This window comes from Oncorhynchus tshawytscha, linkage group LG15 (assembly GCF_018296145.1).
Source record: "Oncorhynchus tshawytscha isolate Ot180627B linkage group LG15, Otsh_v2.0, whole genome shotgun sequence".
Lineage (NCBI taxonomy): Eukaryota > Metazoa > Chordata > Actinopteri > Salmoniformes > Salmonidae > Oncorhynchus > Oncorhynchus tshawytscha.
In genome coordinates, this window is record NC_056443.1 from 19,215,273 (window position 1) to 19,287,361 (window position 72,089).

Genomic DNA, 72,089 nt, shown 5'->3' on the forward strand with positions numbered 1-72,089 from the left:
CAGCCACAATACTGAGGGCACTGAGGCATCACACACTGGCAACGCAGGGCAGGGAGACAGAGAGATGGAGAGGGGGGGAAGGGGGGAGAGGAGAAGAAGGAGAGAGAGAGAGAAGCTGGGAAATGGCGGGAGAGAGAAATAATCAGATAGAGGGAGAAAAGGGAGGGAGAGATGGAGACACGGAAATAGAGAGGAAAGATGGAGGGAGGGAGAGAGAGAGAGAGGAAGAAGGAGGGTATTGATGGAGAGACAGAGAGATGACAGAAAGAGAAAGAGAGATAGAGAGACAAAGGATGGAGGGAGAGTGAGAAGGGAAGGCAAGAAAGAGAGGCAGATTATGTCTGGTCTTTGTGTTGATGTCTGGGAGTGTGTACCATAAACAGGTTGTGTGTGTGTGTGTGTATGTGTGTGTGTGTGGAATCTGATTTGGCTATTCACATGTCTGATGTATGCATGAATGATCAAAACCAAAAGTGCTCTTTCATTGAACAGAGGGAAGAAAATAGTTTTGGTCAAAGTAAAATTGAAAATCAGATTTGGCAATATTTACTAATATAGATAGATAGATAGATAGATACATACAGAAACTATCTATCTATCTATCTATCTATCTATCTATCTATCTATCTATCTATCTATCTATCTATCTATCTATCTATCTATCTATCTATCTATCTATCTATCTATCTATCTATCTATCTATCTATCTATCTATCTATCTATCTATCTATCTATCTATCTATCTATCTATCTATCTATCTATCTATCTATCTATCTATCTATCTATCTATCTATCTATCTATCTACAGTATAAATCTATCTACAGTATCTATCTATCTACAGTATCTACAGTATCTACAGGTTGTGTGTGTGTGTGTGTGTGTGGAATCTGATTTGGCTATTCACATGTCTGATGTATACATGAATGATCAAAACCAAAAGTGCTCTTTCATTGAACAGAGGGAAGAAAATAGTTTTGGTCAAAGTAAAATTGAAAATCAGATTTGGCAATATTTACTAATATAGATAGATAGATACAGAAACTATCTATATATCTATCTATCTATCTATCTATCTATCTATCTATCTATCTATCTATCTATCTATCTATCTATCTATCTATCTATCTATCTATCTATCTATCTATCTATCTATCTATCTATCTATCTATCTATCTAGTATAAATCTATCTACAGTATCTATCTATCTACAGTCTACAGTATCTACAGTATCTACAGGTTGTGTGTGTGTGTGTGGAATCTGATTTGGCTATTCACATGTCTGATGTATACATGAATGATCAAAACCAAAAGTGCTCTTTCATTGAACAGAGGGAAGAAAATAGTTTTGGTCAAAGTAAAATTGAAAATCAGATTTGGCAATATTTACTAATATAGATAGATAGATACAGAAACTATCTATATATCTATCTATCTATCTATCTATCTATCTATCTATCTATCTATCTATCTATCTATCTATCTATCTATCTATCTATCTATCTATCTATCTATCTATCTATCTATCTATCTATCTATCTATCTATCTATCTATCTATCTATCTATCTATCTATCTATCTATCTATCTATCTATCTATCTATCTATCTATCTATCTATCTATCTATCTATCTATCTATCTAGTATAAATCTATCTACAGTATCTATCTATCTACAGTATCTACAGTATCTACAGGTTGTGTGTGTGTGTCTGGAATCTGATTTGGCTATTCACATGTCTGATGTATACATGAATGATCAAAACCAAAAGTGCTCTTTCATTGAACAGAGGGAAGAAAATAGTTTTGGTCAAAGTAAAATTGAAAATCAGATTTGGCAATATTTACTAATATAGATAGATAGATATCAGAAATCTATCTATCTATCTATCTATCTATCTATCTATCTATCTATCTATCTATCTATCTATCTATCTATCTATCTATCTATCTATCTATCTATCTATCTATCTATCTATCTATCTATCTATCTATCTATCTATCTATCTATCTATCTATCTATCTATCTATCTATCTATCTATCTATCTATCTACAGTATAAATCTATCTACAGTATCTATCTATCTACAGTATCTACAGTATCTACAGGTTGTGTGTGTGTGTGGAATCTGATTTGGCTATTCACATGTCTGATGTATACATGAATGATCAAAACCAAAAGTGCTCTTTCATTGAACAGAGGGAAGAAAATAGTTTTGGTCAAAGTAAAATTGAAAATCAGATTTGGCAATATTTACTAATATAGATAGATAGATACAGAAACTATCTATCTATCTATCTATCTATCTATCTATCTATCTATCTATCTATCTATCTATCTATCTATCTATCTATCTATCTATCTATCTATCTATCTATCTATCTATCTATCTATCTATCTATCTATCTATCTATCTATCTATCTATCTATCAGTATAAATCTATCTACAGTATCTATCTATCTACAGTATCTACTATCTACAGGTTGTGTGTCTGTGTGTCTGAATCTGATTTGGCTATTCACATGTCTGATGTATACATGAATGATCAAAACCAAAAGTGCTCTTTCATTGAACAGAGGGAAGAAAATAGTTTTGGTCAAAGTAAAATTGAAAATCAGATTTGGCAATATTTACTAATATAGATAGATAGATACAGAAACTATCTATCTATCTATCTATCTATCTATCTATCTATCTATCTATCTATCTATCTATCTATCTATCAGTATAAATCTATCTACAGTATCTATCTATCTACAGTATCTACAGTATCTACAGGTCTATTGTGTCCATCCATCCATCCAATCTCCATTTCCTATTCACATGTCCATGATGTATCCATGAATGATCAAAACCAAAATGCTCTTTCATTGAACAGAGGGAAGAAAATAGTTTTGGTCAAAGTAAAATCTGAAAATCAGATTTCAATATTTATCTAATATAGATAGATAGATACTATCTATCTATCTATCTATCTATCTATCTATCTATCTATCTATCTATCTATCTATCTATCTATCTATCTATCTATCTATCTACAGTATAAATCTATCTACAGTATCTATCTATCTACAGCATCTACAGTATCTACAGGTTGTGTGTGTGTGTGTGTGTGTGTGTGGAATCTGATTTGGCTATTCACATGTCTGATGTATGCATGAATGATCAAAACCAAAAGTGCTCTTTCATTGAACAGAGGGAAGAAAATCGTTTTGGTCAAAGTAAAATTGAAAATCAGATTTGGCAATATTTACCAATATAGATAGATAGATATAGAAACTATCTACAGTGCCTTGCGAAAGTATTCGGCCCCCTTGAACTTTGCGACCTTTTGCCACATTTCAGGCTTCAAACATAAAGATATAAAACTGTATTTTTTTGTGAAGAATCAACAACAAGTGGGACACAATCATGAAGTGGAACGACATTTATTGGATATTTCAAACTTTTTTAACAAATCAAAAACTGAAAAATTGGGCATGCAAAATTATTCAGCCCCTTTACTTTCAGTGCAGCAAACTCTCTCCAGAAGTTCAGTGAGGATCTCTGAATGATCCAATGTTGATCTAAATGACTAATCATGATAAATACAATCCACCTGTGTGTAATCAAGTCTCTGTATAAATGCACCTGCACTGTGATAGTCTCGGAGGTCCGTTAAAAGCGCAGAGAGCATCATGAAGAACAAGGAACACACCAGGCAGGTCCGAGATACTATTGTGAAGAAGTTTAAAGTCGGATTTGGATACAAAAAGATTTCCCAAGCTTTAAACATCCCAAGGAGCACTGTGCAAGCGATAATATTAAAATGGAAGGAGTATCAGACCACTGCAAATCTACCAAGACCTGGCCGTCCCTCTAAACCTTCAGCTCATACAAGGAGAAGACTGATCAGAGATGCAGCCAAGAGGCCCATGATCACTCTGGATGAACTGCAGAGATCTACAGCTGAGGTGGGAGACTCTGTCCATAGGACAACAATCAGTCGTATATTGCACAAATCTGCAAATCTGGCCTTTATGGAAGAGTGGCAAGAAGAAAGCCATTTCTTAAAGATATCCATAAAAAGTGTCGTTTAAAGTTTGCCACAAGCCACCTGGGAGGCACACCAAACATGTGGAAGAAGGTGCTCTGGTCAGATGAAACCAAAATGGAACTTTTTGGCAACAATGCAAAACGTTATGTTTGGCGTAAAAGCAACACAGCTCATCACCCTGAACACCCCATCCCCACTGTCAAACATAGTGGTGGCAGCATCATGGTTTGGGCCTGCTTTTCTTCAGCAGGGACAGGGAAGATGGTTAAAATTGATGGGAAGATGGATGGAGCCAAATACAGGACCATTCTGGAAGAAAACCTGATGGAGTCTGCAAAAGACCTGAGACTGGGACGGAGATTTGTCTGCCAACAAGACAATGATCCAAAACATAAAGCAAAATCTACAATGGAATGGTTCAAAAATAAACATATCCAGGTGTTAGAATGGCCAAGTCAAAGTCCAGACCTGAATCCAATCGAGAATCTGTGGAAAGAACTGAAAACTGCTGTTCACAAATGCTCTCCATCCAACCTCACTGAGCTCGAGCTGTTTTTCAAGGAGGAATGGGAAAAAATTTCAGTCTCTCGATGTGCAAAACTGATAGAGACATACCCCAAGCGACTTACAGCTGTAATCACAGCAAAAGGTGGCGCTACAAAGTATTAACTTAAGGGGGCTGAATAATTTTGCACGCCCAATTTTTCAGTTTTTGATTTGTTAAAAAAGTTTGAAATATCCAATAAATGTCGTTCCACTTCATGATTGTGTCCCACTTGTTGTTGATTCTTCACAAAAAATACAGTTTTATATCTTTATGTTTGAAGCCTGAAATGTGGCAAAAGGTCGCAAAGTTCAAGGGGGCCGAATACTTTCGCAAGGCACTGTAGATAGTTTCTATATCTATCTATCTATCTATCTATCTATCTATCTATCTATCTATCTATCTATCTATCTATCTATCTATCTATCTATCTATCTATCTATCTATCTATCTATCTATCTATCTATCTATCTATCTATCTATCTATCTATCTATCTATCTATCTATCTATCTATCTATCTATCTATCTATCTATCTATCTATCTTTCTGTCTGTGTATTGTATTAGCTACAGTATTACAGTATGCAGTATTATATCACAGTATGCAGTATACAGGTTTATAGTATAGCACTCTCTCCTATCACAGTGCATTGTTTGGGTCAATGTTTTGTCCATTCATCTATTCACAGTACACAGTCCAGTTCAGTATTGACTCTCTCTGGCAGCGATGTTTATCAGTGCTGAGATGTCTTTTAACATATACTGTATCTCTTCAGGGTGTGCCCAAAATGGCACACTATATATTGCACTACTTTTGACCAGATCTCTATGGAACCTGGTCAAATGTAGTGCACTGTTTGTTATTTGTATATTTGAATCCCCATTAGCTTTTGCAGAGGCAGCAGCTACTCTTCCTGGGGTCCACAACAAAACACAAAACATGACAAGTAACAAAACACGGGTACACCGATAGACAAGGACAGTCACACACATTTAAAAGACAAAGATATACAAACAATACAACAACAAAAATAATGTGCCTGTTAAGTGTGAGTCTGTGTGTTAGTGTGTGTGTGTGTGTGTCCTCTCACGGTCCCCGCCATTCCATGAGATGCTGCTTAATACATCTTTTCGAGGTAATTCTGCTTTGCTTGAGTAATTGGAGATGGAAGGGAGTTCCACGCGATCATGGCTCTGTATAATACAGTGGGTTTCCGTGAATTCGGTTTTGGGACCGTGGGTACTATGAAGAGACCCCTGGTGGCATGTCTTGTGGGGTATGAATGGGTGTCTGAGCTGAATCTTATTTGATTATGCAGGCAATCTGGAATTTGTTTATTCATTTCTCATAAAAACTAGAAGAGAAGCAGTTCATCTCTCGCCGACCCTCAACCAGGAAAGACTGGTATGCATGTTGTTGACGTTAATTCTGTATGTGCAGTTAAGGGCAAGGTGTGCTGCTGTTTTGAGCCAGTTGCCACTCTTCCCTATGCACTACATAGAGAAAATGGTGCCATTTGAAACGCAACCCATGTTGATGGCATAAATCATACATCATCTCTGTTGGCAGCCCATAAGTCAGTTGATCCACAGGAGATGACCAATGTCTCTCTCTCTCTCTCTCTCTGTTGCCTCTCTGCCCCCCTCTCTCTCTCTCTCTCTCTGTCACCTGTCTGCCCCCCCCATCTCTCCCTCTCTCTCTCACTTCCCTTATTTCTTTCCTCTCCCTCTCTCTCTTTTCGCAACACCGACTCATTCTCTCACTCCGCTGTATGATCTATTGCTCCCTGCCCCTGGCTCTCCCCTCACCCCCATCTTAATATGATGTAAAAAGCTAATCGCATGCAAATGTCTGTTGTCCCGGTAACCAGACCCGAAAAATCCCTTTGATGTTGCACCCGGCTCATTCTCTCCACGTTCTCTTTGTTCAACTAGAGTCTCTCTCTGCTTTGTCAACATCCCCCCTTTACCTCTCTCTCTTTCCCTCTCTCTGCCTCTCTTTCACTGCTGCTCTGTCTCTCTTTGCCCTCTCAGTTCTCTCGCTGTCTGCCCTACTCTCTCCCTCTGCCACATTCTCACTTACGATCTCTCTGTCTCTCGCCCCATTCCCTTGCAAAAATAAAAACTTCTCTAATTCTCTCTACTTTTTTTCTCTCCCTGCCTGGCTATACTGCAATACCACCCTGGTTCTTTGTGTCTCTGCCTATTCGCCCTTTTTCTATAAGCCCCCTCTCTATTCCTCCGTCTCCTTCATTCTTTCTTCTCCTTCCATGCACGTCGTCTCCCCTCTCTGTGCCTCTCTGTCTGCCTGTCTTCTTTCCCTCTTCTCCTGTCCTCTCTCGCTCCCCCCTTTCTCTCAGAGGGTCAGCCCCTTCCTGTTTCACTCCTCTCCCTCTCCCCACCTCCCCACTTTTCATCCCTCATTCCTCTCTCTCTCTCTCTCTCTCACTCACTCACTCACTCACTCACTCACTCACTCACTCACTCACTCACTCACTCACTCACTCACTCACTCACTCACTCACTCACTCCTTTCTTCTTTCTCTGTGGAATATTTGACCCTCTCCGCATAGTCACCTAGTCATCCAAGGTTCTGTTGGTGGTTTGCCGGAGATTAACTGCTGCTGATCTAGGGGAACACAGTTTCAGTACACACACGTTATTAGTGAATTTCTGTGCAATGATCAATGTGCAGGTACACGAACTGCAAAACCCCGTCAGTAAGTATTGCTACTAGCAGTAAGTGTTATGTAACAATGTGCTACACTGTCTGCAACTACACTGTACCTGACTATTCTACTACTATGTAAATACATTGGTTTAAGTCACTTGGAATGCAAAGTGGGACCCACATGGCAACATCCTCTGTATCCAAAGCGATACCACTAACAGGTTATCGAGTTTCAATGGCTTCCGTCCAGTTTTATTACAATAAGAAAGGTACACATGATCTAAGTACAATTGAAGTACAATTGAAGTATAACGCGTATCAAGTACATTGTAACCGTATAGCATGCAGACATTCAACAAAAACAGAACAAGCATTTATTTCGAAACTGTAAACATCAGTATATTTTTGGCATAAACTGCATAGGTAAGATGACACTTAAAAAAAGACTTGAACAAAAACCCCGTTGTATTTACATGTAAAACTACGAATCATGTCAAAGCGTAATAAAAAGACGCTTCGAATATGAAAATCTACAGCTAGATGGTTAAAAGGTGTTCATTATTCTGAAGACATATTATAAGACTTCTCTCCTGGTGAAAACAATAGCTCCCAATATAATGCAATATATTCTGCAGCACCAAGCTAGTACTGTTGTATGAGTACTGCATACCTTCTAATCAGACAAATTAGATATTGATTCAATGGGTTCAATATCCATTTGCACTTTTTAATTTGGATATGGAGTTGCTATGACACCCATGAAATCTGATGAGAGACAAGGGTTGCTGCCATCTGTGTATATTAGGCAGACTAACCTACCTACATAGCTGGCATACAGGCTATCTGTTAGTGCCCTTTATATCATACAATAACACAATTTAAATTCAGTTTGCTCCCAAGATTGACTAGCTTAGAAACACAACTTTTATACTTAATAATACTTATATTTGTAGTTGTAAATGAACTCAACTCTCATGTATTTGTAACCGAAAGGTTGGTTAGTTTGAATCCCCGAGCCGACAAGGCGAAAAATATGACAATGTGCCCTTGAGCAAGGCACTTAACCCTAATTGCTCCAGGGTCGCTGTTGATAATGGCCAACCCCGGCTGTGAACCCACTCTCTGAGGTGTCAGGGAGAGTTGGGATATGCAAAAGAATGTCATTTCCAAATCACACATGCACATTATTACACACTTGTGCATGTGTTAATTAGGACAAATATAAGCACCCATCAAATGATGTATCATTGTCACTGTATTGTATTGAAGTTGGAGGCGTAAGCTAATAGTGCATACTGCATTCAAAAATAAAGAATCTTTCACATCACAGCAAGATAATACGGCAGGTAACAGACATCTCCATTTCATGGAACACTTTCCTTCATTTTGAATAACGTGTATAAAGCTATAAGCACATGACTCAGACACAAACAAATGACTCATTTGACACACTCTAGACCCAACCGACGTCATATTGCATGAACTTATGCTCGCAAATCAAACATTTGTACACTTGGTGCTTGCAACATTATGGCTTATATTGAAAAAGAGGAATCACAAAATCATTCAATGAAATAGTCATTGAAAAGACCAATGGAGAATACGACATCGAGTCCCATAGCTACTGTATCTTTAGACAGAGCAGTGCTATAAGGCACCAAAACAAGTTATACGGTTTACCATAAGCCTTACGCCTGAATAAGACACGATACCACCTTTCCTTAAACCATCAACAATAACAATTGGACACACTGTAACCATTTGGCCCAGATTCCCTCTTGCTTTACATCCTCACGAAAAAACCACCTCAAAATACAGACGTTGGTCATCTCTCTTTAACAGCTTATTTGGTTCTGAGTGCTGAGATTAATAGTTTGGTTATAATAAGATGTTGACATTTTTCATTTCCATGTTATTGTTTATTCTACTCTTTACTTCCAGGCAAGACCTACTGAGAGTAGGGCGCCATGCCTGTCGTTGGTTGATATCTGCCCACTGGTTGGTCTATAGCTACTGTACTAAGCTGTAAGATGGCCACAGTGTCGGAACAGTACTCTACTGTCTATAGCACAATAAGACTCTCTGCAGAGTGTATGCGTGTGTTCCACACTCTGCGTAATGTGTGCACCCATACATGCAGGGCCGTATGTACTCATTTGCATAGATCACAATCACACCTAGCCTATACTATACCACATATACGGCCACACAGACAGAATCTATAATACTGCTACAGTACTAACATCCCCCCCCAAAAAGTCCCTGTTTAAACAGCATTGTAAAAGGCAAAATTTTAATAATGTCCAATAAAGTCAGTATAAAGCTATATTTCCTATAATGCTCCTGTATGTTTTAGGAGATAGTGGAAGCACGAAGGCCATGGCCGCCAGTCAGTGGTTCAGGCAGAGTGGTTTGGCCTAGTGGGGAGCCACTGAAGGAGGACAATGGCTCTACTGTGTGGCTGGAGTGTCCACGGTATCAATGACTCGGCGAGCAACTGGGTCCGGCCGATCCAACATGGCCACCGAGAGCAGGCTCTGCTGATGCCAGGTCCTGGGTTAGTTAGAGCCGTAATGTCTCTTTGTTTCCTGTATGCCCTTTCCTCTTTGGTCCTTTACTTTTTGTCCAGTTTGACCCCTCCAGTGGCTTGCATAGAGATGTTGTTTTGGTCTTTATTAGGTCCAGAATCCAGTTTCTAGACAGGGAGGGCGGGAAGGGAGGAGAGTGAGCGGAGAAAGGTAGATGAAGGTTGAGGTGTTGGATATACGAACTCTAAAGGGTTAACCTGGGGGTTTGTGACACAGGTGTGTCTTCAGTCATTCAGGAGAAAAATGGGTCAAAGCATTTGACTGATTTCGACGTTTAAAAGGAGAGGGAGATTGTGGGTTGACGGGGCAGACAAGAAAAGGGAGAGAAAGAGAGAGATGGAGGAAACGGAGAGAGATTACAGTACGTGTGCAAGATAAGATCACTCACGTTTGTTGCTGAGATGAAGATTACACCGCAGTGGAAGGAGACTGGTTCTGTGGAGACAAACATCTCATTTGAAGCACAGTGTGAATGTGTGTCTGTGTGTGTGTGTGTGTGTATTTGATTGTTTATTTGTGCATGTGTGTGTGTGTGATTACGTGTGTGTGCGTGTCTGTGTCTGCATGCGTGTGTCTGTGAAACCCACCTGTGTTTGTCCCCTCCCAGAGGCTGGGGACCCCCCCTCCTTCTGACTGCCAACAGAGGAAGAGTCTGAACAGCTACTGTGGACTACAGAGAGAGAGGGAGACAGATATGAGAGAGGGGGAAAGGAGTGAGAGAAAAAGAGAGTGAAGGTCAGTCGCCTGCCAATAAAGCTTTTGTAATGAAATTAAAATTGCAACACCGCAGATACAGAGCATGATTCCATTATACCATTATTCACAGGGAGACATCTGGTGGACAGCATATGTATTACACACAGGGTGTTTATAATATTTTTGTGGTTTCTGACAGTGTGTGTGTGTGTGTGTGTGTGTGTGTGTGTGTGCGCGCGCGCACACCTCTGTCATTCAGATTGTAGATAGAGTCGAGTTCAGATGTTACCGGTGCTCCTGTGGCATCTAGCAGTATCTTACTAGACACACCGATACACATTGTCTCTTTCAAACACAACTCTGAGAAAGAGAGAAAGAGAACGAGACAGAGAGAAAGAGAGAGAGAGACCGAGAGAGAGACACCGAGGGGGACATAGAAAGAGAGAGACAGAGATAAAGAGAGATAGAGAGACATAGACAGAGAGAGAGAGAGAATTCCATTACATGTTCAATTCATAATGCAATATCTTACACTAGTGAATTTGAACGGTGGCCCCGACCAAGACTCAAACCCAAGTCCGGCGACCGTCAACCCAACACCTTATCCGAACCTTTTGACAAGGTCACTAGGGGAATGGGGTTAAGGTCGCTACAATAGTTTGGAACTTGTGTGGTATATGGCTGGGGTGAGAGGTGAGAGTTCAGAGCACAGGACTAAAATCTTATTCGAGTTCTGTGGGTCAGAGTAAAATGTCAGGGATCATACTGTACCTGTGTTGTGTATAGCGTGAGTCCAGAGGAGCTGAGCGATGTCGTGTGTCCAGGCTGCCCTCCCCTCTCCACTCTGACACTGCAGGGTCAGGCAGTCCCGGATACGAGGGGCCTGACGCACCCACACCTCGAACCTCACCCCTTCCTCACCCACACTCTGGGTCAGACCCATCTCACCCGTCTGACAGAGAGAGAGGGGGAGGGGGAGAAAGAGAGATGTGGAGAGAATAGAGGTCAGAACCGTACACATAGTGGATTCATGTGGTATTGCACCTTCGTCTCATACCACCGCTGTTTTGGAAATGACGGATTTTGGGCCCAATTTTTCTGTGGGTATCTCGTCTGATTGAGGCCATATGTGTGAGTTTGCAGGCGTGCCCGCGCGCGTATGCGCGGTTGCGCATGCTGGTGTGTGCATATTTACGCACGTCTGTGTGTGCACCCGTGTATGAGTGTGCGCGTGTCCGTTACCTTGATGCTGTGTTTGAAGCTGTAGGCGGTGCGTCCTGGGCCGGGACTCTTCTGCTTGGTGAAGATGATGAGGTGCTGATAGAGGAACACACTCCTCACCCCTGTCTTCTTCCTCCTGGTCCCCCCACACACCAACAGCTCCCCCTGACGCACCAGCTCTCCGCGCTCCGCCACTGGGACCTAACACACACACACACAGTTTACCGCCCACCAAACCGCGTCGTGTTGTTCAAGAGAAGCTTTTGAAACAAGCTATTTTTAACCATCCAAGTGATGTGAGGTTCATGTAACCCGAGCTATGCGTCAAACATAACTCCTCCACCACTCTCTGTTCTGTTATTTAGCTATCTTTCAGAGAGCTCTTTGTGTGTGTGTGTGTGTCATGTGTTTTTGCCTGTGTGTGTGTTCTAGTAGCTATGTGGTAGGGTTTAACCTAGCTATATAATCTACTCTGTAGGTGACTCAGCAAAGCAGTATGTCATCAGTCAGACTGACAGTGAGTGTGTGTGTGTGTATGTGTGTGTTTGCGTGCGCGTGTGTTTCTCTCTCGCTCCCTGTGTGTGTGTGCATGTATGTTTGTGTCGTGTATGAGTATGTGTGTATGAGTATGTGTGTCACCATGGTGATTGATAGAACTGTGTCATAGAAGCAACAGAACTATAGGCCAGGAAGCAGAAAAAAGGAGTAGGATTGGCTTATAAAAATAGGATGAAACAAGTTGCATCTAGGTGCTGATCTACGGTCAGTTTTGGCTTAACCCCCCAAATGACTATGGTTAGAGCTGACGTAGGGAAAGCTGATTCTAGATCTGTGGTTATGGACAAATTGAGTTATTCAAGTGAATGTGATGTGATGCTTATTGAACTGTTTGTCCCTGACAAAGTCCCAAATTGCATTATATTCCCTTCACAGTATATTCCCTTCACTACTGTTGACCAGAGCCCCATGGGCCCTGATTAAAAGAAGTGCACCATGGGCTCTGGTCAAAAGGGTGCCATTTAGGACGCATTCCCAATTTAAGGTTGAAACCTTGTCCAACACTTTGGGATCATTATACCAGTATGGGGGTTTATCTATTCTGAATTGGCTTCCTCCCAAAGTTGAGAATTTAGTTTTAAGTCTGGCTTTCTCACCGGACACCCGACGATTAGGTCGCTGGCCCGGAGGTCCTCGCCGTGGCGATGGACGTGTCTGAGGACGGAGAGGGAGGAGTCGGAGGCAGGGTTTAGCCCTCCCAGCTCTTCCAAGGCATCGCAGTACTGTTCCAGTCTCAGTGTAGGGGCCTGGAGACAATGGGGGAACGACAGGGGGGAGAGAGGAGGGGTGGCCGGGAGTCTGAGCTGGGGAGGGAAGAGGGTTGGAAGGGGGGAGAGAAAGTAGAGGACTTCAGCATCATTGCCATCTACAGTATGGTCGACATCATCATCATCATCATTGTTATTACCTTCATCATTTTCATGACACAGTACTTAGAAATATTTTATCTTCTACTGTCACCCGGTGGCCGTTTTAAAAACTGCACCTCCAGCATTTGACAGCTCCAAACTACAGTAAATATTCAACCCTCAGATCTCTACTAAAACCCATCTATGTGATGTTCTTCTTTTCATGTTTTCTCAGTCTAAAGCTGTGATCAGATTATGCCCTGTGTGTGTATCAGACTGTGCTTATTGTTGTATGTTGAAAGCCTGTTGATTGGTTTTAGTGTAATCCAACCTTAATGAGTTATTTGAGTATACTTTACACTTATAATTGGCTTCCGTGTATACAATGCTGTTTTAATTGTCCATACTATATAATGCTGTTGTTGTAATGGGCTTAAGCTAGTGAATGTGACGCTGTTCCGTGGTGGCTGGTGGAACTTTAAATCGGAGGATGGGCTTGAATGGAACAGTATCAAACATTCCACTCATTCCAACCCAGTCATTACTATGAGACGTTCTCCCCACACCAGCCTCCACTGACTCTGTTTTCAATAAAAAAATGTTTGCTACGAGACAGTCTCTTACCTTGAAGAAGTCCGCAGCTTGAGTAACCAACGGGGAGTCCAATTCTGGTTTAATCCTGATGTAGTGAGAGTACTGGAGAAACTCCTCTCTCTATTTGTGTGTGAGAGAGGGGTTTGGTATGGAGAGAGAGAGAGAAAGTAAAGTACTTCATTTTTTTATATATAAAAAAAAATCTACTTCTACAGTACCCTTGATGGCATTGCCCATGCTAAAACAGCCCTCTCTCCAACTCTATGATCGACCCACTCACGTATTTACTGAAGAGGTCCTGTTGCAGCAGACTCTGCAGTAGAGCTCCCTCCATGGCTGGGAGGAGGTTCTGTGAGTGGAAGGAGCTGAGGCTGGCCCATTTGGGGAACAGGAGATCTGCTTTCCCCCTGAGGGAGGAGGGGGTGTCTGGACCCTCCAGGAGGGGCAAGTAGGTCTCTTCCACCCCCTTTAATACAGCCACGTACTGCCTCTCTGAACTCAGCATCCTGCACCACAATAGGTACAGTTTACTGTACGGAGAAAGGAGGGAGAGTGAGAGGGAATGAAGAGACAGAAGAAAGGGGTAGGGAGAACCAGAAAGAGAGAGGGAGGAAGTAAGAGAGAAAGTTAGAGAGGGAAGAGGTAAGTCAGAAAGGAGGGTAAGAGGAAGAAAGCTGCATTTCCCTCTCTCTCTCACACACACACACACACACACACACACACACACACACACACACACACACACACCACACACGCACACACCATACCTCTGTGCGGTGGTGGTGCCCTGCCTCTCCCCTCCCGTCTCCCTCTCCGCTCGGCTCAGCAGCACGTGTTGTCTTGGCGTCCCGGTGTAGTCCACCACTTCCTTGCTGCTCACCTCTACACCTCTGATGAGCACCCCTGATCCCCCCTGCACCCCTCCTATTCCTCCCCCAATCCCTCCTCCTCCTCCCTCTCTCCATCCGGGGACGGCGGCTGCCATCCCAGCGGCGATAACAGGGTCTGTGAGGGCCCGGCGCCCCAGCCAGGTGAGGGGGGAGTTACGGCTGGCTGCACCCACAGGAGGCTCTACAGGCCTGGCGGTGGCAGGGCCCCGACGGGGGGCCAGCAGGGCCTGGAGGTCGAAGCTGGGGTGACGCTTCCTGGGGGGTTTGGGGGGCAAAGGGGCTTCTGTGGGCTGGGGGAAGAGAGGAGAGATAGAGAGAGAGAGAGAGAGAGAGAGAGAGAGAGAGAGAGAGAGGGGAGAGGAAGATGGAGAGGGAGGTGATGGATCTAGGATCGTACAATGTAAGAGAAGAGGCACAATAAAGGCGAACGGCTAAAAGCAGCGGGTGGCCTCTGACCAGAATTTTGGCCGTCATTTCTGTTTCCTGACGATTCTACATGCTGAATTGCCACCCAGCAGGTGATCGCTAACACACTGGAGATGTTATGCAATCCATTATAATCTAAAACACACATAAATACATGCAGTATTTACATCCACCACACACACACACACACACACACACACACACACACACACACACACACACACACACACACACACACACACACACACACACACAACAAACACTTACGCTCTTCTTTGCCGGATGCAACAGATTCTGCAGAAATTTCCCTCCTCCCGCTCCTCCTCCACCTCCTCCCGTTCCCTCCTTCTTATTCCCTTTCTCCTCTCCTATCTTCAGTGTGGAGCAGGTCTGTGGGCGAAACAGTGAAGCCAGGGACCCCCAGGACTGGAGGCCTCCCTCCCCTCCCCCGGCCCCGACACCCCAGTCTCCCTCTCCCTCGGGCCCCATCAGGTCCCACAGACTGGAGGCGGAGGGGGTCTTGGGCCGGGCCTGGCCCTGGTTCTGCCCTCGCTCTGCCTGCTGCAGCAGCCTGGGTTTGACCTGAGGAACAGTAGCAGAAACAGTGGGCTTTGTTACATTTGTACATTGTTACAATACTGTATATATATATATAATATGACATTTGTAACGTCTTTATTGTTTTGAAACTTCTGTATGTGTAATGTTTACTGTTAATTTATATAGTTTATTTCACTTTTGTATATTATCTACCTCACTTGCTTTGTCAATGCTAACACATGTTTTCCATGCCAATAAAGCCCCTTGAATTGAATTGAGATACTGTAGACAGACAGACAGACAGACAGACAGACAGACAGACAGACAGACAGACAGACAGACAGACAGACACTGTAGATACTGTAGATAGATTTATACTGTAGATCGATAGATAGATACTGTAGATAGATAGATAGATAGATAGATAGATAGATAGATAGATAGATAGATAGATAGATAGATAGATAGATAGATAGATAGATAGATAGATAGATAGATCAAGTGACTGAATGACTGACCTGGGCCACAGTGCGTTGGTATCTCTCAAGGGTCTGAGACCACAGGTCCAGGAGAGCTCCACCACCCAGCTCCAAGGCTAAGGCACGGGCGTCCTGAAAACGAGATGGCGGAATGGGAGGGAGGGAGGAGAGGGGGGTGGAGGGGGAGGGTGAGGTGGAGGAGATGACGTCGCACCACTGGTTGGCCTGGAGGGGTGTAGAGAGGTAGAGAAAGGTTGGGAGAGGAGAGAGGGGAAGGGTATAAAAAAAGAAATAAGGGTTAGTTGACAGTGTCATAACTGTGTTTGTTGCTGTTACTGTATACTTGTTTGCATTGTGGGTATTTCAGTGTGTGTGTGTGTGTGTGTGTGTGTGTGTGTGTGTGTGTGTGTGTGTGTCATGTGTGCTGTGACAGAGCGTGTCATGCTTGTGTCTGTGTCTACACTATGTGTCATGTACGTGTGTGTACTGTGTATGTATGTACATGTCACAGGAGGTTGGTAGCACCTTAATTGGGGAGGACGGGCTCACGGTAATGACTGGAGCGGAATCAGTGGAATGGTGTCAAATACATCAAACACATGGTTTCCAGGTGTTTGATGCCATTCCATTTGCTCCGTTCTGGCCAGTATTATGTGTGTTTAACCCGGTTAGTGTGGACAGTAGTCTGTGTGTTTAACCCGGTTAGTGTGGACAGTAGTCTCTGTGTGATTACCTGGGTCAGTGTGGACAGTAGTCTCTGTCTGTCTCCCTTGGTCAGTGTGGACAGTAGTCTGTGTGTTTACCTCGGTCAGTGTGGACAGTTGTCTCTGTGTGTTTAACCCGGTTAGTATGGACAGTAGTCTCTGTGTGTTTACCCCGGTCAGTGTGGACAGTAGTCTGTGTGTTTACCTCGGTCAGTGTGGACAGTTGTCTCTGTGTGTTTAACCCAGTTAGTATGGACAGTAGTCTGTGTGTGTTTACCTCGGTCAGTGTGGACAGTTGTCTCTGTGTGTTTACCTCGGTCAGTGTGGACAGTAGTCTCTGTGTGTTGTCCAGTGTTGTCCAGCAGTCAGACAGACAGTGAGACATGTCTCTGAGTCTCTCTCTGACCGGGGGTACCCTGACCTGCACCTCTATCAGTCCCCCCCAGTCCAGCTCAGACCAGCTCTCCAGATCTCCAAGGACCGCCAGGGTCTCAGTGTGCAGCTCCTATGCACACCCACACACACACGCACGCATGCACGCGCGCATGCACACACACACACACACACAATATACAGATGAGGAACATATACAGTATATTATACAGAAACACGTGCACATGCACACAAACTCACACATGGCACACACACGCACACACTCACGTTGGCCGACTCTCTGAAAGTCTTGAACTTCTGCTGTTTGAGGGAGAGCCTGCTGAGAGAGATGGGAGGCTCCCTGTAGTCTTCCAACTGATCCTGGATCTGCTCTATCTCCCTCTCGCACTGATAGAGAGAGGTTGAGAGGGATGGGAGAGGAGGGAGGGAGGGAGGGATGGAGGGACACGGGGGTGGGAGGGTTAGTAAAAGTAGAACGGGCGACGAAATAATAGACATTTGAAATACCATTAGTATCCAATTGTAACAGTCTGTTTTCTCTAAACAACCTTTTCAAAGAGATAGCTATTTAACTGCCGCTCCACACTGTACTATTACAATATTATAGTGTTCGTTCTGTGCTTCCCTCTCTCTCTCCTACCTTTTCCAGCTTGTCCACCATGGCAGCCAATCGTCCGAGGGCTTCCAGATCACTGCCCCTCTGATTGGACACCTGGACGAGGCGGTGGAGGGAATCATCCACGCTGTCATAGAGGTTAGAGGTCGCAGCCAGAGCAGCTCTGAAGGCGCAAAGAGTTCAAAGGTCATATAGAATATGATGATATAGGGGTGAATCCTAACTTCCACTTAAGTCGCATATCCACTTAGTCTCCCATTGACATCAATGCATGACTAAGTGAAAATGTGTAAGTTAGGATTCGCCCAAAAACAATAGATTACCCATAGACTTCCAGTCATTGTGCTAACACTAGTTAGCATTGGCTTGCAAATATACCTCTAACTTAATTCATACTGGACACAGAGACCTAAAAATGGCATTCAAGAGTTAATCTGACTCCGGGGAAGTAGATACAGGGCATCATTGCTAAAATCCTGAAGTATCCCTTTAAAAAAGAGATAGCAGATTGAGAAGTATTACACTAGGAAACGCTTTCAAAAAACATATCTCATACGTTATATCTATGATAGGATAATCTATTTGAACGGCATTATCATTTGGATACACTGATGGGATAGGGTAGATGGGGGTACCTGCAGTCTGGGGACCGCTTTGCCAGTCCTGATGTGCCATTGGCCAGCCCTGCCAGCCAGGCCCCACCCTTGCGCTGCAGCTCAGTCAGCCGTTGGTCGACTAGGATGCTCGTCATCAGCTGTCTGTGTTTTTCCACACTTAAAGGAACAGTCTGGAAAATAGTTTTTTAAAAACACATAGGTTAACCTTGTGTTGTGTTGTACAGCCAGATGGATCACACACAGAAAGTATGTTACATTTACTCAAAAGTTCTTCAATTTTTTCAAAAGCTCCTCAAGTTTACTCAACAGTTCAATTCAGTTCCTCAGTTATTACCTCTAGTATTTCACCCCATAACACCTCACTGGTACCATCTTAAACAACATAGATGTGGTGATACAGTAATACATGTATCCTACCTTGATACAGTCTGGTAGTGGTGCTGTGTCCATAGACTGCAGTGCATCCTCCAACAGAGAGAGTGCGCTCTCACAACACTCAGTTAGACTCTCCACACTCTAACAGCAGAAACGGGACAGGAGTAACGTAGTATAGTTTAGTCTATAGTTTAAACTGCACCCTATTCCCTACATAGTGCACTACTATGGACCAGAGCACTACTTTTGACAAGGACCCATCGAGTTCTGGTTCATAGTAGTGCACTAGATAGGGAATATGGTGCCATTTGGGACACATATATATTAGCTTATATTGCACATGACATAGTAGGGCTTGATGGTGAAAACATGACCATTGATACTGCTGATTTCATAACTTTAAAGCTGCAATATGTAACTTTTTGGACGACCTGACAAAATCACATAGAAATGTGAGTTATAAATCTGCCATTGCCATTGAAAGCAGGTCTAAGAAGCGGTAGATCTGTTCTATGTGTGCTATTTTTATGCTTCCCGTTTTATGCATCTTTTACGTTCGCTTTTGTACACCAGCTTCAAACAACTGACAATACAATATTTTGGGTTATTGAAAATACATTTCACAGAGGTTTAGATGGTACAATAATTCTCTACACTAAACATTGATTGTTTTGCCACTTAAACTGAAATAGGCGAACTATTCGAAATTATAGCAACCAGGAAATGGCGGAGCGATTTCTGCACATTGCACCTTTAATATCCACAGGACAGAAATCGTAAGCATTTAAAGAAATGACATTGTTTGTGAGTTAACTTTTTCATTCAAGTCAAATGCCATGGCTAACATACGTGAGTGTGTGTGCTCGTGCGTCCAGCACTCAGAATGTCAAGTTTAGCACAGAATGCCAAGACTTATAGTCATAAAGTGCAGCCTATTCAATTTGAAATAAGTGAGAATAGACAAATCAGTCCAGTCTCATATTCAAAATGCCAATAGCGGTGTATTGATTTAGCTGCATGTGGAATCTGAATTGATTTGAGAAAGAATAGGCTGCACTTTATGACTATAAGTCTTGACATTCAAATGTGACATTCTGAGTGCTAGACATGCTGGGAACAGACTTTTCTCTCTCTCTTTCCCTGCCTTCCCTCTCCCCTCTTCCCCTCTCTCTCCCTCCCTCCCTCCATCCATACCTTCCCCTCCCCATCTCATCCTCTCTCTCTCACTCCCCTCTCACCAGTCTGAAGGCCAGCCAATCATAGCAGCAGTGTTTGTAGTCTCATTCCATCTCTCTCTCCTTCCTCTACCTTAACTCCATTCCTCCCTACCTCCCGCCATCTCTCACCAGTCTGAAGGCCAGCCAGTCAGAGTGGCAATGTTTGTAGTCTCCGTCCATCTCCAGGGGCAGCTGCTGCCTGTCTATATACTGCTGAAGGACCCCTGTCCCTCGCACCGTGTGCACCTACACAGGACACAGAGAAAAGAACATCAGATTCTGGGAAGGAAGTGATAAAGGGTCAGAATCTAGAAGACTGTTCCCACTACTGAGCCAAACGGAGCCAAGCCAAATCAAGCTGTACTGAGCTGGTCTGGTTACGCATTGACCATAGTTGCTGGAACTGTGATGAAAAAGACCATGTGAAAAGAAAATATTTGAGCCAGTCAAGTTTGGGTTGGCGCAGTAGTTTGAAAAAGGTACAATTCAATAAATATTACTACTTCATTTTTTTGTGCTTTTGTTTTGTTTTGCCTTGTCATTTTTGTTGTTGTTGGGGGGTTACAGCTACAATATTCACATTATTTTACACCGTTTATACCATATGTACGTGCAGGCTGCCACTCAAGAAAATAAACAAATAAATACAAACAAAAAGAGGTGGGCCTACACCTCCAACTACCCATCCCATTCCCCCCTGCCCAACATGTCTCCGTCCAACCCCCCGCATCTACCCCTTCCCACCCCGCCTAGCAACACAGGCTGGTTGTTAGTCCCAACCCCCCATACCTCTATCCATCCATCCGCCCCCCAACTCCTCCACCACTTATCCCCTCGAGAGATAGAACTTCCCAGGAGCTTTGGTCTCTGATAAAGCATGTAAGATATGTAATAGACGACAGAGGTTATCTGAGAATAATCCTTTTTTAACTTCTAGGCGACAGGGGGGCAGTATTGAGTAGCTTGGATGAATAAGGTGCCCAGAGTAAACTGCCAGCTACTCTGTCCCAGATGCTAATATATGCATATTATTAGTAGTATTGGATAGAAAACACTCTGAAGTTTCTAAAACGGTTTGAATGTTGTCTGTGAGTATAACAGAACTCATATGGCAGGCGAAAACCTGAGAAGAAATCCAACCAGGAAGTGGGAAATCTGAGGTGTGTAGTTCTTCAACTCTTTGCCATTCCAATATACAGTGTAAATGGGGTCATATTGCACTTCCTAGGGCTTCCACTAGATGTCAACAGTCTTTAGAACTTTGTTTGAGGCTTCTACTGTGAAGTGGGGGCGAATGAGAGGGGATTGAGCCAGGTGTCTGGCAGAGTGCCACAGGCTCTGATGCTCGTTCACGAGAGAGTTAGCTCTCGTTCCATTGCTTTCCTACAGACATAGGAATTCTCCGGTTGGAATATTATTGAAGATTTATGTTAAAAACATCCTAAAGATTGACTCTATACTTAGTTTGACAAGTTTCTACGGGCTGTAACGGAACTTTTTGAACTTTTTGTCCGACGTTCGGCTGGACCTGAACGCTCGTTTGGATTTGTTTACAACTTATGTGCTAATGTGATTAGAAACAAGAAAGTTTCCCAGGACATAGACATGTCTTACAGGGGCAGAAAGCTTAAATTCTTGTTAATCTAACTGCACTGTCCAATTTACAGTAGCTATTACACTGAAACAATACCATGCTATTGTTTGAGGATAGTCCACAACAACAAAAAACTTTTATTACGGCAAATGGTTTGATACAAGGTAAATAATGTTAATGTTAAAGCTAATTTTCCATCATGTATGACCTTCCTGGGAGTGTGTAAATATACATTTTTTATTACCATATAATTTGTATGTTCTCTATAGTTATGTACTTGAAAATGTATCAATTGACCAATTCGGCACATTTGGGCAGACTATGCTTCACTGGATCAGTCTGAAACTTTGCACACACACAAAATCTAAATTGCGCCATCGACAGATGAGTTGGAAAAAGTGATGGGCTACTTTCTGCACATTCCACGGTCAGTGTGACCCGGAGTGACTTGACACAACGCTTGCCAAACAAGATGTAGCTACAAACAAAACAGAGTTAAATGGTTCCAGTCTGCTGTGAAGTGTTCATCCATGTATATGGGTAAGAGTTTAGCTACATTTTCAGATTTAGTCAAAAAGGTGAATTTCCCGCGCTGCCTTTTCAGCGGAATGTTGGAGGTTTCCGTTAGCGGAACCTGTGTCCTAGACAGGTTAAAGCGTACTGTTAATTAGCTTGCTGGCTCGCTAGCTAATGTTACGTGTATGATCTGTGTAGTAATATTATTTCAGAAACCCATTTGCATTGCTAGTTATAGCCTAATGTTAGCAAGCTACTGTAACATTGAACCTAGTTTGTAAGCTTTAGCTACCTGCAGATTCATACTACAGCTATGACAATGTTTGTATTGGTAAAAGTATGAGTTGGGATTATACCGGTTCATTGTTTAGCTAGCTAGCTACCTAGCTAGCTACATGTCTAAACAAAAAGACTCCACTTCGGCCGGATAATTACATGACCCATCACATTAGCCAGGTGTGTCTGGGGGTGATTACGGCCATCTACTGTATTTCATGAACATGTGTACATGTCTAGACAATAGTTTCCCATCCACTCAGCTAGATGTGGCTGGGGGGTGGTTATAGCATTTCCTTCACATGACCCATCAATTTAGACAAGTGTGTTGGGTAAGCATCATCTAATAGTTATAAAATATTTTTACCTGGACACTTTCTGTTTTTGAAAAACTACTATGCAAGTAACCAATTCAGTGTACCTTTTACACCTTCTGTATCCTGTGCATGTGTCAAATAAACTTAGCCCCACCCATCTCTTTAATGATTACGGCTTAAGATGGTGTGAACGATGCTGAATGGGTGTGTAGACAAAGACAAGCTCTCCAGTAGGTGGACCAAAACATTCGAGGGCAATTTTCTCAGAAGTGGGGTTACAATTTGATTCACTTTCAAAGCAGAATTTCTTTCCAATTGTTCCTCAACTGCAGTCTCTACTTTTATCCAATGCAAAAAAACACTATTTCAAATGTTGCTACATAAGACCGAGGCGGTCCATCACAAAGGTTCCCTATTCCATGTGTGTACTTTTGGTGCAGGTGTGTTTCTTGGAGCATTGCTTCTGTATGTCAATATGGTTTCTAGCTAGAATATCAAGACGGCTGAAACACTTGATAGACATATTAAGGCCTTTCAAATTCCACGAGGGGATAGCTAGTGTTGCCATAGTTTTTCTAAAATGTAATTGTTATCTTTAGTGTTAATAAGCCCATGGGATGTAAAATAGTTTCATAGTCCACAGTAACAATTGCCACTGAAGGGACGAGTAGGGAGGATGAAGGATAGTCCATTTTATAAAAACATATGACATCATTTTCTATTAAAGTGACACGGGTCAAATGGAGTGATAATCAAATCCAATCAAATTTGATTGGTCACTCAAACTTATTTAGCCAATGTTATTGTGGGTGTAGCGAATTGCTTGTGTTGATGAGACACGAGAGAAGTGTGTGTGTGTGTGTGTGTGTGTGTGTAGTCACCTCTACTCCATCTAGACTGTGTGTAGATGACTCCTGGTGCTGCTCCTCCACCAGAATGAGGACAGAGCCAAGACCTCCCGGGACCACAGCCTGGAACGCGCGCACGCACACACACGCACACACAGACGTACAAACACACATTAGAGACGCCCTCTCAACATAAACACATGTCTACATATAAACACATACAGTACATGTATAAACACTCTTAGCACTTCAACATTTAACTCTTTCTCACCTGTAATTGTTTCAGTGCAGCGAGGCAGAGAGCGGAGGGAGGAGATTGTCTACTGTCTACTATTACTGTTAGGCCTCGCTCTTTAGCAGAAGAGCTGATTGAGGGAGAAAGAGATAGGGGGAGAGGTGAAGGCGGAATAAAATGAAACACCTAACTTCGAGTTTCAGTTTCTGTCAAAAACAACTATAAAAACCACTATATAAAGTGTCATCGCTAGCTCAAATCAAAATCAGGTGAAATAAAATGTTATTTGTCACATGCTTTGTAAACCACAATTGTTGACCAAAAGTGAAATGCTTGCTTATGTGCCCTTCCCAATAATGCATAAAACATTTTTTAATTAGAATAAATACACTATATAGAGAAGCTGCCAGTAGTGCTATGAGTGTTATACTATAAAGGGTCCCCCAGACGAGACTGTGATATGGACAGTTTGCCATAGTGACAGAATATTACCGGGTGATCCTGTGATAACAGGCCAAGACACGGCCCATCTCGTCCGCACGGCAACCGTCCTCTGGGAGGTGCGTTTCAGTGACAACCACAGCCCGTCCCAGCCTGTCCACCGTACCTACAGACAGAGAGAGGGTGGGAGGAGGAGGGGGTAGAGAGAGAGAGAATAAGAGAGAGAGAGAGGATGAAAGTGGATAATTGCAAGAGTGTTGAAGGGTGGATAAGTATGAATAAAAGGAAAGTAAGGGTAAAGGGATGGAAGGATAGTAAATGAGATGGATATAAAAGATGACCCACCTGTCAACATCAGCTTTCCTGATTGGAGGAGTTCTGTGTCCAATTCCCTTAGGAGAGGAGGGGCTTTAGGTGATAGGCCATTTGATAGGTCAGGAGATGTCTCTGCCCCTAACTCCTCTGTAGAGTGGTTAGATAAGGATGTGCCTGATTGGCTAGTAGTTGTGTCAGGTGAGACTTCTGGTTGGACAACCTGGTTTTCTGTTGGTAAAAGCATGAATAGGCATGAGAATAATGTATTCTAGCCATATACTTTTTATCCAATTGACATAAAAACTTCTCAAAAAGAAGCTAAAATCTAACCTGTATTGCTTTCCCCAATCTCAGCTTTTTCTTGTCCTTCATTGACTGGTGTGACCTCTTTATCCGCCGCCTCAGGCTGCTGTGTTGCCTCTGATAGGTTGGTTGTAGTGATTGGCAGGTTGGTTGTCGAGGAGATGGCGGGACCATGCTGAGGTGTTTTACTTGGTGGTTTGGAACCGGCCTGGTCTCGAGTCTTCTGGTTGCCACGACACCCACTTTTAGCCTTCCCCTTTCCCCCTCTCCCTTTCCTCTTCCTCCTGAGAGAGAAGATACAGTGATGTCATACAGGGATGTAATACTGAGTGTGCGGTTAATAGTTATGGTGAATCCTACAGATGTAGGATCTTAATTTGATCACCCTGTTGCTGGAGAACTTTCCTGCAATGTAAAACTTGTAGTGTAATTGAGGTTCTAAAAAAATATAATCCTATTAATTACAATCCACTTAATAATTCACATTAATTTAGTAGTGTACAAATTATTTACAATGATATTATAATTATAAATAATTTGTACACTACTAAATGACAGCAAGAAGCCCAAAACGAAATACAAACATCAACATTCTAAACCTTGATTATATTGGGATACGATCACATACGTTTCTATATTTATGTGTGGGAATACATGAGAACATATTTCCTAAATTAAAATCACTTGGAGCTGATTTCCTGGTGATTTTACAGTATTTTATGTCCAACAACGAAAATCACCTGTATTAGACCGTAAGTGTACTATATCCGTATGTGAAGGAATTGTACCTGCACACAAAACGTTATTACATTCAGTGCTTAATTTGAGCCAGATCCTGCCGGAACAGGAACTGGGGTCTCTCAATTTTTCAATGTTTCATTCCGGAACGCATTGGCCAGGATGCGGTACCTCTCGTGGCATGAAAAATTATTTTCTCTGTTTGAATTGTAAAAATTCTAATAAAGTAAATCAGAGTTAATTCAAGTTGCCTTCTCTGTAATTCTCCTGCTTACTAAAAACATGTATTTCCTTACAGAATCATAGCAGCAGGAAAGATGTTGGAGGTTTTGCAGCACCCCTGATAAATTGAAATAAATAAAATAATACACCAGGAGTAGGCCTATAATTTAGCCACAGAGGATCAATAGCATATTTTTTTATGGCCTAGCTGTGGATTGTGTGTAGCCCAATCAAAGGTCTACAGCCAGGAACACATGGCAAATCTGTCAGTGAACAGCATGCAGCCAAAACAAAATTTCAAATACAATCACGGGAAACCCAGGTTGGAAAGCAAATGGATTCTGCTGAAAAGAGAAGACTAATCTGTCTGTAGCAGTGAAGGCTCCTCAGAGGACAAAGGGAAGGACCATCCTCCTCAGTGAATTTAAGATAAAAAAACAAACATTTTAAACATTTAAAAAGTTATAATTTTTAGATAAAACTATGCTAAATATATTCACATCACCAAATAATTTATTAAAACATACTGTTTTGCAATGAAGGTCTACAGTAGCCTCAACAGCACTCTCTGGGGAAGCACCATGGTGTAGCCAGAGGACAGCTCGTTTCCGTCCTCCTCTGGGTACATTGACTTCAATACAAAACCTAGGAGGCTCATTATTCTCGTCCCCTTATATAGACTTACACAGTAATTATGACAACTTCCTGATGATGTCCTCAAACCTATCAGAGCTCTTGCAGCATTAACTGACATGATGTCCACCCAATCAAAGGATAAAATAATACATCTAGTACTGAAAGCATTAGCTACAACTAGATAGCACCGCATCGGATAACAAGTGGTGAGTAGTTGACTTAAAGAGAGAGAAAGACAAAAGTTGAACAGTTTTGAACAAATTAATTTCTTCAAAAATGAAGGAGAAGCAAGAGAGAGAGAGAGAGAGAGAATGCAGCTAGCTAGTTTAGCCTACTCAAACAGAGAGAGATGCTATGTTAGCTAGCTGGCTATGGCTATCCAGCATTGGAACTCTTCCAAGTCAAGGTAAGCTTTGGTTTTATTAATTTATTGCCAACGGGGCTTGCCGGTGTTACTGCTTGCTGTGCACTGTACTGCATGATTTTAGTGGGGACTAACGTGTTAGCTCTAGAAGCTATGTCGACTATGACGTTAGCTAATATGGTGACAACGATGTACAGTTGAAGTCGGAAGTTTATATACACTTAGGTTGGAGTCATTAAAACTTGTTTTTCAACCACTTCACAAATGTATTGTTAACAAACTACAGTTTTGGCAAGTCGGTGAGGACATCTAATTTGTGCATGACACAAGTCATTTTTCAAACAATTGTTTACAGACAGATTATTTCACTTATAATTCACTGTATTACAATTCCAGTGGGTCAGAAGTTTACATACACTAAGTTGACTGTGCCTTAAACAACTTGGAAAATTCCAGAAAATGATGTCATGGCTTTAGAAGCTTCTGATAGGCTAATTGACATCATTTGAGTCAATTGGAGGTGTACCTGTGGATGTATTTCAAGGCCTACCTTCAAACTCAGTGCCTCTTCGCTTGACATCATGGGAAAATCAAAAGAAATCAGTCAAGACCTCAGAAAAAAATGTAGACCTCCACAAGTCTGGTTCACCCTTGGGAGCAATTTCCAAACGCCTGAAGGTACCACGTTCATCTGTACAAACAATAGTACGCAAGTATAAACACCATGGGACCACGAAGCTGTCATACCGCTCAGGAAGGAGACGATTTCTGTCTCCTAGAGATGAAAGTACTTTGGTGTGAAAAGTGCAAATCAATCCCAGAACAACAGCAAAGGACCTTGTGAAGATGCTGGAGGAAACAGGTACAAAAGTATCTATATCCACAGCAAAACAAGTCCTAAATCGACATAACCTGAAAGACCACTCAGCAAGGAAGAAGCCACTGCTCCTAAACCGCCATAAAAAAAAACAGACTACAGTTTGCAACTGCACATGGGGACAAAGATCATACTTTTTGGAGAAATGTCCTCTGGTCTGATGAAACAAAAATATAGAACTGGCCAGAATGACCATTGTTATGTTTGGTGGAAAAAGAGGTTGGCTTTCAAGCCGAAGAACACCATCCCAACCATGAAGCACGGGGGTGGCAGCATCATGTTGTGGGGGTACTTTGCTGCAGGAGGGATTAGTGCACTTCACAAAATAGATGGCTTCATGAGGAACGAAAATTATGTGGATAAATTGAAGCAACATCTCAAGACATCAGTCAGGAAGTTAAAGCTTGGTCGCAAATGGGTCTTCCAAATGAACATTGACCCCAAGCATACTTCCAAAATTGTGGCAAAATGGCTTAAGTACAACAAAGTCAAGGTATTGGAGTGGCCATCACAAAGCCCTGACCTCAATCCCATAAAACATTTGTGGGCAGAACTGAAAAAGCGTGTGGGAGCAAGGAGGCCTACATACCTGACTCAGTTACACCAGCTCTGTCAGGAGGAATGGGCCAAAATTCACCCAACTTATTGTGGGAAGCTTGTGGAAGGCTACCCGAAAGGTTTGACCATAGTTAAACAATTTAAAGGCAATGCTGCCAAATACTAATTGATTGTATGTAAACTTCTGACCCACTGGGAATGTGATGAAATAAATAAAAGCTGAAATAAATCCTTATTTCTACTATTATTCTGACATTTCACATTCTTAAAATACAGTGGTGATCCTAACTGACATAAAACAGGGAATTTTTACAAGGATTAAATGTCAGGAATTGTGAAAAACTGAGTTTAAATGTATTTGGCTAAGGTGTATGTACGTTTCCAACTTCAACTGTAGGCTGTGGTGTAGCGGATTGCGGTTATGATACGAAACTTTGAAAAGTTTTTCGCCTGGTCACAGACAGCTGTTGTATTGTGCACTGAAGTCTACAAGTGAAGGGAAAAGGTGAGAGGAGGAGAGTGCGTAGATGCGGGAAGGAATTATACAACAAGCAAAGTGATCATGATGTTTGTATGTGGCTGCTATGAAAGGGAACTGTGTTTGTGTGTGATCAGAGGTGTATTCATTCTGCCGATTCTGTTGAAAAATGTTTCTCAAATGGAAGCAAACTGAATGAAACGGGATAAACATACCTGAATTTGTCCAATAAAAACGTCTGCAACTGGACTAATGATTACGCCCTAGATCAGCTAGATGCAGGCAAGAGTGTGCAAGACAGTGTCTGTCACCTTGATTACTCACATTTTTCTTTCGACCTATGTTGTAAACTTTCATTCGTAAGCTAGGTTGTAGCAACATCATGATGGGTATAGGAAATGTAGTAGGCTAAACCTCTCGATGTTACATTGAACTGGGTGAATGGAATATGAATGACAGTCATCCAATATGCTGTAATAGAAATAAGGCCATACAAATCAAATAAAAAATATTAAATGGCACTGATGGCCACTGATCTGTAGGGTACAAAATGTGTTATTCATTTCCAAATAGAGCTGTTGAGCGAACAGCATTGTTTTACAAAGTAAAACACGCAGGTTTCTTTTTTAGGACTATCATTTCCTCCTCATATTGTACAATATGGTGATCCACACACCTAGGCCTAGACTATTGATGGATTGAAGACAGGGTCGTTTTTAAATTATCTCAGATTCTCAGTTTGTGAGTGTCAAAGTAGCCTGCCATTTTGATCGTTTGTGAGGTATTTAAAAAAAGATTCTGATAATGTCGCCAGTCATCTAAAATGGGCCACATTTTCCCACGTGTGCAACTTCTGCAAGCGCCTCTACTCTACTGCTCTATGCCAGCACGCAAAAGCAACGATAACGCATGTGATGCTTTATTATTGCTTTAGTATAAAGGTGATCGTTTTTTCAAGTGTTACGGTATCTCAGAGCACCCCAGGTCACCCCCCTCTCGGCTCACTTTTTGTTCCGACACCTCCCAAGTTACAAAATAAGCATCTTTGTAAGAAGTTATGAAGTTACCTGGGTGCCCTGAATCCTCCCGTTTTTACTTCCTTTCCTCGAGGACACACTCCTATCTCCTCCGTCTTTCCTTCAGCCCTCTCTTCTGGAGTTGTTGCTCCCTTTGGGTCAGCGTCAGTACCGGGTCGAGAGAGAGAACGTTCCGTCCCTCTGTGTTCTGTCGAGTCTGCTGTTTTGTCTGGTACACAAGAGTCACTAGTGGAATGTCTTCCTTTCTGGGTTTCAGATCCATCTGCTAACGGGCTGTCCACATTCTCCCCATTTCCTGGAATATCAATCAATGGCCTCGCCACATTCTCCCCACTTCCTCGTGTGTCTGTAGTGGGCATGGTGTCGCTGTCTCCACTCAGTGACTTATCAGTATCCTCAAACACAGATTCAGAGCGAGAGCTTTGATCCAATTGGCCCTCTACAACGTGCGCTGCTTTGGGATTTGTTGTCTCGCTTGCTACCAAACTGTTACTTCCATGGCTGTCCCTGCATGGTTGTGTAACGTTACACCCACTGCCCTCCCTCTCCCTGCCCACCCCGGGCCTCCTCTCCTTGGATGGACCATCAAAATATAGCCCCTGGCTTCCTAGGCCTTCTGGGTCTTTTCCGAGGGCCTGTTTCTCCCCTTCGTCAGAGTTCTGAAGCGAGGAGGGGTACGACTCAGACCGTCTCGCTCGGCCTACATCGATAACTCTAGGCAGGGGGCGGGGGGGTAACCAGTCCCCCCGGTGGGTCACAGAGTCCCTCTTACCCCCCAGGACGCCCCTACTGCCCCCGGCTGCGTCCAGTCGCCCGTACCCCCAGGCCTTCCCTCTGCGGAGCTTGATAGCCTTGCTCCTCCTACACAGCGGCAGGGTCTTGGTCTTACAGATCCCATGCATCTCCAGGTACCTCTGCCTGGGGTCTGTGCCGCCGTCCGGACCCCCCCTGGGCTCCAGGAGTTCCACGTAGTCCCCATCACCAGCCATTTGGTGATGCCTCGTCGTCCTCCCTAAACCATCCTCGCTGCACCGTCGGCGGGGTAGAACGGCCTCTGCATCTACACTGTCTGGAGGTAGGTCATCGTCTTCTTCGTCCCAGGAACAGGAGTCTGGTTCTCCAGAGGAGGAGCCCCCCCAGCCACCCAGGCCGAGGCCCACCACCGGGGTGAGGTCGGTGGTGTGGTCGGAGACGGAGGTTGGGTGGTCAGCCATGGTAGTCAGGTCGTCCGATGGGTTATGGATGAACTTGGGGTAGACCACCTCCTCCCACGGTAGGCGGACCACCCCGTCACACGTACTGACCAGACACGTATCTAACCCTCCACCTCCTGAGAAAGAGAGAGAGGGAGGAATGAGAGGAAGGGAGGAGGGAAGGAGAAATAGGGGAAAGATAGGAGAAAGGAGTGAGAGAAAGGGAGCGCCGGAGAGAGGGAGGGGGAAGAGAGGGGGAGAGGGAAGGATGGAGAGAGAGGAAAGGGACAGACAGAGAAATTCATACACTCTCTTACATCAACCCCTTTCTCCTTTCCCACACTCCCTTGTTTCCTCCCTCCCTTCCTTCCCTGCATCTCGCACCTTCTCTTTTGTAGCCCCTCTCCTTGTTGACACTGTGCAGCCACTCTGTAGTGAACACCAGGGGGTGCTGTGACTCGGGCACCAGGACCTCTTGGACGTTGCGGCCCCCGGGGGCCAAACACTTGAGGGCCAGGCGGGGGCAGCGTGTGGAGAAGGGAACCACCTGCAAGTAGAAGTCGGTACTGCGCAGCAGCCTCCAGTCCAGAGTAGAGAGCTGGACCACAATCTTCTCTCCGAGGCAGAGGGGCCAACCGGAGTGGAGGAACAGACAACCCAGATACTGAGACTGGAAGAGAGATAGAGAGAGAGAGAGACAGAGAGAGAGAGAGAGAGAGGAGAGAGAGAGAGAGAGAGAGAGAGAGAGAGAGAGAGAGAGGGATAGAGGGAGAGAGAGAGAGAGTGAGAGAGAGAGAGAGAGAGAGAGAGAGAGAGAGAGAGAGAGAGAGAGGGAGAATGAGTCAGTAAAATATTGATGTATAGTCAGAATATCTAGAATGAGAATTAAAACAGGGCGGACACTGACCAGCAACCAAGACCGAGACAGGAACAGAGCAAAACAGAGTCAAACAGTCAAACAGGCATGAGAGAGTCAGAGACGAGTCACATCACAGAGATTCTGAGAGAGAGCCAAAGAACTACTATGAAATACCTAAAGAAACTGCCTCCCACGAGAGTGTCAATACCCCATAAACTGCACCACAACAGATGTAAATCTATTCTGTACCTACCTACCTACCTTATTCTCTGCTCTTCCTTCCCTTCCTCTGTGTGTCATGCTGTGAGGACTAAACTCTGTTAGAATCCCTTGGCTGTTCTCATTCCCCAATTAGCCAATGACATGTGCCCTCTCCCTCCCCCCTCTGCTTCGATTCATCCAATGTTCCCCGACTCACGAGACCATTATCAAATTATATTCCTGGCCCTGCTGCCCCCTCTTTCTGCATCTCTCTCTCTCTCTCTCTCTCTCACTCTATTTCTTACTCTCTCCCGTTCTGTCCTATTCTGTTCATTGACATTGGAAACTCTTATTCTCAACCATAGACCCCCACATCTCCCCAACCCCCACACATAACATAACTTCTGCATTCCTCTGTTTTGAGTATCAATCCCTCACTCATGTTTTTATGTCCCTCTATCTACCCCCCATCACCCACACACACTCTCTCCTCCTCTTTCTCCTTCAATGTACCCCAGTGTTCTGCCCCACTCTCCTTCCCCCCATTTCTCAATCAGTTCTCTCTAGTCGGCAACTCGCACACACACTTTCCCACAGTGAAATGACTGCCCCCCTGTCCATTCTCTCCCTCACTCCCCCACACCCTGGGCCCGGCTCCAACCCCCATCTCTCTCTCTCTCTCTTTCTCCTCCTCCTCCCCCTCCCCCTCCCTCTCCCTCTCTCCCAGTGCACAGCAGTCACATATGGAAAGAATTATTACCATGACTCATGCTCCTACTCCCGTCCCAGGCTGCTTCACTGAGCGACAATGAAAACAGAGACCACTTTGAGTGCGTGTGTGAAAATCACAATGTGGGAGAATGTTCCCCAATGTGTGTGTGAAAGAAAGAATGTGTCCAGGTCTGTTTATTTGTGCATTTGTGAGAGAGGGAGTTACGGAGACTAAAGTGGGCGACAATGTGCAGGCGTGCATCTGTGTGTATGTTTACATGTCTACAAATACAGTAGATGGTGTTACGTTGTGGGGAGTGGCGTGTGTGTGTGCGTGTGTGTGTGTGTGTGTGTGTGTGTGTGTGTGTGTGTGTGTGTGTTTGTGTACTCACACAGGCATGCTGCTGTAGTTTGTGAAGAAGGTGTTTTGCTGGGATGAAGTAATCCAGCAGGTACCTCAGACTGTCATGCTGATAAGTCGACTCTAACACAGAGAAAACCTGCACAGATAGGCAAACACACACACACAGACACACACGTAAGCACACATGTATAAGCAAACATGTAAACATCTGTGTGTGTGTGTGTGTGTGTGTGTGTGTGTGTGTGTGTGTGTGTGTGTGTGTGTGTGTGTGTGTGTGTGTGTGTGTGTGCGTGCGTGCGTGCGTGTGTGTTTACCTGAGAGAGGAGAGGCGGGGCTGTGCTCTCGAAGGGGGGTAGAGGGACGAGAGAGCCCCCTGCACACAATCTTCCACTGCCTCTGAGCCCTGAGAGGGAGAGAGAGAGAGAGAGAGAGAGAGAGAGAGAGAGAGAGAGAGAGAGAGAGAGGAGAGAGAGAGAGAGAGAGAGAGAGAGAGAGTTAATCTAAAACCCAACATTGAAAGGCTGCTGCTATGTCTGTGTTTGTGTTAAACAGCTGGCTTGTCCCACTCACAAACGCGCACACACAAACACACGCACAAAAAAACATACACACACACACACACACATACACACACGACTTCCTGTTGCATGGTCTGGGGAGTGTCAAACAATTCCTGGAGTTCCAGTGAACGCTAGAGCTGAGCCCCAAATGGCACCCTATTCCCTATATATTCCCTATAGTGTATTACAGTACCAGTCAAAAGTTTGGACACACCTACTCATTCCAGGGTATTTCTTTATTTTTACTATTTTAGTGAAGACATCAAAACAATGAAATAACACACATGGAATCATGTAGTAACCAAAAAAAAGAGTTAAACAAATCAAAACATATTTTATATTTGAGATTCTTCAAAGTAGCCACCCTTTGCCTTGATGACAAGTTTGCACACTCGTGGCATTCTCTTAACCAGCTTCATGAGGTAGTCACCGGAAATGCGTTTCAATTAACACGTGTTCTTTGTTCAAAGTTATAGCAAGAGCAGCTAAAATAAGCAAAGAGAAACGACAGCCCATCATTGCTTTAACCTCTCTGGGATATGTGGGATGCTAGTGTCCCACCTCGACAACAGCCAGTGAAATTGCAGGGCGCCAAATTCAAACAACAGAAATCTCATAATTAAAATTCCTCAAACATACAAGTATTAAACACCATTTTAAAGATAAACTTCTTGTTAATCCAACCACAGTGTACGATTTCAAAAAGGCTTTACGGCGAAAGCATACATTGCGATTATCTGAGGACAGCACCTAGTCACAAAAAATATACAGCCATTTTCCAGCCAAAGAGAGGAGTCACAAAAAGCAGAAATAGAGATATAATTCATCACTAACCTTTGATGATCTTCATCAGATGGCACTCATAGGACTTCCAGTTACACAATACATGTATGTTTTGTTCGATAAAGTTCATATTTATATCCAAAAATCTCAGTTTACATTGGCGCGTTATGTTCAGTAATGTTTTGCCTCAAAAACATCTGGTGAATTTGCAGAGAGCCACATCAATTTACAGAAATACTCATCATAAACTTTGATGAAAGATACAAGTGTTACATATAGAATTAAAGATAAACTTCTCCTTAATGCAACCGCTGTGTCAGATTTCAAAAAAGCTTTACAGCGAAAGCACACCATGTAATAATCTGAGTACAGCGCTCAGCCACCAAAAAAAGCCATACAGATACCCGCCGTGTTACGGAGTCCTGTGTTTAATTGCTATATTGTAATTACTTCGCCATCATGGCCTATTTATTTCCTTAACTTACCTTATTTGCACTCATTGTATATAGACTTTTTGTTTTCTTTTGTTCTACTGTATTATTGACTGTATGTTTTGTTTATTCCATGTGTAACTCTGTGTCGTTGTATGTGTCGAATTGCTATGCTTTATCTTGGCCAGGTCGCAATTGCAAATGAGAACTTGTTCTCAACTAGCCTACCTGGTTAAATAAAGGTGAAATAAATAAAAATAAAAATTGGAATGCACTCCCAGGAATCCCAGTTCCACAATAAATGTTTGATTTGTTTGATAAAGTTCATCTTTATGTCCAAATACCTCCTTTTTGTTCACGCGCTAGGTTCACCAATCGTGGGCACTAAGTTCAGATGAAAAGTAAAAAAAGTTCCATTACAGTTCGTAGAAACATGTCAAACGATGTATACAATCAATCTTTAGGATGTTTTTATCATAAATCTTTAATCATATTCCAACCGGACAATTCCTTTGTCTTTAGAAATGAAAGGGAACGGAGCTCGTGCTCACGGCTTTCTGCCAGACCCCTGGTTCAAACAGCTCTTATTCGCTTTCCTTTCACAATAGAAGCCTGAAACAAAGTTCTAAAGACTGTTGACATCTAGTGGAAGCCTTAGGAAGTGCAATATGACCCCATTTACACTGTATATTGGATAGGCAATCACTTGAAAAACTACAAACTTCATATTTCCCACTTCCTGGTTGGATTTTTCTCAGGTTTTCACCTGCCATATGAGTTCTGTTATACTCACAGACATCATTCAAACAGTTTTAGAAACTTCAGAGTATTTTCTATCCAAATCTACTAACATATCCTACCTTCTGGGCCTGAGTAGCTGGCAGTTTACTCTGGGCAGGCTTTTCATCCGGGCGTGATAAATACTGCCCCGTGTCCCAAAGCAGTTTTTAGACATGAAGGTCAGTCAATCAGGAACATTTCAAGAACTTTGAAAGTATCTTTGAGTGCAGTCTCAAAAAACATCAAGCGCTGTGATGAATCTGGCTCTCATGAGGACCGCCACAGGAAAGGAAGACCCAGAGTTACCGCTGCTGCAGAGGATAAGTTCATTAGAGTTACCAGACTCATTGCAGTCCAAATAAATGCTTCAAAAGAGTTCAAGAAACAGACAGATCTCAACATCAACTGTTCAGAGGAGACTGCGTGAATCAGGCCTTCATGGTCGAATTTCTGCAAAGAAACCACTACTAAAGGACACCAATAATAAGAAGAGACTTGCTTGGGCCAAGAAACACGAGCAATGGACATTAGACCGGTGGAAATCTGTCCTTTGGTCTGATGAGTCCAAATTTGAGATTTTTAGTTCCAACCGCTGTGTCTTTGTGAGACGCAGAGTAGGTGAACGGATGATCCCTGCATGTGTGGTTACCACCGTGAAGCATGGAGGAGGAGGTGTGATGGTGTGGGTGTGCTTTGCCTGTGACACTGTCAGTGATTTATTTAGAATTCAAGGCACACTTAACCAGCATGGCTACCACAGCATTTTGCAGTGACACTACATCCCATCTGGTTTGCGCTTAGTGGGACCATCATTTGTTTTTCAACTAGACAATGACCCAACACACCTCCAGGCTGTGTAAGGGCTATTTGACCAAGAAGGAGAGTGATGGAGTGCTGCATCAGATGACCTGGCGTCCACAATCACCCGACCTCAACCCAATTGAGATGGGTTGGGATGGGTCGGACCGCAGAGTGAAAGAAAAGCAGTCAACAAGTGCTCAGCATATGTGGGCACTCCTTCAAGACTGTTGGAAAAGCATTTCAGGTGAAACTGGTTGAGAGAATGCCAAGAGTGTGGGGTTGGCTACTTTGAAGAATCTAAAATATTAAATATATTTTGATTTGTTTAACAGTTTTTTGGTTGCTACATGATTCCATATGTGTTATTTAATAGTTTTGATGTCTTCACTATTATTTTACAATGTCGAAAATAGTACAAATAAAGAAAAACCCTTGAATGAGTAGGTGTGTCCAAAATTTTGACTAGTACTGTATATAGTGCACAGATTGGGCTCCCACTCCTATTCACTAACTCAGTCTTGCTCATTCTCTCTCTCTCTCTCTCTCACACACACACACACGCACGCACGCACTCGCACGGGCACATGCACACACGCACTCGCACACTCATCCACGTATACACGCACATGCACACAGAGGCACATGCACACACACACGATAGGTCTGCCAGAGAGGTGGAGGGTGACAGAATAGAGAGCTAGCAGCACACTGTTTATTTTTATACAGGACTGTCGGCATGGCGACCCATAACCTTTTTTTCTCTCTTCCTACCTCCCTCCCTCCCTCCCTCTCTCCATGTTTCCTCTTCTACCGCTCTTCTTTCATCATTTCCCCTCCTTTCTCCATACTCTCCCAATTCACTACTACTTTCTTTCTCCCTCTCTCATAATCTCTCAGTCATCTGACAATAATTATGGTGAGATCCCCCTCACAGAAAGCATATTGTGCCGAGCTTCTAGAAAATACTTATTTTGATGGGTAAAGAAAGACTGAGAAAGAAAGAGAGAAAGAAAGAAAGGAGGAATGGTAAAACAAGTGTGTGGAAAAAGAAAAGGACGGCTGGGGAGAGAGGGCCGGGAGGGGGTTTCTGGGAGAGAGAGGGGGGGAAAGATTGGAAAAGGGGGGATGGAGGGAGGGAAAGAAAAACAAACTGTGAAAGAATGTGGCCAAAAGAATTGGAAGTGGACTAACAGTCAAATGAGAGGCAGAGAGAGAGAAAGAGAGGGAGAGATAGCGAGAAAGCAGGAGAGAAAGAGAGAGAGGATACAGAGAGGAAGAGAGAGAGAGGATGAGAACCAGAATAAGAAAGAGAGCTATAGAGAGAGAACAGAGCTAGAGCACAGTACGAACTGTTTTACACAAAATAACTTTTTCTACACTTGAAATGAATCTTACTAAGAGGTCAGCAGATGTTGTTCGGGGTCAGTGGCATGAATGATTCTACTTAGCCCAGGTCAGGACTTAATAAGATAAACAGCCCTAATTAACTATTCAAGCTGCAGAGCCAAATTATTTACTGTAGGTGATTCCAACCATTGATTACTCTAAAACTATAGTTCATGCATCATCTGTAATATGACCTTGGGGAGTCTATAGGAGTAATTGGTTGAAGATTGATTATATATCAACACTAGCCTGATCCCAGATCTGTTTGAGCTGTTTTGCATGACATTTGCTGTAATATTGCCTTGGCAAGACAGTACAAACAGATCTGGGACCAGGTTAAATCAGTCACTAATCAGTTGCGCTCTGAGTAGAGATAAATGCTGTAAAAGGGTACAGTGTCTACGACCTACTGCTGACTACTCCTGAAAAGTGCACTTCAAATAAGTGTAAGCTCCCAATTCAAATAATGCCAGTCCCAGTTTAGATACGGTACATTCTAGCTACATATTCCAAATATCTGCATACTTACTCCATGTTCTGCACAATCTGCATAATATCTGCATACTTACCCCACGCTCTGCATAATATCTGCATACTTACTCCACACTCTGCAAAATCTGCATAACATCTGCATACTTACTCCACGTGCAGCATAATATGCATTATATCTGCATACTTACTCCACGTTCTGAATCATCTGCATAATATCTGCATACTTACTCCACGCTCTGCATAATCTGCATACTTACTCCACACTCTGCATAATCTGCATAATATCGGCATACTCCACACTGTGAAGGTGGATCGCTGAATGAGCAGTAGTATCAGTAAGTACACAGTAAGTATTCACCCCCTTGGACTTCTTCCCATTTTATTGTGTTAACAATGTAGGATTAAAAGGGATTTACTTGTCATTTTCTGTCAACAATCTACACAAAATACTCTGTCATGTCAAAGTGGAAGAACAATTCTAACACTTTTTAAAGATGAATGGAAACACTAATATACCTCGACTGGATAAGTATTCGCCCCCTGAGTCAGTGCATGTTAGAGACACCTTTGGCAGCGATTGCAGCTGTGAATCGTCTTAGGTAAGTCTCTAAAAGCTTTGCCCACCTGGATTGTGAAATATTATCCCATTATTGTTTTTAAAATCCTTCAAGTTCTGTCAAAGTGTTGGGAAACATGGCTAGACATCTATTTTTACTTCTTGGCATCGATTTTCAAGAACATTTAAGTCAAAACTGTAACTTGGCCACTCAGGAACGTTCACTGTCTTCTTGGTAAGCAACTCCCGCTTTGGCCTTGTGTTGTAGGTTATTGTCCTGCTGAAAGGTGAATTCCTCTCCCAGTGTCTGGCGTAAAGCAGACTGAAGCAGTTTTTCCTTTAGGACATAACCTGTGCTTAGCTCCATCCCGTTGAGTTTCATCCGGGGAAAAAATCCTCAGCATAATTCTCAACTTGACCATGCTTAAAGAGATATTCAATGTCTGATTCATTATCGTTACCCATCTATCACTTCCCTTCTTTATGAGGCTTTCAAAAAAAGCTCCCTGGTCTTTGTAGTTGAATCTGTGCTTGAAATTCAATACTTGACTGACGGACTTATACAGATGTTGTATGTACGGGGGACAGAGGAAACGGTAGACATCAAACAAATGCTGTCAACTCCTATTATTTCACACAGAATGAGTCCATGTAACTTTATGTGCATTTTTTATTTTAAAGCCAAATCATCTTTCTTCACCAACTCCCTCTAGATGCAACACTGTCCTTCTGCATAGTACCGCTGCTCTAAGCCCTAGGCCTCGCCATATTTGTCTCATCTCAATGTTGTGAGCACTACTATGTATGAAAACAGCCTCATGAAGTTATTATTAACCCTAACCCTACCAAAAACAGACGGATGTATTGCCTACTTGTGTTTCATGTACATCCAACATTCAATGTTTTAGCACCACTGATCTACGAGATATATTTCGAAAGAAAGAAATGGATCATTATCAAGTTACAGTACAACAGATTGCAGAGTGCAGGCCTACTGTTTACTATGGTTTCCGAATGCTATGAATATCCATTCCACAGACTCAACAGCAAAACATGTATACTCTGTACAGTTGAATGTTAGTGCGCATATGTGTAACGTTTAATGCTATTGCCACGTCCTATTGAAACGTTTCTGGTTACGCGAACCTATTTCGGGCCTAGATTTAACCTTGGGAAATGTATTCTTTATCGCTATGTGACTTCCTGTAGTAAAGTAAAGGGTATACAAAGTACAGCACTAATGACCTCATTCCTCTGAAACAGAGTCTCTGCTTGCATCCCAAATGGCAAACTATTATCCATAGAGTGCACTACTTTTGACCAGAACTCTATGGGTAAATGTAAAATGTAGAAGGAAATAGTTCCCTCCGAGTGAGGCTTTCCATCTTAACTAAGTGGCTAGATGTGTTTTGTCTGGTCTGTGCTTTGGTTCTCCAGGGCAGGTTAGCGCATACAAGGGTGTGAATGTGAGTGTGTGTGTGTGTGTGTGTGTGTGTGTGTATACATGCATATGTGTGTCCATGTGTGTGTTTGTATGTGTGTGTGACTGTGTGCATAATGTGCTGTGAAAAAAGTACTTCCCCCTTTCTGTTTTTGTCTATTTTTTCATATCTTTTTACACTGAATGTTTGTATATCTTCACCCAAAACCTAATATTAGATAAAGGGAAACTGAGTGAATAAATAACACAACATTTGGATAATTATTTGTATTTTATTAACAAAGTTATACAACACCCAATGCCCATGTGTGAAAAAGTAATTGCCTCCTTATACTCAATAACTGGTTGTGCCTCTTTTAGCTGCAATGAACGCAACAAAACACTTCCTGTAGTTGTTGATCATTCACTCACATCGCTGTGGAGAAATGCATGACTCAGGTGCGCTTCAGCTCACGGACGGATGGCCCTGACATTCTCCTTCAGAACCAACTGATACCGAGCAGCATTCATGGTTCCCTCAATGACGTCAAGTCGTCCAGGTGAGGCAGCAAACCATCACACTACCACCACCATGCTTGACCGTTGGTATGAGGCTCTTACTGTGGAATGCAGTGCTAGGCGAGCCTCAGAACCTGGACGACTTGCCATCACTGAAGGAACCATGCATTCAGGCAACCCATCCGTGAGCAGAAGCTAGAGCACAGCTGGATCATGCAGCAAGACACTGATCCGAAACACACCAGGAAGTCAAAGCCCAGACCTATACCCGATTGAAATGTTGTGGCAGCACCTGAAATGATCAACAACAACAGGAAGTGTTTGGTCGCAGCCAGTGCAGCTAGACATGTCACTCTAACTATTGAGTGTAAGGGGAAAATTACTTTTTCACACAGGGGTATTGGGTGTTGCGTAACTTTGTTTATAACATAATTAAAATAATGATCCAAATGTTGTGTTATTTCTTCACTCAGGTTCCCTTTATCTAATATTAGGTTTTGGGTGAAGATATACAAACATTCAGTGTCCAAAATATGCAAAAATAAAGAAAAATAATAATTTTTCACAACACTGTGCATACGTGTGTCCATATGTGTGTGTGTGTGTGTGTGTGTGTGTGTGTGTGTACTCTGTAGTGATTATTCTGGAGGCCTCTGCATGGTCAGGGCACGGGTATGTCATTCTTCCGTCAGACTTCCTGCCTTTCTCTCCTGCATGCAGCACACAGCCCTGGAACGGAAGACAGGCTAGAGGAGCCCTCCAAACAGATGCTTGGCAGAGAAAGAGAAAAGGGAGAGAGGGGGAGATAAAAGAGTGCAGAGGAAAAGTCAGAGGTGGAGAGACGAAGCGAGAGAGAGAGAGAGAGAGAGAGAGAGAGAGAGAGATGGGGGCTAAGAGAGAGAGAAGGAGGAGGCTAAACTACTTGGAGAGATCGATGGGAAACAATAGTGATATGAACCAGATGTAGAGAGCGAGAGGGATGAAGCGAGGGAGATAGAAAAGGGAGGGAGTGAGAGTGAGATGGAAGGCAGTCTATAAAGATACTGATTTCCTCTCCCGAATCCCCCTAAATAACAAAAACCATGAGAGGGAAACCCACTGGGCACACCACGCCATTTCAACGTGGAAATCTGGGTAATATTTGGTTGAGACATTTGCAAACGCGATTACAACCTTCATTCACCCACTCAAAAAGACAGCAAGACGTTTGCAGGATTCTCAGTGTTTTATCACTATCCTTTCAACTATTTGAAAGCACAGCCACATTCCAGTGGAAAAAAAACAATGTCAGATATTTTGTCTTAACACAACAACTTAATGTGTTATCACTGTGCTTCATCTAATAGCACAACCAAATTACCTGGATTGCAGATGAGATTACATTAAAAGTACATAGTGCAAATGATCAATGCAGTTCGAGATTCTGCACAGATGATTATAGCAATTATGAACATCTCCGCGGACCTGCCTCATTTGCATGTTATCTTGAACAGGAACGCTTTCTATGATAACATAAGAAGACATTTATAGTTACAGTAGGCTAATGTCAGAATGTGGCCGTGGATGTGTTACTCATTTTACGGTTGAATAAATACTGTTATATAGTTTGTGAGATAGCCTTAACTTTAGGCTATTTACTTACGGTATTACAAAAGTCATATTGAATATCAACATTTACAGGATATCTAAGGCTTGGGTGGATTCATCTGATCCACTGGCTTAATCCTATTCTTTCATTTTTATTTTGGGTTTAGTTGGAGATGTTAATCCTACATATCATTTGTTAATTTGTTAATAGTTAATAGGCTATTTACTGCACTGCAAAAGTGCTATTGAATTGTGTTTGGTTGTCAATGTAACTAAATGTCAACATTTGAAGGAGATGTGTCTTTCGGGCCACTGACTTAGTCTGGCTTTCATTCCAGTTTGTCTACAAATGAATCATTGATATGTTGGATTCGCATCTCAATAATCATTCTCATTCTGTCACCTCTCCTCCTCATCCCTGTCTTTGCCTCATCTCAGCCTTTCACCACAGTTTGTCTTGTGATTATCCCCCTTGCCTTGATTGGTCAGCCTGGCATGTCCCCTAAGTGTTTCAAAATAACTAGAGACAAGGCAATGGAATGCCGTCTGGCACTGAGAATTACTCTCAGTGTGTGTGTGTGTGTGTGTGTGTGAGTGTGTGTGTGTGTGTGTGTGTGTGTGTGTGTGTGTGTGTGTGTGTGTGTGTGTGTGTGTGTGTGTGTGTGTGTGTGTGTGTGTGTGTGTGTGTACGCTTGCATCAGTTGCATGTGTGTGTGTGTGTGTGTATTTGTATGCTTGCATCAGTGTCCCGTTTGCATGTAATATCACATGTGATTTTGCACGTATGCATTTGTGTGAGAGAGAAAGACAGAAAGAGAAAGAGAGAAAGAAGAATGACAGAAAAAAAGAGAGAAATAGATCAAGTTGAGGTTTAGTGGCGCAAGTGGTGTTTCCATCCCCCTCTCCATCTCTCCTCCAAACTCTGCCTCTTCATAAACAGAGAAATAAAATCCCTCTACTCATGTTCTCACTCCCCTGCATTCCCTCCATCCCTTGTTCGTTCTTTCTCACTCCCTCTCTTTCTTTATTTCAGGTCCAATGTGGAAAATGCGTCATCACCCAAACCACTGTCGCTACTCTCCAAGTTCTCTTAAAAGTCCCCACCCCCTTCCCCTCTCTCTTTCTCCCTCTCTCTCGTTCTCTCCTCTCTCACTCACTCTTTCTGTCTGTCTCTGTCTCACAGTTGCCAGGCGGCTCCACCCAGTCCACAGCGGGAGAAACCGTAAAAGAGCTAATTCTGTCCATCTCGCTCTCCCTCTCCGTTTCTCTCTCTCTTGTGAGCCTGTTTATCTCTCTCTATGTCTGTCTGTCTCCACTCCACCCCCCCCCCACCCTCTCTCTGTCTCGCCCTGTCTCTGTCAGTCTGTCAAAAATAGTGGTAACAATTGAAGTCTGGGTGTCAAAAGAAGAACAGTAGTGGTATTGTTATACAGAGAGGTCTCGGTGACTCAATGATCCAGTCTCGAAATAGACATAATGATGAAAACATGGAGAAGACTTTCCTACCATCACCATTTAGCCCTAATATGTAGCATTCAGCTTTAACGCCGTGTCAATGCGTATGCAATAGCCTACACACTGAGATAAAAACCTACATTTAAATTCCTATACCTAAATATTGCATCTATGCTGAACGTCGACAGGCTATTCAAAGAGGAGGGCGCATTAAATTCAACGCGACAGGCTAGTTTGCTGTTAGGGAATTTCCATGTTTGTTTAAGGGGGAAACGAGCACATATCTGTAAAGAGAGGCGGCAAGTTAAAGTTAAACTCTTTATTGCAATGTCTAAACTACATAGTGGCCTATAAACTAGCCTGCAACGTTCCATTAACAAAGTCGTGATTATACTGATAGATAGGCTATGTCTAGGACAATAGCAAGAATAACCTATAGCCACTACTCTATGGTCTATAGGCCTATAACATCAAATAGTATATGATTTTACTTGCTTTATCATTTCGTTAAAACTGCAATATTTTCCATTATAGTTGTTTCGGGTATAAAAGCAGGCCGGGCAGGAAACTATGGCCGCCTGTTTCTACATACCTAGGCTACAGTCTGCAGAACAGAAGGGACTTACCATGATATGACTCCGGCTGGGCTGCCTACATTGTCGTCTGTGACTTTCCTGGACCCGCTTCCTCCAACCATCCACTGCTATAGAGACTATATAAATGTCTCCACGCAAGAATATTCCCCTATTCCAATGGCCCGTTAAATCCGTTGTAGTCCCGCAACGTGGTCGGGTAGTGTGTTGTCGGTTGTGACTGAGAACTTTTGTTTCACAGACAACATGCAAGAGAAAACAATATGATTGGCGTCGCACGGTCTTCCCCGTCAATCTCCGCCTCTGCCGTTATTTCCGATTCTGCAAGGCAAGCGTGTACAATTTTTTCCCCCTCCCTGTCTCCTAATGTTGGTCACACACCCCTCCCTCTCCTCCCTCTCTCCGTGCGCCTCACACAGTTAACAAGAGAGCTACAGTCTGACTTTCAACCGCCGGGGCTCCACTCAAACTTTCCATTTTTTTCCTCCAGCGTTAAAGAAATGAATAAACAATCGAACGTTGTCACTCCACCCACAAGTAATTACATTATGTTTATTGATGCTAATTTTATACCATGATTAGCGCATTTGATGTTTGCTCGTTAAATTAACCTTCATTTTCTTGGTTTATAGGCGTAGGAATTACACGCACACTTTGAAACTTTATCATAAAGCATGCATTCAAAGTTCTCGTAGATGGTAAATGTTACAAACTTTAAGACCACGCAGGTAGGATGTTTTGTATTTATTTCACAGGGAATCGTGTTGTCTTTTCATACAGGGATTGTACCTCTTATTCCTTATACAAAATTATCTTTAATATCCAGGATAGATTATATACTTACACTGTAGACCTAGTGTAAAATAGCGAACCCATATTGGCCAGGTAATGACCGATTACGCGAGATTTTAGTTAACCGAGTTTAATAACCAAGCAGCCAAAAATGTATTCTAGTGCTGAATGGGTTATTAATCACTGTCAAAGGTGCTTTAACAAAGTACTGAGTAAAGGGTCTGAATACTGAAGTAAATATGATATTTCAGTTTTTTATTTAATATATATAAAAAAATCAAAAATAAATGTTTTTTGCTTTGTCATTATGGGGTAATTATGGGGTAATTGCGGGGTAATGTGTGTAGATTGATGAGGGGAAAAAACATTTCCTTCACATGAACCTGCTCCAGAGCACTCAGGACCTCAGACTGGGGCGAAGGTTAAACTTCCAACAGGATAACGACCCTAACACACAGCCAAGACAACGCAGGAGCGGCTTCGGGACAAGTCTCTGAATGTCCTTGAGTGGCACAGCCAGAGCCTGGACTTGAACCCGATCGATCATCTCTGGGAGAGACCTGAAAATAGCTGCACAGCAACGCTCCCCATCCAACCTGACAGAGCTTGAGAGGATCTGCAGAGAAGAACGGTAGAAAATCCCCAAATACAGGTGTGCCAAGCTTGTAGCGTCATACCCAAGAAGACTCAAGGCAATAATGGCTGTCAAAGGTGTTTCAACAAAGTACTGAGTAAAGGGTCTGAATACTTATGTAAATATGAGATTTCCGTTTTTTATTTCATATATTTTTTAAAATTCTAAATAACAGTTTTTGCTTTGTCATTATCGGGTAATGTGTGTATATTGATGAGGAAGAAAAAGTATAATCCATTTTAGAACAAGGCTGTAATGTAACAAAATGCTGGGAAAAAAGTAAAGGCGTCTGAATACTTTCTGAATGCACTGCGCCACTTGCTGATACCTCAACATCCAAATCAATTATTTTGAAAAGAGATTATTTTGTATACAAGGTTTACAATACAATGTTGTTATGAATGAATGAGAATGAGAATGGGAATATGCACTGCCGGATTAATGGATTAATGCAGGGGGGATTAATTACTGGGGCTGAAGCCCCTTGGACCAAGAGGTAGCAAAAAAACAACAACAAAAATGTTTTAAAAAAAATGTTTTAGGAAATATATACAGTATATATTATATATACAGTTGAAGTTGGAAGTATACATACACCTTAGCCTATCAGAAGCTTCTAAAGCCATAAAATAATTTCTGGAATTTTCCAAGCTGTTTAAAGGCACAGTCAACTTACTGTATGTAAACTTCTGACCCACTGGAATTATCATACAGTGAATTATAAGTGAAATAATCTGTCTGTAAACAATTATTGGAAAAATGACTTGTGTCATGCACAAAGTAAAGGTCCTAACCGGCTTGCCAAAACTATAGTTTGTTAACAAGAAATTTGTGGAGTGGTTGAAAAACGAGTTTTAATGACTCCAACCCCCAGTGTATGTAAACTTCCGTGCTCAATGGGATTGAGATCTGGGCTCTTCGCTGGCCATAGCAGAATACTGACATTCCTATCTTGCAGGAAATCACACACAGAACAAGCAGTATGGCTGGTGGCATTGTCATGCTGGATGGTCATGTCAGGATGAGCCTGCAGTAAGGGTACCACATGAGGGAGGAGGATGTCTTCCCTGTAACGCACAGCGTTGAGATTGTCTGCAATGACAACAAGATCAGTCCGATGATGTTGTGACACACCGCCCCAGACCATGATGGACCCTCCACCTCCAAATCGATCCCGCTCCAGAGTACAGGCCTCGGTGTAACGCTCATTCCTTCGATTATAAACACGAATCCAATCATCACCCCTGGTGAGACAAAACCACGACTCGTCAGTAAAGAGCACTTTTGCCAGTTCTATCTGGTCCAGTGACGGTGGGTTTGTGCCCATAGGTGACGTTGTTGCCGCTGATGTCTGGTGAGGACCAGCCTTACAACAGGCCTACAAGCCCTCAGTCCATTCTCTCTCAGCCTATTGCGGACAGTCTGAGCATTGATGGAGGGATTGTGCATTGCTGGTGTAACTCGGGCAGTTGTTGTTGTCATTCTGTACCTGTCCCGCAGGTGTGATGTTCAGATGTACCGATTCTGTGCAGGTGTTGTTACACTTGGTCTTCCACAGCGAGGACGATAAGCTGTCCATCCTGTCTCCCTTTAGCGCTGTCTTCGGCGTCTCACAGTACGGACATTGCAATTTATTGCCCTGGCCACATCTGCAGTCCTCAAGCCTCCTTGCAGTATGCCTAAGGCACATTCACTCAGATGAGCAGGGACCCTTCTTTTTGGTGTTTTTCAGAGTCAGTAGAAAGGCCTCTTTAGTGTCCTACGTTTTCATAACTGTGACATTAATTGCCTACCGTCTGCAAGCTGTTAGTGTCTTAACGAACATTCCACAGGTGCATGTTCATTAATTGTTTATGGTTCATTGAACAAGCATGAGATACAGTGTTTCCTTCAACAGTGTTGAAGATCTGTGAAGTTATTTGGATTTTATTTATCAACCAGCTTCACCTGGCATTCTTTTCCAACAGTCTTCCTCCAGCACTTGTTGGCTGCTTTCCCTTCGCTCTGAGGTCCAACTCATCCCAAACCATCCCAATTGGGTTGAGGTTCGGGTGATTGTGGAGGCCAGGTCATCTGATGTAGCACTCCATCACTCCCCTTCTTGGTCAAATTGCCCTTACACAGCCTGTAGGTGTGTTGGGTCATTGTCCTGTTGAAAAACAAATGATGGTCCCCCTCACTAAGTGCAAACCAGATGGGAAGGGATTTCACTGCAGAATGCTGTGGTGACCAGGTGTGTCTTGAATTCTAAATAAATCACAGACAGTGTCACCAGCAAAACACCATCACACCTCCTCCTCCATGCTTCACGGTGGGAACTACACATGCCGAGATCATTCATTCCCCTACTCTGCGTCTCACAAAGACACGGTGGTTGGAACCAAAAATCTCACATTTGGACTCTGCAGACCAAAGGACAGATTTCCACCGGTTTAATGTCTATTGCTTATGATAAATAAAAAAATAACAACTGCGTAATAAATACATTTGACTGGTCAATTGTATGAGTCCGAGTTAGGGCCCAAACCCGTAGGGGGCCCAAGAGCCCCCCACAAAACAAAAATGGAAAATATATATATGTGATATATATTTCATCCAAACACATGAGTCTGCACTCAATGTTCAAAATACACCAGAGAACATAATTTAGCCACAGAGGATCATTCATTTAAAAAAATAACTTTGTATTAAATCTGAACACAAGTAAATACAGGCAACTGCCTAAATAAAGAAAACAGCAAGATAATGTCTTAAGAGGGTGTTTGGCCACCACGAGCTGCCAGAACATCTTCAATGTGCCTTGGCATAGATTCTACAAGGGGACCTAAACCATGCAAGGAAAAATAAACCACATCATGACATATTTGTATCCCTCATTTACTCAAGGTTTTCCTTTATTTTGGCAGTTACGGGTTGCCCTCCATTAGGAAGGCTGGCCAGCATGCACACCCCATATACAGCCTGTTGCATTGTGGCCATAGACATGTGTTCCATAGAAGGGTTTTGGAACCTCTTACCCTGGCAATTGGACTATTAAACTGATTGGTACACTAGCAATGGCTGCCAGTCCTGACCTGAATGAGTACTGCCATCTATAGATGATATTTCTATGGTTGTCTGTTTGCCTTTTGCAAATTGTTAATATACAGTAGCGGGAAAACGTGCAGTTTGGAAAGCAAATGCCTACTGCTTAAAAGAGCAGACTAATCTGTCTGTAGAACCAACAACTCATTTTTTTTGCAAACAGCAGCACTGTTTTTCAAAGTAGCTCGTCTTGAGATAGACTATTGCCAAGGCCATCACCGTCATCATCATTATTAGGTGAGTGCATGAGTTAGTGTGCTACTGGAAATTGTATGTACTAGGGGAGACCGGGGATGGTTGTAACACTTTTTGCATTTTTGTCAATTTCTCAGAAATGGTTTGAGCTACTACATTCAAAATGTGATAGGAACAGCTTCCATCTGTCTGCTACAAATGGGTATAGGTGTTATCTCTATAAATCAAACAGATATGTTCAAATCAAATCTTATTGGTCCCATGCGCTAATACAACATGTGTAGGTAGACCTTAACGTAAAATGTTTACTTACAAGGCCTTAATCAACAATGCAGGTAAGAAAAATAAGAGTTAAGAAAATATTTACTGAATAAACTAAGGTTAAAAAAAATAAAAGAGTAACAATAACGAGGTTATATAGAGGGGGTACCAAGTCAATGTGCGGGGATACAGGTTAGTCGAGGTAATTGAGGTAATATGTACATGTAGGAAGGGGTAAAGTGACTATGCATAGATAATGAACAGCGAGTAGCAGCAGAGTAAAAAAAGGGGGAGGGGGGGTCAATGCAAATAGTCCGGGTAACCATTTGATTAATTGTTCAGCAATCTTATGGCTCGGGTGCAGAAGCTGTTAAGAGGCCTTTTGGACCTGGACTTGGCGCTTCAGAACCGCTTGCTGTGCAGTAGCAGAGAGAACAGTCTATGACTAGGGTGATCGGAGTCTTTGACAATTTTTAGTTCATACTGTCACGGATCCCTCCGGTACTGTTGCTCATTCAGTGCACCAGTTTCGGAGGTCTATGTCACCGGCCTCTAGGAACTGAACTGTCATTACGCACACCTGGTCCCCATATTCTCCTGATTAGTAATTGTATAAGTGTGCCCTTTGTTCACTATTGTCTTGTTGATTATTGTTCCAATGTCCGTTGGTTGTGAGTACCTGTGCTGTTTTGTTTTGGCTTTCGTGCCGGTTGAATTGCGCAGATGATTACGGGTCTGGTCCCGTGTGGTATCACTGTGTGAGTGTATGTTACGGCGGTGTATTTATTCGAGGTACTCCTTGCTCTTTTGTTTGGGTCTCAACCCTGTGTCTTGTATACGTGTTTGTTTGGTCTTCGTCCCCGTGGCTTTACATGGCACGTGGTAATTTGGGTAAATAAAAAACCCTATTACGCATTCCTGCGCCTGTCTCCCGATCCCTTTATACCAGCGTGACATATACAATGAGTGAAATGTTACAATTTATCCCACCTCCCCGGTCAGTTGTAACAGAGCTTGGGGTGAAATTTAACAGTTTGAAGGAAAAATCATATATCATGACATGCAACGAAATATTATACGCCTTTATTGAGAACATGAGAACCACATTGCCATGTTTAACATTTTGTGCAGCAGAAATAACATAATAATACGATCCATTAACTGGCCCTTCTCAACTAAACAACAACATCTGACAACTAAACAACAACATGTGGACTAAACATTTGAATGTTTGTGGTGTTCCTAATGGAAAAAAACAAATTAAATTCCCAAGGCTTGGTGGGCCCATAATTTGCATTCCCAGAACCCAGGCATTCTTAGGCTTGTTATACAACTAACCCTGACCCTTGCAGCCATTAGCTATCTTCAATTTTAGCTACATGTTCAAACTTTAGCATTGCTAACTTACATCAAATATATCTACACACACTGGTTATAAACCGGATATAAGTTTGGTGAATCTAATGACAAAGCAGGTGATGCAATCAACAACAACAAAAAATTGGGTCATAAAAAGAATTTCGTACCTCAAAATCAGAGTTTTGTCAATCAAATCTGCAGAGTCTATCACAGGGTCTTGCTTCTTCACATGATGGTTGAGGACTAAACTGACCATCTGCACAGTGAGTCACATGATTGTAGCTTGTTGTCACATTCTGACCATAGTTCTGTTAGTTTATTCTCTGTTTTAGTATGGTCAGGGCGTGAGTTGGGGTGGGCAGTCTATGTTTGTTTTTCTATGTTGGTTTTTGTGTTCGGCCTAGTATGGTTCTCAATCAGAGGCAGGTGTCGTTAGTTGTCACTTGTTCCTGATTAGAGATATTGGGAGTGTTACAACTATCCCCTGTCTCCCCTAGCCTACTGTAGCCTATATGCAGTACATGCTCTATATTTTGCCTCCTATTATTGAACAATCTGTGTGTTGCTTCATTGGCCTGGGCTATTGTTTGTTTCAATTCCAAACCAGATTGATCTCAATTTGTCTGTGTCAGAGTAACCACTCATTTCAGTCATTTGTGTGGTATTAAAAAAGATTTAGCTAATGTCTTCTTCCATGTAAATGACTTAGAGTTGCATGAAATGCATTTTTAAAAGCCTTTTTTCTCTGGACCCTGAACAAATGTTCCCCATGAGTAGAAATCGTAAAACGCCTCTGCTCAACTGTATCTTATGCCACATTGCAAATTGGATTATGGCTTAATTATAAAGGGGCTTTTTCTTCAATAGTACATTTACCACGCGTCAAATTGCATCTTGGTGCACGGATTTGTTACCAGAAAATGATGGTGTGTGGGGAGGTGGGGGGTGCTATAAAAAAACACAGACCCGGTGCCTATGATTTCTTAATCCAGCCCTGGGAATATGGTTCCAACAATGTTATGTAGGCCTACTGAATTGTCCCATTTCTCACCCATACAAACAGCCTTACAAAATGTAACAGCGACCTCCTGTGGTCACCAATGATTAGGACATACTGTACGGTCCACAAACCTTTTCTAGGAAATAGATTATGCACCACAGTTAAATGAATGACAGCTTGACAAAGACAAATCTATTGTATTTGAGAGACATTAGAAAGAGACACTAATGACCATACATTGTTTTGTATAGCACTTTTCAGGAGATGTTTTCAGGCAAAATACACAAAGCATCAACACAATAAAACATAGTCAATACAATCGAGACAAACAGTTCAAAAGAGTTTATTCCATTATAGTCTGGTGGCAGACACATACCTACATAGCCTACCATGATATTGGTAATATTAAAGAGGTTAGCATATTGTATTTATAGTACATGATTCATTCATGATTATCCATAATCATGGTAGCGTCCACATTCGCGTAGAAGTGTTCAGAAACATCTTCTGATCTTATTTACTGTAAGTGACAATAAATTATTCACCATTTAGTTCCTGTTGGTCAAAACAATGCAAACAAAACAAACTTCAAATGCATCCAACAAGTTTTTTGAGTCACAAGCTTGATGTAGTCATTGCGTGCCATGAATACGGTAACAAATACTAAACTTTTGACTACTTTAGTACACTATCTATGAATTTGTCCAAAGACTTTTTCAAATGAGGGACTAGATACATAGGGCTTTCATTTCTAATCGGTAAAACAGATATGTATGAAAATACCCTCAAATAAAAGCTGACATTCTGTACTGTCGCCTCATATGAAACATTTGAGCATAGAGCATAAAATGTACACATTTTAGCTTCACTGTGCAAATAAGTACAGAGGGGAGTGTATTATTCCGTTAAATATCTAAAAATGGATGTACTCTAGCAACTGCAGATTATCCTATTAATCAAGAGGATGGCCAGCATGCAAAGTTTGTTTCTGGGTTTCCAGATTACAGACCATAAACTCTGAATGATGTCAGTAAATGTTTAGTATTGCGGTCACCTTAGTTATGTGTGAATTGTAAACATGCTGCTGTTTCCTGGTAAAAAAAAATATTGTACAGAACTTCCCAAGCTCAATTAATGAGGATTGCAAACACTGAATTTTCACACTGCTTATAATACACTGAACCCTGAATTATCCATCTGTGGAATGGACCATAAACTCTGAATGCCCACATAAAAAATACTACAGTGTACTATGGTATAATACTGTAGTATTTACTGTAGTATACTGCAGTATTTCCAGTATACTGTAAAGAAAATTGTAGCATATCCTATAGTATATTGTTTTTGTATTGTTTTTGCGGATTGTAGAATACTGTAGTATTTACTGTAGTGTTTTTGCGCTGTACTACACCGTAGTATTTACGGTGGTGTTGTTGCGTGCTGTATTATACTGTAGTATTTCCTGTAGTGTTTTTCTAGACATGACTGTAATATTTACTATAGTATTTTGGTTTTATTATCTTTGACATAGAAGTGGAGGCTTCAGGAAAGCTACTGGAGAAATGCTAAAATAACACATTTTCCATAACTTTTAGGTAGGACTGAGGCCTGAAGAGATAACGGGTAGGGAACACAATATATGGTGAATGTATGTTTCTAACTTATGGGTGGCACAAATTGCGACATGGGGGAGGCGAATGGGCAGGGTATATGCAAATGAAATACAGTGTTCTACAGTATGCTACAACATTCTACAGTAAGTACTACACATTTATTTTTTAATTTTTTAAATGTAACCTTTCTTTACCTAGGCAAGTCAGTTAAGAACAAATTCTTTTTTACAATGACGGCCTACACCGGCCAAAACCGGACGATGCTGGGCCAATTGTGCGCCACTCTATGGGACTCCCAATCATGGCCCGTTGTGATACAGCCTGGAATTGAACCAGGGCATCTGTAGCTTTTTTTCTTCTACTGTGGTATTGACTTGTTTATTGTTTACTCCATGTGTAACTCTGTGTTGTTGTCTGTTCACACTGCTATGCTTTATCTTGGCCAGGTCGCAGTTGTAAATGAGAACTTGTTCTCAACTAGCCTACCTGGTTAAATAAAGGTGAAATAAAAATAAATAAAAATGCCTCTAGCACTGATATGCAGTGCCTTAGACCGCAGCGCCACTCGGGAGCCCTATGATTGCGGGATACTACACTAAGTTCTGTAGTATTCTATAGTAAACTGTAATATTACTTCTTGTGGGTGATGCCAATAAACATACAAAAATGATTAAGATTACCGTATATATGTGAATCGTAGACATGTTGCTGTTTATGTGTGCTTTATGTGTGCTTATTCTGGTCAACAACTGTATCTCAAAGGATTATATCATAACATATCCTTATTGGTCAATTTTTGCAGATTGTTTCCTAAAATATCATGGATAATGTTGAACCCTGACACTATCATAAGAGGACGCACGTGTTGAACTCAAATCAAATCAAATGTTATTGGTCACATACACGTGTTTAGCAGATCTTATCGCGGGTGTAGCAAAATGCTTGTGTTTCTAGCTCCAATAGTGTACTAATATCTAAAAAGTAATATCTAACAATTTCACAACAATACACACAAATCTAAGTAAAGGAATAGAATTAAGAATATATAAATATATGAACGAGCAATGTCAGACTAAGATACAATAAAATAGAACACAGTATATACATATGAGATGAGTAATGCAAAATATGTTAACTTTCACACAACTTACAGTAGAGTACAAGTTGAAGTATAGGTTATCTATCTGTAAAATGGGGGAGTGACTCAGACCCTGGTGCTGCTGTGTCTGACTCTCAGTGATGATGCTAGAGAAGTCAACCTGAATGACATCATGGTACAGATTCAGCATGAACAAGCACAGGCAGGGGCACAACTTTGGTTTTAGAAGTGGGGTGAACATAACATATATATATTTTTTATGTTTTAATATCTGGTCGAATAAACACGCCAAACAGCCTACCCAAAAGCACACCGATGCCTCGTTTTCTATCAGATTCCAATGATAAAACTGGGGAGGGCTGCCCCTAGTGAAAGTTGAGTCCCTGGGTATAGAAAAAGAAGTTGTTGTCACACAGAACCAAGCACCAGAGAGGGCTGTCCTAGCCAAGGCAAACAGTAGCAGCCAGCAAGACATGTGTAATCTTCTGTTGGAACTTGGAGTCATGGAAGCCAGACTGATAGCTGCGGAGCACCCGGTAGAAGAACTGAGGAACATGGAAGCTACTGTTAATCTCCTACACAGGGAGACCGCATGTAATCTAAAGCAAACAAGAATGATATACACTACTGTTCAAAAGTTTGGGGTCACTTAGAAATGTCATTGTTTTTGAAAGAAAAGCACATTTCTGATCTATAGAAATTACAATTGATCAGAAATACAGTGTAGACATTGTTAATGTTGTAAATGACTATTGTAGCTGGAAACGGCAGATTTTTAATGGAATATCTGCATAGGCGTACAGAGGCCCATTATCAGCTAATCCAAGTTGATAATTTTAAAAAGCTAATTGATCATTAGAAAACCCCTTTCCAATTATGTTAGTACAGCTGAAAATTGTTGTCCTGATTAAAGAAGCATTAAAACTGTCCTTCTTTAAACTAGTTCAGTATCTGGAGCATCATCATTTCTGGGTTTGATTACAGGCTCTAAATGGCCAGAAACAAAGAATTTCTTCTAAAACTCGTCAGTTTATTCATGTTCTGAGAAATGAACGCTATTCCATGCAAGAAATTGCCAAAAACTGAAGATCTTGTACAAAGCTGTGTACTACTCCCTTCACAGAACAGAGCAAGCTGGCGCTAACCAGACTAGAGAGAGGAGTGGGAGGCCCTGCTGTACAACTGAGCAAAAGCACAAGTACATCAGTGTCTAGTTTGAGAAACAGACGCCTCACAAGTCCTCAACTGGCAGCTTCATTAAATAGTACCTGCAAAACACTAGTCTCAACATCAACAGTGAAGAGAAAAAGACATCTCAGACTGGCCAATAAAAATAAAAGATTAAGATGGGCAATAGAACACAGACACTGGACAGAGGAACTCTGCCTAGAAGGCCAGCATCCCAGAGTCGCCTCTTCACTGTTGATTTTTTTAATGTATGAAAATGTTCAGAAAGAGAAACAATTAGATTGTTTGACAAGGTATGAACTCTAAGCCTATGTGTTGTTTGAAGTCCAATAGACCAACAAAGCTACAGTAGTAGGTCAAAACTGTGTGCTTGAAACAACTTTGGTAGGGCATGGATGAAGTTAGGTCATGTGGTGCTCATGTGAATAGTTTTTCCATTTTGGATTCTGTAACAGTTTTCTGGGGGAAGAGGCGGACCAAAACGCAGCGTGAATTACTTGTAAACATCTTTAATAAAGATGAACAATGAACAATCTACAAAACAAGAAATGTGAAAAAACTGAAACAGCCCTATCTGGTGCAACAAACACAGAGACCGGAACAATCACCCACAAAACCCAACACAAAACAGGCTACCTAAATATGGTTCCCAATCAGAGACAATGACTAACACCTGCCTCTGATTGAGAACCATATCAGGCCAAACATAGAAATAGACACACCAGACACACAACATAGAATGCCCACCCAGCTCACGTCCTGACCAACACTAAAACAAGGAAAACACACACGAACAATGGTCAGAACGTGACAGATTCGGACCAGCCTAACTTCTTACTTAAGAGTACATCTTGGACTAGCCCCAGACATTAAAGAGCTAGGTATCAAGTCCATACCACAAAGGAAGTAGGTGCCCTTGTGTGTGGCACTCTGGCTCATACGAGTGGAGATCATATTTACTGGAAGACAGGCAAGCTAAGTTAAGCTTACACACATTCAGAAAGAGAAGTCCTGCGTTTCATGAACAATATAACGCATAAGGTATGTAGACTGCATTCCTAAACAATACATTTTCTAAAGGGCACAATGTCTAGAATTACAAGATAAGTATTAAACATGACACTACTCTTTATTTATGATTAACATAGTACTGTAGATTAAATATTTGACATTGGAGATATACTGTACATAAACTCAGCTAAAAAGATACGTCCCTTTTCAGGACTATGTCTTTCGATGATAATTTGTAAAAATCCAAATCACTTCACAGATCTTCATTGTAAAGGGTTTAAACACTGTTTCCCATGCTTGTTCAATTAATCATAAACAATTAATGAACATGTACCTGTGGAACGGTCGTTCAGACACTAACAGCTTACAGACGGTAGGCAATTAAGGTCACAGTTACGAAAACTTAGGACACTAAAGAGGCCTTTCTACTGACTCTGAAAAACACCAAAAGAAAAGGTCCCTGCTCATCTGCGTGAATGTGCCTTGGGCATGCTGCAAGGAGGCATGAGGACTGCAGATGTGGCCAAGGCAATAAATTGCAATGTCTGTACTGTGATACGCCAAAGACAGCGCTACAGGGAGACAGGACGGACAGCTGATCATCCTCGCAGTGGCAGACCACGTGTAACACCTGCTCAGGATTGGTACATCTGAATATCACACCTGCGGTACAGATGGTCGGATTCGCGTTTATCGTCGAAGGAATGAGCGCTACACAGAGGCCTGTACTCTGGAGCGGGATCGATTTAGAGGTGGAGGGTCCGTCATGGTCTGGGGTGGTGTGTCACAGCATCATCGGACTGAGCTTTTTGTCATTGCAGGAAATCTCAATGCTGTGGGTTACAGGGAAGACATCCTCCTCCCTCATGTGGTACCGTTCCTGGAGGCTCATCCTGACATGACCCTCCAGCATGACAATGCCACCAGCTGTAATGCTCGTTCTGTGCGGGATTTCCTGCAAGACAGGAATGTCAGTGTTCTGCCATGGCCAGCGAAGAGCCCAGATCTCAATCCCATTGAGCACGTCTGGGTCCTGTTGGATCGGAGGGTGAGGGCTAGGGCCATTCCCCCTAGAAATGTCCAGGAACTTGCAGGTGCCTTGGTGGAAGAGTGGGGTAACATCTCACACCAAGAACTTGCAAATCTGGTGCAGTCCATGAGGAGGAGATGCACTGCAGTACTTAATGCTGACTGTTACTTTTCATTTTGACCCCCCCCTTTGTTCAGGGACACATTATTCAATTTCTGTTAGTCATATGTCTGTGGAACTTGTTCAGTTTATGTCTCAGTTGTTGAATCTTGTTATGTTCATACAAATATTTACACATCTTAAGTTTGCTGAAAATAAATACAGTTGACAATGAGAGGATGTTTCTATATGACATTTGAGTTACCAATGAAACCATCGTGAAAACCAAAGATGGGGAAAACAGAGTGTTCTTGAGAAGAAAGGATACACTACCCAGAAGTAGGTAGAGAATGGTGTCATCACGACTGACAAAGAGGGTGGCCAGTTTGTCATTAAAGAGATCAAACTTAATGAGTTGAGTGGGCACCAATGTCTTATTTGTTCTTGTTTTTTATTTTAACATTTTATTGATAGAGTCAAGAAGTGATTGAGAAGTAGACTGTAAAGCAATGCAGTTGGTGTTTGAACCCACACATCCAGGGGTAATGTGTGGGCTCGGGGCCGCAGCACTACCACTAGACCTACTTTGAGAGCAACATTTTCTAATAATGTGTGTTATTTATATATTATAGATTTCTAAGGAATTTGGCACTGGTCTGTTAGCCCTGCTTAAACCATTACGTCAGTCTCTAACTTGAATTTGATTGTTTTACTGTAACGTGATTTTATATACACTTTAAATAAAGTTATATTTGATTTGTTTGATGCGAGACACAACTAGGCCTAATTTTAAAAGGTTTATAAAGGATAGGGTTTGGTTTCTATTGAGTACTGTGATTTTTGCTTTAACTTCTTATGGCTGCAGGGGCAGTATTGAGTAGCTTGGATGAAAGGTGCCCAGAGTAAACGGCCTGCTCCTCAGTCCCAGTTGCTAATATATGCATACTATTATTACAATTGGATAGAAAACATTATTATTATTACAATTGGATAAACAACATTATTATTACAATTGGATAGAAAACTCATATGGCAGGCAAAAACCTGAGAAGAAATCCAAACAGGAAGTGGGAAATCTGAGGTTGGTCGATTTTCAACCCAGACCCAATTGAATACACAGTGGAATATGGGTTATGTTGCACTTCCTAAGGCTTCCATGAGATGTCAACCGTCTTTAGAAACTTGTTTGAGGATTCTACTGTGAAGTGGGGGCGAATGTGAGAGGAATGAGCCAGGTGTTTGGCAGATTGCCACAGGCTCTGTGGCGCGGTCATGAGAGAGTTACCTCCCGTTCCATTGCTTTTCTACAGACATAGGAATTCATAGGAACAGAGGAACATTATTGACGTTTTATGTTAAAAACATCTTAAAGATTGATTCCATACTGTCACGGTCTTCCTCCTCTTCATCTGAAGAGGAGAGGTGAGAAGGATCAGAGGACCAATATGCGGCGTGGTATGTGTTCATAGTGAATTTTAATAAAGAGAACCTGCAGGGAGGAGACAGAGAGACAGCCTGGTGCGTGGGGCTGCCACAGGAACCACCAGGCTGGGGAGACCTTCAGGAGGCTTGGTGTTAGGAGGAGGCACCTGAAGGACCGGGCTGTGGAGGAGCACTGGAGCTCTGGTGCGCAACCTTGGCACCACTTCCCCAGGCTGGACAACTACTCTAGCCCGGACCCTCCAGAGTGCAGGCACAGGTTGAACCGGGCTGTGGGTAAGCACGGGAGATCTAGAGCTTACTACACACACCTCTCCCTTAGGCTCCACTCCCACATTTGCCCGGCACGAGCGGAGCGCAGGCATAGGACGCACTGCACCCTCCCAGTGCCCCGGAGACACAGCACGCAGAGCCGGCGCAGGATACCCTGGCCCGAAACGGCGTACCGGCGACCAGACACGCTGAGCAGGCACCATACGCCCTGGCTCGATGCCCACACTCGCATGGCACTTCCGGGGGGCTGCCCTATAGCGCACCGGGCTATGGGCACGTACTGGCGACACCGTGCGCTTTACTGCATAACACGGTGCCTGACCAGTAAAGCGCTGCTTATAATAAGCACGAGGAGTGAGCTCAGGTCTGCTACCTGGCTTAGCCCCACACCTCGTCTGCCCGCCCACACATTTTTTTGGGGGGGCTGCCTCTCGTACCTGTCGCGCTGACGTGCTGGCTTCGCCAACCTCATTCTCCTGTAACCTTCCTCGCACTGCTCCATCGAATCCCAGGCGGGCTCCTGCACTCTCCCTGGGTCGACCGCCCACCTGTCTATCTCCTCCCAAGTTGTGTAGTCCTGTGATGCTGGCCGCTGTTGTTGCTGCTGCTGCTGTCATCGCTGTCTTTTACCACGCCGCTTGGTCCTTGGTTGGTGGGTGATTCTGTCACGGTCTTCCTCCTCTTCATCTGAAGAGGAGAGGCGAGAAGGATCAGAGGACCAATATGCGGCGTGGTATGTGTTCATAGTGAATTTTAATAAAGAGAACACTGAACACTGCAACACTATACAAAAGAGTAACAAAAACAATAAACCAATGACGACCGTGAAGCTACAAATGAGACCTGTGCTGACACAAGCCACTAACATAGACAATCACCCACCAACAAACAGTGCAACCCAGGCTACCTAAGTATGATTCTCAATCAGAGACAACTAATGACACCTGCCTCTGATTGAGAACCATACTAGGCCGAAACATAGAAATCCCAAATCATAGAAAATCAAACATAGACTGCCCACCCAACTCACGCCCTGACCATACTAAATAAATACAAAACAAAGGGAATAAAGGTCAGAACGTGACACATATATCGTTTGACATGTTTCTACGGACAGTAACGGAACTTTTTGACATTTCGTCTGCAACTAGGGAAAGCGCTTCATGACTTTGGAGTTGTTTACCAAACGTGCTAACAAAAGTACCTCTTTGGACATAAATGATGGACATTATCAAACTAAATCAAACATTTAATGTGGAACTGGGATTGCTGGGAGTGCATTCTGATGAATATCATAAAAGGTAAGTGAATATTTATGATGCTATTTCTGACTTCTGTTGACTATCCAATATGGCGGATATCCTTTTGTTGCTTTGTTGTCTGAAAGCTGTACTCAGATTATTTCATGGTTTGCTTTCTCCGTAAAGTTAAAAAACAAATCTGACACAGCGGTTGCATTAAGGAGAAGTGTATCTATATTTCCATGTCTAACAATTGTATTTTCATCGACAAATATAATAACTATTTCTGTAAAGTGATGTGGCTCTGCAATATCACCGGATGTTTTTGGAACTAGTGAACATAACGCGCCAATGTATACTGATATTCTTTTATATAAATATGCACTTTATCGAACAAAACATATATGTATTATGTAACATGAAGTCCTATGAGTGTCATCTGATGAAGATCATCAACGGTTAGTGATTAATTTTATCTCTATTTGTGCTTTTTGTGACTCCTCTCTTAGGCTGGAAAAATGGCTGAAGTGACTTGGAGGTGACCTAACATAATCGTTTGTGGGGCATTCGCTGTAAAGCCTATTTTAAATCGGACACTTTGGTGGGATTAACAACAAGATTACCTTTAAAATTGTATTAGACACATGTATGTTTGAGGAATGTTAATTATGATATTTCTGTTGTTTGAATTTGGCGCTCTGCACTTTCACTGGCTGTTGTCATATCGATCCCGTTAACGGGATTGCAGCCATAAGAATTAACATACGTCAGACTTGACTCTAGTGCTGGAGACATATTCTCTGATGTTGAAAACCTCCTGCAGTTAACTCACCCCATATTGTAAGCCACGAGAACTCTTTCCAAGGTGACTAATATTTGTGTTTATTTTTCAGTTTAGAAAGAAGATGTTAGGGGTGGTTTCCTGGACACAGATTTAAACTACATTGAGAATGCTTTTTAGTCCAGGACTAGGATTAATATGTGTCTGGAACATCATCCCAATATGTTTGGAAGTTACCACAGTATGAACATAAAAACATTTTAAACAGAGGAGCTCTTCAGTCTTTCTTGACAGTTTGCTGCAGCAAGCACAATCAAGCTCATCCCCCAAATATTGAGAAATTCTTACCCATCTCTACCAGAGAGCTTCTCATCTGAGATCTGCGACCTCCCGTGTGACATCTTCCAACAAGACCTGACCATTTGGCCTTCAGGGACATCATGGCAAAACCCTTCATTATCAGTTTCCTCACAATAAAAGGTTTGCAATTCAAGATTGTATGATAAAATCGTATGATTTGTTTGTTCATTCATTCATTAATCCATTCATTCATCCATCCATAAATGCATTCATTCATTCTATCATTCAATCAAATGATCTGTATAAATAAATGTTCTATAGAGTGAGAACTGTTAAGCAACTCCAGACCACCTTGGACAAGCTGAGAACTCTGGCAGACGACTTGGAGAGTACACACAAAGGAACCACCATAGGTAGTCTGACGGGAGGTGTTATTAGGGCAGCTGGAGGAATCACCTCTATAGTGGGGCTTATCCTGGCTCCCTTCACTCTGGGCGCCTCCCTGATCGTCACTGGGGTTGGTGTTGGGGTGGCTGTCGGTGGTGGAGCCAATATCAAACATTACCAACATGGTCAATCAGTCTACCGACCACCTAGCCATCAAGAACATTATCAAGGAGTTCCAGGAGAAGATGAACTCTGTGGTGACATCTCTACAAGACATCGCTGAGGATTTGGAGACACTGAGGGCAAGTGGCTCTTTTAAGATAGGAAGTGACAATTTCAACGCAAATGCTGGAGTATTTTGGGAGGGACCTGGTGTGCATCTCAGAGCTCTTCCGATTTCTCTGGGTGGCCACCATTGGCAAGATGGCAGCCCAAACTGCCAGGGCAGTGCATGTGGTTGATATCAAAATTAAGTATCAAAAGTATCAAAATTAAAAGTTAAAGTATAAATCATTTAAAACTCCTTATATTAAAAATGGAATCAAAATCCAAATCAAAGCTACTACATTCAAAATGTGATAGGAACAGCTTCCATCTGTCTGCTACAAATGGGTATAGGTGTTATCTCTATAAATCAAACAGATATGTTCAAATCAAATCTTATTGGTCATATGTGTCGAATAAAACAGTTACAGACCTTACCGTGAAATGTTTACTTACAAACTCTTAATCAACAATGCAGGTAAGAAAAATTGAGTTAAAAAAAAGAACAACTAAATAACTCAAGTGAAAAATAAATAAATATGAGGCTCCAGTATATACAGGGGGTACAGGTACCGAGTCAATGTGCTGGGGTACAGGTTAGTTGAGGTAATTGAGGAAATATGTACATGTAGGTAGAAGTAAAGGGGCAAAGCAGACGGCACCTTTTTCTGTTTTTTAAAATGTATGGATAGCCAGGGGCACACTACAACACTCAGACATTACTTACAAAAAATGCATTTGTGTTTAGTGAGTCTGCCAGAGGCAGTAGGGATGACCACGCATTCTCTTGATATAAGTGCATGAATTTGACAATTTTTCTGTCCTGCTAAGCATTCAAAATGTAAAGAGTACTTTTGACTGTCAGGCAAAATTAATGGAGTAAAAAGTACAATATTTTCTTTAGGAATGTAAGTGAAGTAAATGTAAAAGTTGTCAAAAATATAAATAGTAAAGTAAAGTACAGATACCCCAAAAAACGAATTAAGTAGTACTTTAAAGTATTTTTACTTAAGTACTAGTAGTACTTTTAAGTATTTTTACTTAATTAAGTACTTTACAGAACTGATCTTTTGTCTTGCCCATTTAACCCCTGAATGGCACACACATACACAATCCATGTCTCAATTGTCTCAAGGCTTAAAAATCATTCTTTAACCTGTCTCCTCCATTTATCTACACTGATTGAAGTGAATTTAACAAGTGACATCAATAAGTGATCATAGCTTTCACCTGGATTCACCTGGTCAGTCGGAAGTCATTGAAAGAGCAGGTGTTCCTAATGTTATGTACACACAGATTAGATACTGCTCTAGGTAAAAAAAAAAAAACCTTAAACCTTAAAATAATATGGCCGGTTTGATCCATTTGAAACTTTGATTAAACAACGTGCATTATATTTACGTATTGCTCAGTTTACTAAACTATAGTTTAGTGTCACCCTCCTTACATTGATGAAAAGTTTTTAATTAACTCACCCTGCCAGATTGCAATGGGTTTTACAGTATTTTTGCACAGACTTGAACTGTTTACTCCATATAAGTGTCACCTGAGATGTACTGTATCAAGCCCTTTCTGTGGCTCATATTCAATATCCCTTGTCCCTTACCTTCAATTTGTCTTCTCAGTTCATCCAGCAGGGCTTGCTGTTGTTCCTCTCTGAACTCTGTGGTTTTGGCCCTCAATGTCAAAGCTTGAAGTTTCCTCTCCTGAAATGGAAAACAGTTATATGAACAAATATGTAATAACAAATACTTAGGCAGATCGTATATTTAGGAAGATCATATATCATATTGACAACAGCTGGTGAAACTAACACTGTAAAGTGTGAAAAAATTGGATCAGTGTTATTTCCAGTGTTATATCAGTTATTTCCCTTCTAATCAACAGATTTGCAAGGGCAAGACTTTTGGCTTTCCATGGTGACATCACTATGCAGTAAACTGGTTAATAAACCAATAAAAAGTTGTTGGTTCGAATCCCTGAGCTGACAAGGTGAAATGTGCACTATACACTAATTTATCCTATAAGTAGCTCTGGATAAGAATTTCTGCTAAATGACTAAACATGTAAATGTAAAATAACAAAGAGTTTGAAAACTCTATCTGCCAATAACAGCTAGTTTTCAGTTTTCCCCTCCCCACGGAGATAACTAAAAAGCTATTTTGACCCATTTTAATGGAAATTTATTACAGTAAGTGCCTATGCACAACAACAAATAAAATCACAGTGAATGATATTGTTTATAACAACAACAACAACAACAAATATGCAAATATGTTTAATACCTTTGTTAGAACCAAGTATTGAGTTTATTCTTGTTAGAACCAAGTATTAAGTTTAAGTTTTGACCAATAAGGTAGCTTGTTAAGCTGTGGCCTGGTAGAAAGGGAGAGACGTTGGAAAAAGGATGGACATTACATTATGACCGTTGGTTAAGAAAAATTATAAAAGAATACGATAAAAATAGAACAAAACCCATACCTACCGAGTTTTGATTTTATTTTATAAGAGAGTTATTATCATTTTGTTAAGAAAGACTTAGTAAAGATTGAAGCTACCGTCTCATCGTGGAGGTATTTGACAGCCTTGAGGATAGCCTAGCATCGTGCGACCCCCGAGAGAGAATTGCTTGGGGAAGATTAACTAGTTCATGTTCCCATGGGATATCGGTTATTGCTGAGGAGTACTGTCTGCATTGATAGCGGTACTTGCTGTGGATCTTGTGAGGAAACCTTCCCAGAACTGATATACTTCACCGAGGGAATATCTACGAGTAGTGAGTAACCACAACGGTGGGGTGACTTTATGTGTGTCCTCATTCTTTTGAGCTCCAACGCACGTCAACGGGGTTTAACCAAGCTTGAAATAACTTGGACATGGGGGTTGTGCACTACTCATTGGGGTTTATTATTTTTATTTTATTTTGATGTGGTGCTTTGAAAATGTAATAATACACGTCTTGAATCTTGTGTATGTTGCTTTGATGGAGTCATTTACAGTTTCAATTTAATTTAATGCATCGGAAAGCATATCCTTATACAATAACAAAAATCTATAATCATTCTATCTGAAGTTAAACCCTAGTTGTCATCACCCTAGATAGTTTACAATAGGGATTCTTATTGGAGATGTACTTCTCACCTAACATCCCATGCTGTTGAGATGTTCTATGTAAGGTAATATTGTGAGAGTCAAATTCAAGCCTGGTTTTATTTCACCTTTATTTAACCAGGTAGGCAAGTTGAGAACAAGTTCTCATTTACAATTGCGACCTGGCCAAGATAAAGCAAAGCAGTTCGACACATACAACAACACAGAGTTACACATGGAGTAAAAACAAACCCTCTCTAGTGAGAGGGTTACATACAATATGGTTTTATGGGACAGTGGAACATTTGTTTTTTAAATTGAGTGGAGAGACATTATCCAGACAGAGACTCTGGTTTGAGTTGGTTTGGAGCATTTTATAACATGTTTTAGACACATTTTAATAATGCGTTGTAGTCTATGGCAAGTTATGACTCTGTAATTAACTAAATATAAAAAATAAAAATAAAAACAGTTTGGGGGAACAATTACAAGCACAGAAAGAGTTAAAATAAGGCCACATATAAAAATGTGTGATCTTACCCTTTAAGTTCAAAACTTTGTCCATTCTTGTTAGGAATGGACATTTGTCTACGGATAACAGGCATGTGGCTAAAAAAAAAACACATTCTCATTCTGAACCCTTGAATACATGATATAGAAATATATCTGTCTAAACATTTTATTTGGATTACTTTCGGTTACCCCTGCTGGACTCAACAGCAGCCTCAATGTTTTTCAGTTTCTCCAACTGTTCTCTGAAGCTGTCAGTCGGGCCTTAATGGCTCTTAGTTCCATCAGAAGGTTACACATGTCTGGCTGGCAGTTGCTGATTGTCTTGGCAGGGGCTGGTGCTTGGATCTGAGAAGAACTTCAGTCTCTATGTCCTGTGCCTGTTCAGGCTGAATCTGTACCATGATGTCATTCAGGTTCACTTCTATCATGACTCAGGATATGACCCAGAAACAGGTCAAAATATGTATTATACAAGGGGACATGCCAGGGCAGGCATAATGGTCAGAACTAGAAAGACTCAAAAATGGGAAACCACGCTGGTAAGACTTGACAGGAGAAAACGAACTGGCAACAGACAAACAGAAAACACTGGTATAAATACCCAGGGGATAATGGGGACAAATGGGAGACACCTGGTGGGGGGTGGAGACAAGCACAAGACAGGTGAAACAGATCAGGGTGTGACATCTTCACTGAGAGTCCCAGACAAACACGGCAGCACCAGGGTCTGAGTCCCCCATTCTACAACTTGTACGTAAGTAATGTCAAAATTCACACAAAACCACTCGGCTACCTAGGTAGCCCCTGGTCCTGTCTCTTTCCTTTCTACACCTTTCCACGTCAAATCAAATCAAATGTTATTTGTCTCAAACACATATTTAGCAGATGTTATTGCGGGTGTAGAGAAAATCTTGTGTTTCTAGCTCCAACAGTGCAGTAATATCTAACAATTCACAACAATACACACAATACACACAACCTAAAATAATGGAATTAAGGAATATAAAAATATAAGGATGAGCTACAGTGGGGAGAACAAGTATTTGATACACTGCCGATTTTGCAGGTTTTCCTACTTACAAAGCATGTAGAGGTCTGTAATTTGTTTTAAATCATAGGTACACTTCAACTGTGAGAGATGGAATCTAAAACAAAAATCCAGAAAATCACATTGTATGATTTTTAAGTAATTCATTAGCATTTTATTGTATGACATAAGTATTTGATCACCTACCAACCATTCCTCTCTCTTCTCTGCCCCACTGTAGCTATTCCTCTTGTCCAGATGGGATAGGTCAGTGTGTAGTGCGATGGCAATTGCATTATCTGTGGATCTATTGTAGCAGTAAGCAAATTGATGTCGGTCTAGGGTATCTGGTAAGGTAGAGGTAATAGGATCATTAACTAGCTTTTCAAGCACTTCATGATGACAAAAGTCAGTGCTATTGGGCGATAGTCATTCAGTTCAGTTACCTTTGCTTTCTTGGGTAGAGGAGCAATGGTGGACATCGACACGAGCCTACCAGGTGAGCTAAACTACTTCTATGCTCGCTTTGAGGCACCAGCTTTTATTTGTGTAAATAATAGCTGGTGCACGATATCTAAGGAAGTCTCGAGCTATTGCTCGCCTGAGGTAGAGTATCTCATGATAAACTGTAGACCACACTACATACCTAGAGAGTTTTTATCTGTATGTTTCATAACTGTTTACATACCACTACAGTCAGCGGCTGGCACTAAGACAGCATTGAATGAGCTGTACTCCGCCATAAGCCAACAAGAACATGCTCACCCAAAGGCGGGGACAGTGAATGAGGACTTTAGTGCAGTGAAACTTAAATCCATTTTACCAGATTTCTATCATGTTAAATGTGCAACCAGAGGGAAAACAACTCTGCACCACCTTTACTCCATATACAGAAATGCATACAAAGCTCTCCCTCACCCTCCAGTTGACAAATCTGACCATAATTCTGTCCTCCTGATTCCTGCTTACGAGTAAAAAATTATAGCAGGAAGCACCAGTGACTAGATCAAAAGAAAGTGGTCAGATGAAGCAGATGCTAAGCTACAGGACTGCTTTGCTAGCACAGACTAGAATATGTTCCAGGATTCCTCCGATGGCATTGAGGAGTACACCACATAAATCATTGGCTTCATCAATAAGTGCATTGATGACGTCGTCCCCACAGTGACCGTACGTACATACCCCAACCAGAAGCCATGGATTACAGACAACATCCACACTGAGCTAAAGGCTAGAGCTGCTGCTTTCAAGGAGCGGGACTCTAACCCGGAAGCTGATAAGAAATCCCGCTTCGAACCATCAAACAGTCAAACCTTCAATGCAGGACTAAGATCGAATCGTACTACACCGGCTCTGACTCTCGTCAGATGTGGCAGGTCTTGCAAACCATTACAGACTACAAAGGGAAGCACAGCCGAGAGTTGACCAGTGACACGAGCCTACCAGACGAGATAAGCTACATCTATGCTCGCTTCGAGGCAAATAACACTGAAACATGCATGAGAGAACCATCTGTTTTGGAAGATTGTGTGATCATGTCCTCCGCAGCCAATGTGATTAAGATCTTTAAACAGGTCAACATTCACAAGGCCGCAGGGCCAGACGGATTACCAGGACGTGTACTGCGAGCATGCACTGACCAACTGGCAAGAGTCTTCACTGACATGTTCAACCTCTCCCTGTCCGAGTCTGTAATACCGACATGTTTTAAGCAGACCACCATAGTGCCTGTGCCCAAGAACTAAGGTAACCTGCCTAAATGACTACTGACCCGTAGAACTCACGTCTGTAGCCATGAAGTGCTTCGAAAGGCTGGTCATGGCTCACATCAACACCATTATCCCAGAAACCCTAGACCCACTCCAATTTGTATACCGCCCCAACAGATCCATAGATGATGCAATCTCTATTGCACTCCACACTGCCCTTTCCCAGCTGGACAAAAGGAACACCTACGTGAGAATGCTATTCATTGACTACAGCTCAGCGTTCAACACCATAGCGCCCTCAAAGCTCAGCAATAAGCTAAGAACCCTGGGACTTAACTACCCCGGAACATATCCCAGTTTGCATGATCAAAACTATCTTAAAGTGTGGATTCTGATTGGTCAGACTAGTGTTGAAGAGTCCTTAGCACAGGTACTTCCTGTTTGAGTTTCTGCCTATAGGAAGGGAGGAGCAAAATGGAGTCGTGATCAGATTTGACGAAGAGAGGGCGGGGGAGGGCTTTGTAGGAATCCCGGAAGTTGGTGTAGCAGTGGTTGAGTGTTTTAGCAGCACGAGTACTACAGTCAATAGGTTGGTAGAACTTCGGTAGCGTTTTCCTCAATTTTGCTGTGTTAAAATCCCAGCTACAATAAATGCAGCCTCAGGATTGTGGTTTCCAGTTTTCCAGTTTGTATAAAGTACAGTGAAGGTCTTTGAAACATTGTGCAATGTTACCGTGTCTTCAGGACTCAGGGAAACAAGGGTACATGTTCAAGGACTCCATGAAAAATAAATCAAATGGAACTACTCTTAGAAGCATTCAGTTGAAGTCGGAAGTTTCATACACCTTAACCAAAAATATTTAAACTCAGTTTTACACAATTCCTTATATTTAATCCTAGTAAAAATTCCCTGTTTTAGGTCAGTTATGATCATCACTTTATTTTAAGAATGTGAAATGTCAGAAACAACAGTAAAGATAATTATTTATTTCAGCTTTTATTTATTTCATTACATTCCCAGTGGGTCAGACGTTTACATACACTCACTTAGTATTTGGTAGCATTGCCTTTAAATTCTTTAACATGGGTCAAACATTTCAGATAGCCTTCCACAAGCTTCCCACAATAAGTGGGGTGAGTTTTGGCCCATTCCTCCTGACAGAGTTGTAACTGAGTCACTCATTGCTCGCACATGTTATTTTCAGTTCTGCCCACAAATGTTCTATAGGATTGAGGTCAGGGCTTTGTGATGGCCACTCCAATAACATGACTTTGTTGTCTTTAAGCCCTTTTGCCATAACTTTGGAAGTATGCTTGGGGTCATTGTCCATTTGGAAAACCCATTTGCGACCAACCTTTAACTGATGTCTTGAGATGTTCAATGCTTCAATATATCCACATAAGTTTCGTCCCTCATGATGCCATCTATTTTCTGAAGTGCACTAGTCCCTCCTGCAGCAAAGCACCCCCACAACATGATGCTGCCACCCCTGTGCTTCACGGTTGGGATGGTGTTCTTCGGCTTGCAAGCATCTCCCTTGTTCCTCCAAACATAACAATGATCATTATGGCCAAACAGTTATTTTTTTCTTCATCAGACCAGAGGATATTTCTCCAAAAAGTACGATCTTTGTCCCCATGTGCACTTGCAAACCGTAGTCTGTCTTTTTTATGGCGGTTTTGGAGCAGTGGCTTCTTCCTTGCCGAGCGGCCTTTCAGGATATGTCTGTATAGGACTCGTTTTACTGTGGATATAGATACTTTTGTACCTATTTCCTCCATCATCTTCACAGGGTTCTTTGCTGTTGTTCTAGGATTGATTTGCACTTTTCGCACCAAAGTACACTCATCTCTAGGAGACAGAACACGTCTCCTTCCTGAGCAGGGTGACGGCTGCGTGGTCCCATGGGGTTTATACTTGTGTACTATTGTTTGTACAGATGAACGTGGTACCTTCAGGCGTTAGGAAAGGATCAACCAGACCTTTTTTTTCTTAAGTCTTGGCTGATTTCTTTTGATTTTCTCATGATGTCAAACAAAGAGGCACTGAGTTTAAAGGTAGGCTTTGAAATACATCCAAAGGTACACCTCCAATAATGTCAATTAGCCAATCAGAAGCTTCTAAAGCCATGACAGCTTTTTGGGAATTTTCCAAGCTGCTTAAAGGCACAGTCAACTGAGTGTATGTAAACTTCTGACCCACTGGAATTGTGATACTGTGAATGATAAGTGAAATAATCTGTCTGTAAACAATTGTTGGAAAAAATAGATTTTTAATGACTCCAACCTAAGTGTACGTACACTCCCAACTTCAACTGTAAATATTATAATTTAGCTTTAAGCTTTCATACAGTTTCTTACAGTGTAGATATTTTGTGACTCCAAGGACTCCATGGAGAATGTGTACACGGTTAATGTGTTTCTTTGGGTTCACCTGAGGTGAAGTCTGTCCTTGTGTGTTAACATATGGCCATTCCCAGACAGGTTCATTTTCCAGGATACATGTAAAACACAAACAAGTACCGGATACTAACAGGCTGCTAAATATTAAAGTTTTTGAAAATATATAGTTTATTTTTTTTGTACTTTAACAGGGTGTACCAGTATGTATTTGTCAATGAAAAAGGCTACCATCATCAGGCAAAGAGACAGATTTGGTGCATTATATACTTTATTTTGTATTAACTGATCTTTATCATTTTACCACCAAGAAACATTACATATCAGTCAATGTTTTATTAATATAATTATGTTCAATCACCATGCACATTCATGTATTAATAGATTGACAATTATCACTTGGCAGTTGCTCACTATTTTAATTCAATTTGTTTGATGAAAATAATATGCAGATCAAATCATCCTGATGGTTATGGTGGAGAAAATTGCAAGATTATGTTATAGTACTGTAATTGCAGCAAATGGTTGTTTATGCAACAGAATAGAGGGTTCTTAAACTGTGTCTACGTGAACTGAACATGGGCCTCTGGGAGATTTAACACTGACAGAAGATTTACGATGTCTTTGGATGATAAGCCTAACAAGACCGCATTCCAAAGCATGAGTTAAAGCATGAGTTAATGTTTCTGTACTGGGCTACCGTGGGAGATGGCTCCAGTATGGAGTTGGGGGCCAGACTCTGGGGGGGGCTCGTTGACAAGCTCCATTACTGCAGTAATTAAATAATAAAGTTGACTTGTTTTGAAGAAATGTTAAAGTGTCTCCTTTTGATTAGAATAAT

General features: G+C 42.0%; 2 protein-coding genes across 3 annotated transcripts in view; both read right to left on the bottom strand.

Moving 5' to 3' along the window:
* Window positions 1-7,475: 7,475 nt before the first annotated feature.
* Window positions 7,476-44,811, bottom strand: arhgef40 (Rho guanine nucleotide exchange factor (GEF) 40). 2 transcript variants are annotated; one of them, XM_024373421.2, is made up of 28 exons: window positions 44,492-44,811; window positions 33,410-33,498; window positions 33,124-33,231; window positions 31,345-31,630; window positions 29,798-31,097; window positions 24,885-25,141; window positions 24,585-24,782; window positions 24,291-24,405; window positions 23,835-23,928; window positions 23,597-23,686; window positions 20,142-20,258; window positions 18,838-18,936; window positions 18,439-18,590; window positions 17,828-17,966; window positions 17,455-17,574; window positions 17,108-17,299; window positions 16,130-16,315; window positions 15,339-15,653; window positions 14,523-14,935; window positions 14,036-14,261; window positions 13,786-13,875; window positions 12,910-13,116; window positions 11,777-11,956; window positions 11,306-11,486; window positions 10,781-10,894; window positions 10,426-10,508; window positions 10,227-10,273; window positions 7,476-9,945 (listed from the first exon to the last, which is right to left on the bottom strand). In XM_024373421.2, exons 5-27 carry the CDS (start codon window positions 30,979-30,981, stop codon window positions 10,247-10,249), a joined length of 4,779 nt encoding a protein of 1,592 aa, XP_024229189.2. In that variant the 5' UTR covers window positions 30,982-31,097; window positions 31,345-31,630; window positions 33,124-33,231; window positions 33,410-33,498; window positions 44,492-44,811; the 3' UTR covers window positions 7,476-9,945; window positions 10,227-10,246. The 2 variants fall into 2 exon arrangements, with proteins under 2 accessions (XP_024229189.2, XP_042154176.1); XM_042298242.1 differs by having other exon boundaries at window positions 14,036-14,285; window positions 44,492-44,810.
* Window positions 44,812-71,995: 27,184 nt separating this feature from the next.
* The window catches only part of LOC112215081 (apolipoprotein L3-like), a 2,739-nt gene continuing 2,645 nt past the window's right edge, over window positions 71,996-72,089 (bottom strand). Inside the window, exon 3 of the mRNA XM_042297838.1 lies at window positions 71,996-72,089. This exon is cut by the window's right edge and continues 1,098 nt beyond it. The gene's annotated coding sequence lies outside the window, so the exon portion shown is untranslated.

Coding starts and splice junctions, on each gene's coding strand:
- arhgef40 (XM_042298242.1), bottom strand. CDS start 30,981: ATGGCTGACCACCCAACCTCCGTCTCCGACCACACCACCGACCTCACC. Junction 11,487..11,776: donor GCTTCAAACACAGCATCAAG/GTAACGGACACG, acceptor TCTCTCTGTCAG/ACGGGTGAGATGGGTCTGAC. Junction 10,509..10,780: donor CTACAATCTGAATGACAGAG/GTGTGCGCGCGC, acceptor CTCTCTCTGTAG/TCCACAGTAGCTGTTCAGAC.